This window comes from Pteropus medius, unplaced genomic scaffold (assembly GCF_902729225.1).
Source record: "Pteropus medius unplaced genomic scaffold, Ma_sr-lr_union100, whole genome shotgun sequence".
NCBI classification, from domain to species: Eukaryota; Metazoa; Chordata; class Mammalia; order Chiroptera; family Pteropodidae; genus Pteropus; species Pteropus medius.
The window spans coordinates 4874574-4946662 of record NW_024351073.1 but is presented as its reverse complement, the minus strand read 5'-3'; the positions used below and the strand labels follow the sequence as shown (position 1 = coordinate 4946662).

The 72089-nt window shown below is 35.8% G+C and overlaps 1 protein-coding gene and 1 long non-coding RNA gene across 3 annotated transcripts; one reads left to right on the top strand and one right to left on the bottom strand.

Moving 5' to 3' along the window:
• Window positions 1–17434: 17434 nt before the first annotated feature.
• Window positions 17435–56086, top strand: LOC120586198 (sperm flagellar protein 2-like). The gene is made up of 10 exons (XM_039842678.1): window positions 17435–17621; window positions 26253–26355; window positions 29821–30073; window positions 33109–33279; window positions 35239–35379; window positions 36932–36996; window positions 41286–41472; window positions 49360–49548; window positions 54342–54529; window positions 55797–56086. Exons 1-10 carry the CDS (start codon window positions 17564–17566, stop codon window positions 55981–55983), a joined length of 1542 nt encoding a protein of 513 aa, XP_039698612.1. The 5' UTR covers window positions 17435–17563; the 3' UTR covers window positions 55984–56086.
• On the bottom strand, window positions 50436–53585 carry LOC120586199 (uncharacterized). 2 transcript variants are annotated; one of them, XR_005648633.1, is made up of 2 exons: window positions 53494–53585; window positions 50436–51703 (listed from the first exon to the last, which is right to left on the bottom strand). It is a non-coding gene; the product is annotated as an uncharacterized LOC120586199 (long non-coding RNA). The 2 variants fall into 2 exon arrangements; XR_005648632.1 differs by having other exon boundaries at window positions 53429–53527.
• Window positions 56087–72089: the final 16003 nt, after the last annotated feature.

Sequence of the window (72089 nt, the reverse complement as noted above, 5' to 3'; positions counted from 1 at the left end):
CTGGTTTCTTCCACCGAGTCTCAGTGCATAAGCAGAGATAGCTCCAACATCTGCTGTCCAGGGACCGGCTATGAACGTCTGTATCCTCCTCAACCTGACAGAAAGCCGCTCCAGAGCTGTGATTCTCTCTTTCCCTTGACTCACAGGGATTAGAGAGAACTTTTGCTCATTCTTCTGCACTCTTCTGGGCTGTGTGTGTTGTGGGTGGGATGGGGTTGCGTGGAGAAAGACAGCCCTCTCTACCCGTTTGTGTAATCTGCTATCATTTCCCTCTCTGGCCACTTCAGCATGCTTGGGTTTGAGGAAACAAGGAGGAACAGAAGAGGGCTACTCTGAGAAGTCAGCGATCTCTCTGGGCTTCACAAAGACGTAAGGCATTCTATGACCTCAGATTCCCGAACCTATGCAAAGGTTTTATGACCCACCTCCTTCATACATAGGGACTCAGTTCCACACAAGGGAAAGAGGAACAGAGTACAGGGATTCTCTTACTGGTGTTCCCTCATTCCTTCCTCATATATCCCCAAGCTAGTAAGACCTTCACCTTCTCTGTGGTGGCAAGACCATCTGGTATCTCAGCTGTTCTCTTTCCAATCTACCAATTATGGCCAAGTTATATATATATTAGTCTCTTGCAAATCGAAAGCTTTGGCTTTGAACCACTGAGGCAAAACTTTGACTCCTTAGGTCTCATTGCTTGTGTAGTGAATTCCTCCTCAATGAAATCTCTTCATCAAAGTCCAGAGGGAGTCAACAGGAAGTTTAGTGTAAAACCACTTCACTACTGACTACCATTACCAGGGCTCAAAAACGTGTCCTAGCCCTCCAACTAAGACCTACCTTGCTGCAGAATTCCATACCTCCATCAAAAGGGGTCAAGTGGCTGTCCTGGAAGTCTTACTGCTCTTGGCACACCAACTTGGCTTTCCCTTGTCTACACTCAAGGCCTGTGATGTTTTTGCCTCGGATATCGGCGCCCTCACTTTTCTCAGGCTTTTTTCAAAAGTCATCTTTATGAGGCCTTCCCAGACCACCCTGTGTAAAATTTCAACAACTCGTCCATATTTAATAACTCCTTTCCTTCTAATTTTTTATTTTTCTTCTAAGATTATTGTCTGTCTGTGTCTCCCGTGAATGTAAGCTCCAAGAGGGCAGAGATTTTGTATGCTTTGTTTATTATTGTATTATTGTCTGTCCAATAAAAAACAAATTTGGAGTTTGGTAAGGAGAGACCTTATTCAGCAGGATTATTCCAATAAGGTAAGGGATGCTACGGCATTTGAAGATGGGGCAGAACTATTGCAATAGGGAGAATAACCTAACCATGAGATCTTCAAACATCTCAATGGCCAGATCGATAGGGGTTTCCTCTAATGGGGAAGAGTAAATGAGACTAGAAATAACAAAGGATGGGAAGCGAGATGAGCAGGTGGAGTGACAGGGCAGTTGGTCAGTGAATATTTTCCACGAGGTTAGCTAATTCTTATCAGTAAGGAGGGAAGGAGAGGTTATTCCACATTCTAATGTCCAAGGGTGCACCAAAGTTCTATTCCCTTATTCCTGGAGGAATGAGAGAAACCTGACTAAAATTTGGCCAACTCAGGTTAGTGGGCATTTTATTCAGATTGGTCACTGGGCACCAACAGTTCAGCTGACTACTTACAAGGATGGTCAATGTCTCACCTCGCTGTAGGTAAACAAGGGGTTCATCGTTGAGTCTTAAGTCATAACAAGAAGAGTAGTTCTTTGCTGAGAGCTATTTCCTGGAACACAAAAGCTTGGGGGTGATTTCTTGATTCTCAGTTTTCCAGGAGGAGCCTGTTTTCTAGGCCCAGGTAAAGTTCAACATTGTTGGCTAGTGCCTAAATCAGTGCTTGCCATAAACAGAAGGAAGAAAAAACACTCCCTAGAAAGAAGATTCAGTGTTGCCTTATGTAATACCACAGAGAAGAAATTTGTTTGAAGTCTTGAAAGATTATGCTCCTCTACTTTGCTTCTGGAAGAAGAGCGCCCATTATAATCATTATCTGTACACTTATTGGGTTCCTATATGTCAGAAGTATACATACTAGAAAGTCTATTTCTCCGAAAGTTTACTTCTATCATTTTAGAGTTATAGAATAAGCTTAAAGATGGTGACTTGATCTTGTATTTGGGTGAAACAGACAATAGGCCCTTTGCATTCAGAGAATAATTCCTCCTACCTCAACTATCTAAAGTTTCATTGAAACCAAGAAATTCCCATTGCAAATTTGAAGTTTAGTTATTGTGACATATTTAACTACATGAAATTAAATTGTGTCTGACTTTAAAATACTAAACCATTATTTACTTCTGAATACATGATAGTTAAAAGCTTTTGTTGTTTAAAAAAGTTATCCAACCATATGTGCCAAACTGCGAATTATAAATTTAGCATATGCTAGCAAAGTCTTATTTTTTAATAAGATTAGTAAGTAGTTAGTACATTTAATTAAAATTTAACTTTTATAAAGCACTTAATAAGGGTACTTTCAAAAGCATTTGGGTTACTCAATGAGATAAGAACAGATTAATTAAGTGTGAGAGTAAATAAAAGTTTATCGTTTTCAAATTTAATTAAATTTTTCTTAGAAAAAAAGTCACATGATTTTTCTTAGTTTTAATTCTCTATCTTCTTTTTATCTCGCAATATTTCAAGCACATTTTTAAGTACATTGGGACAGCATTTTGAAAAGATCTAGCACCAGAAAATGGTTACTTGTTTTGGATGCTCTTTGAACATACTGCCATCAAGCGGTGCTGGTAATTTTTTTTTTTTTAATTTTTAATTAAGTTTATTGGGGTAACATCGGTTAATATAATTATTAATTTTCAGGTGTACATTATCATTTGCCATTTATATGTTCTATTGTGTGTTTACCACCCAAGGTCTAGTTTCCTTCAGCTACCATTTATTTGATCCCCTTTACCCACTTCACCCACTCCCTAACTGGTAATTTTTTATATCTAGAGTAAATGCTTGGGTTCAGAGGGTTGTGCCTCTACATGCAAAGAAGAGGACTAGTTTGGGCAAAGCCTTCTTCGGACCTTCAAAAAAAGCTCAATCTCTGAGGCATTTCTCATGAGGGTTTATTTATTTATTTATTTATTTGTATCAATGCTATTCCCCTCTCAGTTTAAAGCTTTGGCAGCTGGTTAGCCTTTGTTTGACCTTTGACAACTCGATGTGGGATTTGTCTATGGACTCATTCTAACCCCAAAGTCCTGGGTCTGTTTTGCCTGCTTAGTAGCTCAGTCTTATCTGCTGCCAATATTGTGTTTGCTTCATGGTCCCGGTCCTTGCTTTTTCATGGTGTCTAACCTGTAGGTTCTACCTACTGTGAGACAAGCACTGTGCTGAGCGCTTATCAAGTAGTAACAAATATTAACTCATTTTAAACTCAACCCCATCTTATAGATGAGAAAATTAAGTAACTCGAAAACCTGAGATTCAAAACCAGGCAACTTGATTCCAGATTCTCTCCTCTGAACCTCGACAGTCTACACTATCGATCTCCACCCAGGACTAAATGATAGGATAACATGTTCCAAAAAGTTAACTTTAAGCCATGTACATAGATGCCATATATATAACAACCGAAACATTTAAGTCACACAAATTCATAGAGCATTAAAATAATAGTGTATTTTAAGATAACAGTAGAAGCACCTTATAGAGTATTAAGAATATAGAATTCAGTTTGCTTTCTCACTAACCTTTAATTATTCTTTTATTTTATTATTTCCAGCCAATCTCATACATAATTTTGAATTAAATAGTTAATTTGTTGCTCACATTGAATGTAAACCATTATGGGGGTTGGGAGAGATTTTTCCAAGTGCTTTATTTCATTCTTTTGGGTTATCTAAGCATTTAAGTGCCCGGTGGTTTTTTTCTCTAGATTTTAGGTTCATTTATTCCCTAGTTTTTCCCCTTAAGTTACAGAAGAAACTATTTAAAGCAGTGGTTCTCAAATTTCTGGTCTTAAGACCTCTTTACCTTTTTAAATATTATAAAGAGCTTTTCTTTATGTGGATTATTATGTATTAATATTTACCACATTTGAAATTAAAATGGAGAATTTTAAAAATATTTATTTATTAATTTATTTTAAAAAATAATAAATGCATGACATATTAACATAAATATCACATCCTTATGAGAAATACATGTTCAAAGCCAAAAATATTTTATGGGAAGAGTGGCATTGCTTTGCATTTTTGCAAATGTCTTTAAACTTTGGCTTAATAGAAGACAACTAGATTCTCATACCTGCTTACATATTTAGTCTGTTGTGATATCACATGGCATAAAGCTTTTGGAAAACTCCACTGTACAGTCATAGGAAAATGAGAATGAAAAAGGCAAGTAATGTCTTAGTATTATTAGGAAAACAGTTTAGACTGTCTGTGGAAGGGTCTCTGACAACACGTAGAGAACTATTGGTTTAGAAAGCAGATAGGAGAGAAAAACAAAGTGGTTCCTTTGGTGTTCTGTTCTGGTCTATCATTCCTCCTTCCTCAATGTAATAGAAAGAGCAAGAAAAAACTAAACAAGACTTTTCAATATTATGAGAAAAAATGCACTGTAACCTTTTTCTCTACCTTTGAAAAAGAAAGGGATTGTTTTAATTTATTCTACTTAGAAGAGAAATGAAAAGAGCCTGCCTTACTTTATTTTCAGACCAGAATCTTCTTGAGTAAGTGAACATGGCATTAATTTATCAAGATGGTTATCAGTTTGCCCTACGACAAGTTGCCCAGCAACTTGCAACTTCTATAACATGCTTAGAAGACAGTCATTCAATTTCCCAAGGAAAAGCATTACAAAGACAGGAAAGATTTTTGGTTTTAGTGCTAGGCATTTAGTCAGGAACTAATTCTGATCACATTAAAAGGAAATAATAGTAGCAAGACAGTCAATTTCATTATAAATTTTACATTACCATTATTACAACTATTACTACTACTACTACTACTAGTAATAATAATAATAATAATAATAATAATAATAATGTTATGCACTGTGTAGATGTAAGTCAATATGTTTCATAGTTTCCAGGTTCCCAAGCAAGCACTAGTGGACCATATGAAAACAAAAGTCTGCAAGTTGAATTTTATGTCAGGCAAACTGTTGCCTCCACCAGGGCTCTCGAAAACGTAAGAGCTGGGTGTGCCTTTTCATCCAAACTCCTCGTTTTATATATTAAGTAAGGGCGAACCACAAATGACACAATACTCGTTCATTTAAAAAAAAAAGAACTAGAAGACGTATCTCCAGATCTTTAGTAGATAAATTATATTTTCATTACCTCCCTACACTTAAATAACTATAATAATAGCTCACAGTTACAGATACCTTACTATTTGCCCTGAACTTTTTAAATTTGATCAGTTCCATTTTAAAAACTAATTAATTTCAATTCTAACACATTATTTTCTTTTTTAAAAAAACTCTGCTGCTCATTTCCAATGTTTTGAGAAAGACCTTCACTCATTGATTTTCAAATTTTTTATTTGCTAATATATTCAAGGCAATAAAGTTTTTAAATAAATATTGTAGTAACATCCTGCAAATTTTGGTATCTGGTACTTTCACTGTTGCTCAATTCCATACATTGCGTAACTTCTGTTGTGATTTTTTCTCCGATGCGTTGATTATATAGAAGTACATGTACGTGCATGTTCACGTGTATGCCTCTTGTTAATTTTCAAGTACCTGTTTGTGAGGGACTTAGTTTTGTTTCCATTTTTGCTTGTTTTTTTATCACTCGAAGTTCATAGTTTATATTAGGGTTCACTCTTGGTATTGTACATTCTATGCATTTTGACAAATGCGTAGTATCATGTATCCACCATTAAAGTATCAAACGAATTTGTTTTCACTGCCCTCTCAAGTGCCCTGTGCTCTGCCTATTCATCCTTCCCTCCCCCAAGCCCCTGGCAACCACTGGTCTTTTCACTGTTTGGTTGTATAAATTCAAATCTAACATACAGTATTGTCTTAAAATTTGTTTTTGTTTTTGTTTGCTTAAAAAACTTTACTCATACCTCAAGCTCTCTGAAAGAATAAAAATATGTAAGTTTTCTCAGTATTTCTCTGGAATGGTGGGTGGAATCCTTTAGCCTGTGAGGGAGCACTTTGAGGCTAGTGGTTTTATGCCAGGAGCTCAGTTCTAGTTCTTTCACTTTGTGGAAGCTTAAATAACCCTCATTCCCAGCTACCATGTCTAATATGACTCCCTCGCCTCACCCTTGGACCACCGACACATTAACTCACTTTTACTCTCTGTCTTAACTGTATTTCTTTAACTTTCCTTTTGTTTTAACATATGGCATATGACAAGAGACTGACCTTTCTTTCTTTGAGCTTATTTATTATCATTTTTAAATGGTTATATTTCTTTTAGTGTTTTATATGTTTATAATGGAAGGAGTTGATTAGCTCAGGCTTCCAGTCTACCAATTGAATATTCTCTCAAGTATACACATAATATACTAATGCTGAAACAGAAGAAACATAGAAAAACTGATATTAAAATATAACATTCTAATAGGAACTATAAAATTTAATTCTGTAAATTTCTTCAATTTTATGAAAATTTGAAAATTTCTGATTGAAATTGTTATCCATCTAATGATTTCTTGAGTATCTCAATGAGATACTTGAGTAACATCAATGAGATACTTGAGTAACATCAATCACGATGTTAAAGTAAAAATATGGTGATGATAACATTCAATGCAGTTTTTACTTGTTGAGAATGAAGACCCTCCACAGCTGTAATATGTAACCTGAGTAGGATATTTGAAAATATCAGGATGAAACTTTTCTCTTTTTCTCATTTATTTTGGAAATTAAAAAAAAAAAATTGCAACAGGCAAAGTAACTGGTTAATTGTTTCTATTATACAATATAAGAATTGCATCCTTGAGGTCATAGGCATAGTATGGCATCTTTTACTCTGCAAAATAAGAAGTACACTATTGATCAATTTTTTCTTTAATTATATATTAACTGAAAGTAAGTAAACATTTGTTGAAGAAGATAAATTAGAAAATAATCTTATGAATTAATACATTTATATATGGATTTTATAATATAATTTTTAATTATATTATAATCTATAATGAGAAATCCTTCATTAAAACCACTTCTATAAGTGAAGAAAATATATAAGATTAACAAAAGATTTGCAAGATTACTGTGAAAGAGATAAATTAAAGAGCAAAGAATTTGGAAAACACTGGATTACGAAAATGTAGTAAGTAGGAAATGGGTAAAAAATTAGAAACTGAGAAGGTAGGAATTCGCTATGAATAACATGAGGAGTGTTTTCCTACTGGATAATGGCTTCATGATACAGAGGAGGCCAGAACCTAATAGACACAGGGTCAGCAAGCACAGCCTCTCTGGCTCATGGTAAAATAAAACCATTTGGTCCATACTGATAAAAGGTCACTAATCAATCCCTGATCCTCTTGAATGCCACTTTGGTAGAAGTCTTATAGACGTCTGTTTTTAACCCTGCCTTCAATGCATACTACAAATAGAACATTTGTTTATAGGAGATGCAGTGAATCAATAAAAATTATTGAATTTTTTTTCCATTTGATAAAACACTGTACTCTAGGGGCTCAAAGAAGTACTTATTTAAATGCTTGAAAAGATTCAAAGCTCTTTCTGAGAAAGAAAAATAAAAAGCTGAAATGAATAGATAAACACAAGAAAGTAAGATTAAATCCGAGTGGAGTGAAAGCCCGTGCAAGAGAAATGTTTATGGGAGAGCGGACATTTGATCTGGACGTTGAAAAATAAACAAGATTTTAATATCATAGCTCATTAGGGGAGTAGAGGAAAGTACTCTAGGTGATGGACATAAAGGCAGAATATGTGAGGAACAATAGTAGTTATAGTGGTAGATATAGATGAATGGTAAATTTAGGACTGGCAGATTTGTGAGGTCTTGGGTGCTACATTAAAAAAATTTTTGATTTTTTTCTGTTGAAAAATAAATGCACAGGCTTAGGCAGATAGGTGACATGATCATATTTCTTTTTAAAAAAGTTAATTCTGGAACTTCTGGTTTTACCTCTGACATGTAAGGAGCTTGGAAATTATCCCTCCCACTCTTACAAGAAAAAATATCTGAACAAACTGCAAGTTAATGACTTTTCTTGGACCCATTTGAGAAGTGAAATCACAGGGAACTATCACCCCTATGCATGGAAAGACAGACAAATCATAGCCAAGCTAAGCTAACCTGGAGCAGAAGCTGTTGGAGCCATAAGCTGGGAGGATACTTATATGGTAACTTTGATGAATTTTGGGAGGCTGAGTGTGAACTAGTTGGGAGTGAAAACGGCTAAGGGCTGCAGTATTAGAGAAGAGGGGGCAGAGGTAAACCCTTTTGTTGGCGTTGGTTTTACCTCCAGGAAACTGATCAGCTTCTCTTGTTCTCTGAGTTCTCATGGTACAAAGCTTTGCCCCACCTACAGGGAAGGATATTTATCTGCATTTACCTGACTCTAGCCCCTTCTAGCCTCCTGTCTCACCTAAGAGAAAATAAAAGCTAAGAAATGCTTGTGTAAGTCATAAGTGCAGGGACACGGGTCTACTAAAGGAATGAGATTAAATGTTAAATTATAGGACAACTTACCGCCACCTCAGCAGAGTTCTGGTATAATAACTGTGGATTATTACTGAAAGAGCTGTAAGGGACAGACTTTCTAAGTAGAACACAAACACGAGAACACTAGAGGGGTTGAAAACCTCTGGCACCTGCAACTATAGCAAACATTAAACATACCTCAACTCTTAGTGATTAAGAGAAAACTTTACATTAAAGGCCTTTTACTTTAATTTCTATTACTAAATATATCATGTCTAGTTTTCAATAGTTTTTAACAAAAACTTACAAGGCATGCAATTAGGCAAGAAAAAAACAGTCTGAAAAGACAAAATAAAGAACAGACAAATATGATACAGATATTGGAATTATTAGACAGGGAATTTAAAATAACTGTGATTAATATGCTAAAGCTGTAATGGAAAAAGTAGACAACATGTAAAAAATAGATAGGCAATGTAAATAGACATGAAAACTCAAGAGTCTATGTTAAATGCCAGAAATCAAAAATACTGTAATAGAAATGGAGAATGCTTTTGATGGGCTTATCAGTAAACTGGACAATGCCAGGGAAAGAACTAGTGAGCTTTAAGGTAGATTTCTAAAAACAGGCCAGAACATTCAAGAATTGTGGAACAATTTCAAAAGGTGAAACATATGTATAATTGGAAGATCAAAAGGGGGAAGAAAGAGAGAACAGAGCAGAAGAAATATTTGAAGAAACAACCATCATGACATTTCCAAAATTGATGACAAACACTAAATCAAAGATCCAGGAAGTTCACAGAACATCAAGCAACACAGATATAAGAAAAACATATATATACACCTAAGCAAATCATATTCAAACTACAGAAAACCAAAGACAAAGAGAAAATCTTGAAAAAAACCAAGGAGAGGGAAACATCTTACCTATAGAGGACCAAGGATAAGATCTACAGTGGACTTATCATACAAGCAAGAAGAGAGTTAAATGAAATATTTAAAATGTTAAAAAAAAAAAAAGAGTTCACTCTGGTAGCACTCTTGAGGGTAGATTGTGGATTAGAGGGTTTGAATAAGAAGTTGAGAAATCATTTAGGGGTTATTGCAGTAATTAAGGAGCGCGGTACAAAGAGTTTGAATGAAGGAAGTGCTGGTAGAAATGTAGAGGTGTTCATTTTACAGGTTTTTCTTTTTGGGGGGATGGAAATCAATAACATTGGGCAATTGCTTGAATGAGTACAATGAATAGAAGGTGAAATCAAAGTATTTTCATTATTGATTGCTTAGGAGGATGGTGCTGCCAGTAACAGAGACAGGAAACTCAAGAAAAGACATTAGATTAGAGGAAGGAAACCTGTCTTCTACCATTATTTGCCATCTTCCATGTATCATAGGGAAATTATTAACCTTGAACTTTAACTACCTTGTTATCTGAAAATTATTTAGTGAATGATTCTAATTATGTTTTGATTTCTACATATCACTGATTTTATTCATTCATTCATTCATTTTAATTGAGAGTCTATTAGGTGTAGATTTATTCTTTCATTTAACAAAATTTATGACCTTAAAATTTATCAGCTCTGTTCTAGGAAGTGGTATAGATATTAAGACCAAGTTTCATTGAAGAGTTTAGAAATTTCCTGTTATTATTTCTTTTAAGAAATCTCAATTCTTTAATATCTGTTTTTCTCTCTTACACTCCAAAGGAAATTATAACTGCTTTAGAAATTGATTCTTTCTGCAAAACCCCTCATGTACTTTCATTCAGCACAGAACATCAACATAACTACAGTGGAAGACACAAAACTGCTTTTGGCAAAACAGGAATCCAAGCAACAGAGGACTTTGGCAGGAGGCTTGTAAAACTGAAATTTTTGAGCTAACTTCCTACAGCAACAGACTACTAAAATAAGTTTTATTCAACATTGCACTAACAAGTCCTTCAGATCTAGGCAATAAAACTAGGCAGACTTTCAAAATTTATAGGCATTCTAACTTGAGGCTTCTTGGAAGATCACTGTTTATTCAGGAGGTAATTTTTACTTAATTGATTTTAATTATATTTATTTATATTTTCTTTTCTTTTCTTTCTTTCTTTCTTTTTTTTTTTTTGCATCATGTCCACAGACTTTTCACTGTTTATGACTCAAGATCTCTCCAGTTTATGATGAGGTTGCTCAAGGGTGTTGTTTTAACCCAAGACATTTTTTCCTCCAAGAAGATTTCACTTTCCATTGTAATTCTGTAGAAGGAAATCCTCATCTATTAACCAACAAATGTTCCTAAACTTAAAAGGATCTGTCGGTGTTCTCTCATCAATGTATCCCTGCCTTAACATAATACCTTACATAGAACAGATGCTCAATAAATATTTGCTGAATGAGTGAATAAAAGAGGATCCTCTGTATTTGCAGTAACCGTTTTTTATTCTGACCATGCACCATGTCAGTTAAAAACATCAGAGATCTCCATATTTATTTATTTATTTATGCAAGATAGACATAAAGTACAAAATCATTTATATTAACTAAATAAATAAAATGAATATTTGAAAATATCTAAAATCCAGAAAAATTTAAAATATCAAATACAAAGGTATAAATGGAAGTTATAAATTTTCTACATCCTCATGTGTATTCCACAGGGTGCATGTACTTCATACTAGGAAATATTGTTTTAAGGAAAGATTGCTCTGATATATAAAGTTCATTACCTTATTTTTTTTAACAGTTCTAGAAATTAGATGATCATGGATCAGTTCACTAGAAGTATGCCAAATCTACTTAAAGTGATTCTTTAATATAGTGATTCTAGGAGATCACAATATGCCACTCCAAAATGGTTAAAATAGCCCTACAATAAAAAAGCATCTTTTCTTTATCAGATTGTCACCTGAGTACTCTGAGTCTTTAGTAAGTTTTTTTGTTTTTTTTTTGTTTTTTCGTTTTTGTTTGTTTTGTTTGTTTGTTTGTTTCATTCTAGCTGGTTGGAACTCCAGTTACTTCTGAAAATGTGGAACATTCAAGATTTCCAATCAGCTCTCACTCCCCCTGTACATGGAAAGCCTTAGATTTGGCCAGATTTAAGAAGATGCCAAGTTAATTTCTAGAGCTCCTTCTTTACATAGCTTCTTCTTCTCCATTATTCTACCCTACAAATTCCAGCTGCTTCTTCGGCCTCCAAATTTCAGTCTGTTTCCTCCACACAGTGAAATCTTTGCCCTCTGTTTGGTGTCCACTTCTTTAAGTCACAGTCAGAAAAATTCCCCAAGGAAGAAATCTGGGGGGAACATCCACTATGTCTACTGCCCACAAAGTTGCTTTACATATTTTTACAGTTTTATAATTGATTATAGTGGATGGGACCTAAAATACCCTTTATTCCATCATGGCCATAACTGAAATCAGAACATGAATAGAAGCGGTTCTCAAGTTTATATGTCCCTTTGTGGTTATCATTGTCCTAAATACAGAAGAATGGAATCCAGCTTGTGGCACAAAAGAACAATAAATTATACAATATAATACATAGGTGCTGAAATGAGTGGTACATGTTAAAAATCCTGTTGGCCTTCAAGGATTTATGCCTCAGCATTTATTGAGTGAGGATTTTGATAGTTCTAGATTTGGGCACATGAAAATTTGTTCTAGGTTCTGGATATGTAAAAATGAAAAAGCAATCCATGTATTCAGCTATTCAAGATTCTACTGGTGCATCTTACCCCACTGGAGTTGAGATGAAATGACTGTCAATTAGGGCTATTAATGATAATTTTAGAAAAGAAATCTGACTTGAATTTAGGAGTAGGTTTTGGTGCAGCTGGTCACATAATAGAGTTAGGAATTAGCATGGTATATTGTTATTCATGATAGAATGTGTGAAACTAGAGTCACTGAGTAGAATAGAATCAGATTATGGAGTGTCTGGAAAGTCTGGCATATATTCTTAACAGGAATTGAGGAACCACTGGAGTTTTATAAGGTAAGAGGAATAGCACAATGAAGAAATATCAATCGACCAGAAGTATTCAGAACTACAGGATGGATCATTGTCTACATGTGAAACATTGCAAGCATAATAAAGAAAGATTCCATCAAAAGTAGAAGTATAGAGGATAATGACTTTTAGTCATTACTCAATTCGACAAAACCTGATTCTCTGGAAAATATCTTTTTTAGAGAAAAACTGCAGTGGAATTAATTGTAAAACTTGGCACACATAGAGATCCAGTTTTCTGGATCTGTGAGACAGGTAAAAATGCAGACTTATCTGCACAAGTTCAATATTGCTATAAAAATAACTTGATTACAGTCAACAAAATTGAGAATTTACCGGTAATGTTAATTTTTTTGCTGGGGAAGGGAAAAGATAGACATGAATTTAAGGCTCTAAGTTTATAATACTAAAGTGTGTTTTGGCTTCTCTGAAAACTTCGGTATGGGAAAATAAGAGATTGGAGCAAGAATTCTGATAAATGAACTTTGATTTCTCTTTCTTAGTTAGAGAACATATGACTCCCATTTTTTCATATAATTCCAAGTTTTTTTCTTTTATTTTGTTTTGATTTTTAACTTGATTTTGTTTCAAGTTCTATTGCTCTCTAAGATTAGAAATTTAAGTCTTTGAGAAAGACATAATCCATATATAAGATAAATCATGTGGGCTTGGATATTCAGACACATATTAGCAAAGATCATATCTGCTTTAGTATAAAAGACTTCAAGAATTTTGAAACTTCCACAGCATTATTGTTATTTGCCATAAATAATAATAGGTGAAGTTGTCTCCTCTTCTGAGGTCCTAAATCAATACTCATTTGAAAAAGTGTTGAGAAACATGTTAGAAGATTGGAAAACTGAGTTGCTGGCTGAGTTGTGAGTAGTTGGTAAAAGTTAGGTGTCTGGGAAAATACTTATTTTGTTCTTTCAGAAGGGAGAGGGGTTGGGAAGATGGAGGGAGTAGTTTTTGTGAAGGTAGTGATTGATGAACTCGACCTTGGAGCACAGGTAGGATTGGCTAAGATAGGAAGTTGCCTTTTTTTGCCTAGGAAGGATATAGAGACGGGAAAGTTGGGACCTAGTAAAATAATGTGAGCAAGTTGAGTAAAAGAAATTTGTGGCTTACAGTTAAGGTTGAATTAAGGCTAGATCGTAAAGGACCTTCAGTGGGGTCTCCATCTACCATGACAGTGGCTTCAAAAATGTTCCCCCAAAAAAGAAATCCCACAAAACACACTTACTCTTCCTACTTTAAATGGTCTCTGATAATTTCTATTCTATTTTATTCTGCATTGTTTTCTTTATAAAGAATTCTGGCATGACCCACTAAAGTAATTATATATTCTGTTAAGAGATCAAGACCCACATTTGTAAACAAACCCTGCTCTAGTGAAGTTCATGTAAGTGTCTGAGCTGAGAAATAGAGAAGGGCTTTAGGATTTTGAACTGGACTGGTTGCATAAATGACTGGAGGGGAAGAATCACCCTAGCTCGGGTGGCTATCATGGACAATAAAGGAAATATTTGCTGAATTAATGAATGTAAAGTGAGCAAGGTCATTGCAAAAAGTGCCGAGGAGAAGGAATGAGAGAATAATCTAAGGTGAGGAGAAGGGAAATGAAAAAAAGCATGTAAGACATGATAGAGGGGAGGACCAAATAAGATTTTTTAAAAATAAAATTTTAAAAAATTTTTAAAAAATAAGATTTTAAAATTTTTTTAAAAATCATGTCTCTGTACATGATTATGTCTATGTAAACATTGAATTAGTCAAAAATAAAATCAAAGGAGCTATTAAAAAAAATGGCTCAAAAACCTTTTAAAGTATTATATGCAAATCTAAGGTACTCAAAACTAAGCCAAAAGGTAATGTATTGGAAAAATTCTATAAACTTAGGAGGAAAGGAAAGAAACATTTATTAAGTGTCTGTTGTGAGCCAAACATTAATATGTGCAGTTTCTCACTTAATCTTCACCACTCTGTCAACCAAATGTTTATGTCCTTATTCTATAGATAAGGAAACTGAAGCTCAGAGATGCTAGGTAGTTTTCCCAAAGTTAAATAGCTAGTCATATCAAAAGCAGACATCCAGATTCAGGTGTGTCTGGTTCCAAAGCTTGAGCTTATTCACAGTTTAAAATTCTGATGATGAAAAAATTTTACAATTATTTTTTAAAAGAATGAGATGTATTCCATTTCAGTACATAGAATGACTTTTCAAACCAACTGTAGTCTCAAAATAATTCTATAATCCACTCTTCACTGTTTACAGAGGAGAATCAATGTTTGTAATTAAATAACAGGTAATATTTTAAAAATAAATTTTTATTAAGTTTAAAATTGCCGTGGTAGTCACAATTGGATGCAAGAGCCGCATACTCTAAAATTTTTAATTAAAAAACAATATTGAGGCTCAGGAACAGATGGAAAACTGTTCATTTCTTTAATCATCTCTTTTCCCACTGATTCCACTTGGGGGAACAAACAAGTCATATATCACATTAACACAAAATACCAAGATGGTGGAAACTTTACCCAGAGCTGGGATTTCATTGGGAAGGCAATAGATTTAATGTTAAACTTGGACTAATAACTAAATTCACACTTCAAAAAAAAAAAAAAAGAAAACCTTAGTAAAAAGGATCTATTTAAGTAATAGCTCAAATTTTTCATTAATATTTTAATGTCAGATCATTTTCAGGTCAGATGCTCTAGGGACTAAAAAAATGTCATTCTCTTTTTATGAAATGAAGGACTTTGTCTTTTATTTTGTAAAATGTCTACATCTTCATTTATCTAAATCCTATATATAAACTTCTTTTCCAAAATACCATGTTGGCAGATTATGTTGTTTGGAGCTGAGTTCCAAAGACGAACACTAAAAATAACCGTTTGAAACAAACAACCACCAAATGTTTCCTATAGATAGGCACAGGAATATTTTGCTTTGATGTGGAAATAACAGCCCGTATCTATAGGTGGCTTGTGACCTGGGGCGTTCTCTTCTGGTACAGCTGTGGTGTTTGATGCACCATCATCTACATCCTTCCCCAAAAGCAATTTTCTCAGCAATCTAGAAACATTGGTTTCTAGTTCCCAGGACTTACTGAAATTAAAGCTTCAAATCTCAAAACATATCACTAGTCATAACTTTAAATATACCACCGGGATGACAAGAAGCAGGCCTTCTAAGGAACTGAAGGCCTTGTCTAGGCACCCTTCAGTTCTTAGAAACTTCTTCAGAGATGATTATTTCCAATGCATAAAGCTTTGTTAGACATATTCCTCAAGCTATAGAGGCTTTTTAGAATCTCATAATCTTCTAAATTTGGGTAGCTCTAAGGTGGGACATATCAAATATTATCAGGTCTCAAACCTGTTGGCAATAAATTTCCCTCAGAATTCCCATCATAGTCATGCCTGTTGTGCTGGGTGTCAGGAAAGTCATGGGAGGGGAGGTTTAAAAGTTAAAGCCAACAGTTAAGTGGTACTAAACTTATATCTAATCAGAACACACAGATCAATTTCAAATTAATCTTAAGAGATCTTTCTAGTAGGACATTACTGTATCTTTCCCACAGTTTAAAAGAATCATAATTTGATATATCCAGGCCTTTGGGGGGGAAATTCCTTATATTTGTGACATACATATATACATTATTATTACACGTATAAGAATACGATACATAGTATGAATATAATTTTTTTCTATTATTTCATCTAACCTTTTAGAAGTTGTTAAAGGAAATTTCTTCTGACACTTCATAAAAGAAGGATAAGGAACACTTTATTCAAGGAACTATTGAACTGGAGTTTTGTAGTCAGGGAGAGAGTTGGAGCTCAATTACGAATACGGCAGGAAAAGTGGGAATTTAAAGCCAAGGAGCAGGGTTGCATCAGGGGCTGTAAAATTACTAAGAGGTAATTACATCAGTGGTAAGAAGGATTCTGCTTAGACTGACCTGACTGGTTTCTTGAAAAAAGGCCAGGGGGATCAGATATCAAGGGTAGGGGCTGAGGAATTTGATCAGATATATAGAGTAATGGATTTTTGCTAAACTGACTCAGCAGGATTCTTGCTAAAACCGGATGCAGGAGGTCCAAGTCAGAGCACATGGTGGGGCCCCAGGGAGGAAAGGGCTCAAAGAAGCCTGACTCAGTTTGGTTATGGTGAGTTTGGTGAGAAGCCTGACTCAGTTTGGTTATGGTGTATTAACAAAGACTGTTAATACAGTCTTTGTCAAAAGACAATTTAAAATAATTACCTTGAAGCAAAAACTGGCCAGAGGAAAAGTTCATTAAATAATAAGTCACCTCTCGAAACAATATAGAGATATGAATTATCCTAATTATTAGTTCTGCCACTACCAACAAAATTATTGACTGCTTGCTGGGTGTCAGGCCCAATACCAAGTCTGGGACTAACCGGTGAATAAGACACATTTTGTCTTTGTCAGGGCAGCCCATACAATACAGCAATTAAAACTAACAATTTGTAAATCAATGACAAAACTGCGGCCCTTAGAGCAAGATCTTCAGTAGGTTTCTTCGAAAGACAAACAAGAAAAGCAAAATTCCCCTTCAATAAAGACTCCCTTTCTGTTCGTCCAAGAACCCCATGCCCCTTTCGCAGACCCACACCTAGTTAACTTCCCGGTCCCCTTGCAGGCTCCGCTCCGCTCGCCCCCAGCTGCTGCCCCCGCCGAGCTTCTTGCGCCTGCGCACATTCCAGTCCTACCCGCCAGCAGGGGGCAGGCCACGATTTTCTATCCTCAGTGCCAGGCTCCAGCGCCTCTCTTCTCCAAGCTTTTCACTTAGCTCTGGCCTGGATACGCTTCCTTAGCAACTGGTTGCCCTTGGCAACAGGAGGACGCTAGCCCGTTGGCTTGGTTTCCCTGCTTGCTGTCCTAGGCTCAGGCCGAACCATGTCGGAGATCCTGTGTCAGTGGCTCAACCAAGAGTTGAAGGTGTCCCAGACCGTGAGTGAGTGACACAGCCCGGGGAGAGCGGGCTGGGGACGAGCGGGACGCTGAGCGCCGAGCGCGGCGCGCTGATGGAAGGTGGCGGGAATGGCGCGAGCTGCGCAGGTAGGGCGCCTGCGAGGCCCTGCAGCGCCCCAGGCCCGTCCAGCAGCCCTCCTCCAGCTCACCCTAGCCACCGCGGGGCTTCTCCCAATGCCACTCCCGATGGGTCCACTCCTGCAGTTTCTAATCTACTGTGTGGTTCTAAGCAATCAGAGGGTTTAAAGAGGCCTCCCTTGCTTTGTGCAGAAAGGAATTTGCTGGATTCTACAGTGTGGCCCTGTCATTGTCCCCTTCACATTCTCAGAAGCATGGCGTGCTGGCAAGCCAATGAAATATGAAACCTTAAAGCCAGCTCCCGCACTACTGATAAGTGCTCCTGGACAAGTTACAATACCTTCTCTGAATGTGTTTCCTCCAGTATAAAATAGACCCAGTCATACTTTCCATACTCAACTGGGTGTGTGTGAAATGAGTTAATACAGAATGCGTTAAAATTTACAAATTTTAGCAGTTCTAGCTCAAATTTTACAGACATTAACTGTTTCTGACTACTGTTTATTCTTGCCCAAAGCTGACTTTATTCACTAACCTGATTTTATACCAACCATGAAGTTGCCACCCAAAGTCTCTAAATCTCAACCACAGAGGCTATTTTATATACTGGCATATAAATTTTATATGCTGGCAATTTTATATGCTGGCATATTACCTGCGATAGCCAAGTAATTCCAGCAGAGAACTATACTGCATCTCAACTTCTGTTGTTTCTTCAACAGTTTATTCTTAAGCTGGTGATGGTTTTTGCTCAAGTAAGAGGTTTTCAGCCCAAATCATTTCAGCCTGTTTTCCCAGAAACACGCTTGAATAATACCACCTTGCTACCATAGTGCCAACTCAACTTTAGGTCATTTGTAGCATTTACTTGTCAATAGTGTTTATAAAATGGCAGTGTTTACAATTAGCCTTAAGATCTTAAACACCGAAGCACTTCCTGTTGCATTTCTTGAGGCATAAGAAAAACCACCACCCACACACTCCCTGGAAATTGCAATCATTTCTTTCCCAGAATTCTGTGATCATTTCATTGTGTCTCTATTTCTCTACTAAAACATGATACCGATCTCAGGACAATGTTTAGCATTTTTCTTTTCTTATTCCTTTCTCACTATAGGAGCCCAATGCAATATCATGCCCTAAAGTTATCATCTTCCAAAGAAAAGCAATTACAGATTGCTGAGTTTAATTTGGTTCATTACTTGATTAGTAAAAATCACCCTTCGCTCAAGTCCCCAAGAGTCTATTGCATATTGAAACACTTTTGAGAAAAGTAAATAAATTAGTAAACATAGTATGCCATTATAATTGTACTCAGTTTTGAGAATTTTGTTTTGAGAGGAGGAGAAAGAATTACTTTAGTCTGTGAAGATTAAAGGACTGGAGACTTTTTAAGTAAGAATTTTAATAACATAAAGTTATAAATAAAAAATTCTCAGCGTCTGCTTCCCTGAAGTGTAAATCTGGAATCTGTTAGCAGAAACAGTATTCTGCATCCCATTCACTAATAATAACAGATTCATTTCTTGATTCCAACTGCTTAAAAGAGTCTAAAGAGACAGTCCTCGGTATAACCAGGTTCCATATTGCAAAAGGCTTTCAGGCTATAGGAAATACACTCAGCTATGTTAATGAGATAGGATCTATGTACCCGAAGAAGCACACTGCCAGTTATTGGCTCCCAGCATTAGCTAAGCATTTAGTTCTGTGGTGTACAGTGGGAGGCTTTGAATATTTTATAGAAACTATTATGGAAGGGACCATAAGTGGGTGTGCATTCTCTGGGGAAAGTAATTTGGCAATTTCTGGATAAGGATTCTGTTAAAGGCAAGGACTTGGAGGTCAGACTACCTGGGTTGAAATCACTTATCCATCACTAGCTTGTGAGCTTGGGCAAGTTACTTACTTAAATTTCATCATACTCGAATAGGAGTAATAATTAATACTTCATCCAGTTGTGTCAAGATTAAATGAGATAATAACTGTAAGGCATTTAGAATAGTCCTTGGGGCATAATAAGTGCTAACCCTCACTTTTCAGAAATTATCATATAAAAATAAAAACAATATGTAAGGACATTTGAACTAGGATGATCATTTATAAATGGATTGTAGGAGCAAAAAGAAAAAAATGAGAAACAATCTGAATATCCTTCAGTAGTGGAATACTTGGATAAATGGAGCTGTATTCATGCTATGTATTGTTATGCAGTTCATAGAAAGGATGAGTTTGTTGTTATAACTTTTAACCTAAAGGATATTCATGTATTTTTGTCAAGTAAAAAACAAAAGTTATAGCTTATTGTGATTAGTATAATTCTATTTTTATACTGACTAAGAAATACACACAGATGCATACACATATATGAATATGGATATTTGTTTATATGAACATAGAGAAATGTGTGGTGATATAGATAATGGACTGTTGACATATACATGAATCTTCATATTGTGATTTTGTGTAAGCATAGAGAAAAGTATGGAAGCATATAAACCAGTGTACTGGTGTTGGTTACTCTGGGGAAAGAAGATTGTTGGCTTTTTTTTATGCATCTGTGTTATTTGGCTTGTTGCTGGTATTGCCTTCATAATTTGAAAGGAAAATTCAATATAGCATTATAAATTTAAAAAAAAAGAAGATCTAACTCCATGTGACAATATAGAAGAGAAAGAGGTTTAATATTTTAGTTGAAATATAGTAAGAATCTTATAATAACATATTGTGGGGGTTACAGATGAGTTATTTTCTCAAATGAAGTTTATAAATAAAAGAATAATAATAAAATTTACTTCTTGTTGAGCACTTACACCAGACCCTGTATGCTAAGCCCTTTACATAGGTTTTCTTATTTAATCCTAACAAACAAACAAACAAAGAAAACTAAACAAACCTAAGAGGCATTGTCCCAGATGTACAGATGAGTAGAAGAGGCTGAGAGAACTTAGTAACTTGTTCAGGTTCACACGGCTAGAATTTGAAGCTAAGTCTTTGACTTGTGCTCTTAGACACTATATTATATATTAGAGTTTATACTTAGGAAATTCGTTTTTTTTTAAACTCAACTCTTCCAAATGTATTCACGTGAGTTTCTCTTATAACGGTTATTGTTCAATTTGAAGTCACATATAGTACAGAAATTCAATCGCTGAGGCACGTTGTAACTTCACAAGACAACATAACCTAGATGCTTAAGTGCCAAAGGTGGTTTCATTAGTGTTTGTTCAGAAGTGACTTGGTCTATATGTTGCTTGCTCGAACAAAGAAAACAGATTTAGAATGCGAGTGAGTGCATTTTCTGCCTTGATGAGGCTGAATAATGGTTCAGTCTTTGGAGAGGCAGTTGAAGCCAATTGATTTCTGGCTCATTCTGCAAGTCAGAAATGAATTTGAGTAAAGCATATTACATTAAGTTTTGTATTGCCTGGATTACCCTAAATATCAATAGTAAAGTAAATGAATTCCAATGATCCTCAACAGAGAATAGTTTCCTTCCACTTAGTGGAGGGAGGTTTCTATAGTCTCAACGTATGAAGATTCAAATCTATGTTACTAAATCTAAGGATCTTTAGTGAATTAAATTTAACCAGACCATTACCCCTGGAAAATAGCGCTTAGATGTGTAAAGTATTTAAATAGATAAGTTGTGAGTTTTAAGAGATCTTCTATGCGCCTTGTTAATTTTTTTTGTTAAGTGGATTTTCATAAACGACTAATTTTGTTCTTTTATATTAAATTTTAATAGTTTTTGTCTTAAAGCGATATTTTCTATTATTTATCCCAAATGTTAAGAGCATTCTTTATTTGGGTTCCCTTGTGCACTAACTATACTTTGTTGATTAAGTCTTATTTAGACCTTTTCAAAAATGTCAAATTTTAAGAATAGAGATATTAAAATATTCTATTAAATACTTATTTATACACATTTTATAATGTATTGTGATGACCTTTTATTGGCTTGTGACTTTATCATATCGTAGAGTCATATAGGGGTCTTTAGATCTGAAAAAGAATCAGACATCACTTAATTCTTCTTTGACATATAAAGTCATTAAATCAAATATGTTTAGAGACTTGTTTAGGGCTATACAGCTAGGTAGGGGCAAGTTAGCAGTAGATTCTAGGTCTGCTGACTTTTCATTCATTTCACTTTTAACCTGTTGTCATTAAACTACCCATTTTCTCATACTTCATTTCTCTGAGTCATTAAGAAATGTATTGCTTCTTATGTAATATAACAGATTTTAATATTTCCTGTCTAGCTCAGCAGTGTTTTCCTTGATTAAAACTTGGCTTCCATTGACTAGAAATTGAGACAGCAAATCTAATAAATAGCACAAGGCGGTTATGTAAATCAGTGTCAAAATATTAAGATATGAAGTCCCAAGAAAAGAATGCCATCCAAATTTTAAACTATTAAAGAAGTTTATAATAATATAAAAATTTTTGTTTCATATAGTAAATCTCAAGAATTATGATAAAGTCTACAAAGAAGAAGATTGATCATCTTATTCTTCTACTGGAGGAAAATAAATTGTCAGTGTCCTCCAACCAAAGGCCGCAGGATGCACTTGCTGTTGAACAAAGTTGAGTTTATGGACCTGCTGCCAATAATAGAGAACACATACCATGGGGAACAGTGGGGCATCTCAGTAAGAGGTATTCCTTGAGGAGGGTTCAAGGAAGCAGTGTTTTTCTTTGAGATGGATCCTGTCAAAAAGCATAGGCATCTCTATGATTGATAAATCTTATCCAGGATGTAGAGAGAATAAAGCAAGGCAAAGCCACGATTCGTAAAAAAGCAGCGACCACTCATTATCGGCTAGAATAGAGGGATTGTTTGGCCATTTTTGTGTTTTGGACAATAAAGTATTTGTCTGAGTACAAACATGATTACAAAAGGATTTCGTTTTTGTCTTGATCTATCAGGATCACAGAGTGCTTGTTTGCTGGTGGTGTGCTGTGAAATTGATTACGTTCAGTGGGAGAATGCCAGGGCTTATCTGTGAGTGCCAGGCCAGCTCTAAATATCTCTTTCTTTATTCAGTGGCAAAACTTGACCAGAAATGCTATGATGCTATGTTTAGTCTTTCTTTCTCTCACTGAGATGTTTGCTGTAGAAATCAACTGTGTTTGTGTTTGATTACATGTGTTTCTGATGGGAGTGTTATAGCTTATCTGTCCTAAGGGTGGGCCTGTATCTAAATTTAAGTGTCAAATACTTGCTCTCTGAGTATTGGGTTACTTTATAAATAAGAATGTTCATACTGTAGTCATTGAAGATATTATTGAGCTTATGAATTGTCCCATTAATATGGCCTGTTGTCTTGAATTAGGATGCAGTACTAATAACAATAAAAATTGTCACTGAACACTTGCTATATGTCAGGAATGATGCTAAGCACTTTACATGCAATATCTCATTTAGTTCTCAAACCAGCTCTCATGAGGTAGAACCCATCTCTTTCTCTCTTTTAAGATAAACAACTGAAGCTATTGTAGCTGCCCAAAGTCCAATGGCTTCTAGATGAGGAAGGAGTCAAACCCAGAGACTCTTTCTCCAGAGCCCATGCTCCCCTCATTACCATTTTGGAATATAGCTTTCTCAGCTGGCTCAGGGCCATTTTGGTGGAGAAGCACATGGACCATTTCACCCCCTGTCCCTCCCTAACATAGACCTTTCACAAAGGCCCCCATCAAAGATTTCAGCAAAAGAAACCTTAGTGATGAGGATCCCATATGCAGCTTGGAAGATCAGAGGCATGTTTGGGTTGTTGCTGAGCAACCTTTCCCCGAATGTAATCATTTTAGAGCTCAGCATGAAGATCCTCACTGGACTCCCGTGGTTTATTTATTTCTCGTATTTTTCATTGTTCCTTGTCCTAGAGCCAACCCACTTCTTCTTTCCCATAGTCTATTCCAATTGTTAGTGCAAATTGACTTATAGAGGTGGCTGTCATCAAATTAGTCATGGTATTCAGAAACATTTAGTGGTAAGAAAAATATGATAAACCAAAGAGGAAAATAATAAGCTTTCCTTTGCTTTTCCTTTTTTCTTTACTGTGTCTCTCCCACCCCTCTGCCTTTCTTTCTCTGCTTCTTATCTGTTTTCTCATACTTTTTAACCGATATATTCCTATATAGGTTATATATTTATTGTATATATTATATATGTTTATATATATAGTTGTATATACTTTTATATTACATTTTTGTATTATATATTATTATGTATTCTTTTTTCTTCTCTTTTATACATGTTTTTGCTTTGTTGCTTTAATCGTTTGCTGCAGTTTTTCACTCATTATTCTCTTTTCTGTCCATGTAGTATACAGTAAATCTGAAGTGTTCTATGCACACAAAATTGCAGATAGATGTTTTTGTACTTGGTTTTTTGTAGTAAACTACTTGATAATGAAATAATGAGTGTTTACTGTTCTTTGACCTTTATATCCATAAATGCCTCTATTTTATCCATATCAGAATTGCCCTATTAATACGGCATGCCAATTAAAAGAAAGTGGATTATGGTTTTATTTTTCTAGTGCTCTCTTTGTGGCAAACAGTTTGCTGCGGACTGATTGCCTGTTACATTGAGAGCGATGGAATAGGATGCAGTTATTCCACAGTTATTCAAGGGCTGGACTTCAGGCATACGGTCAACACGAATAACAGGCACAGTGCAAATCCAGAGGAAGGGAGATGGGGAGTGAGACTCCCTGAGTGCAGCATAGCTCCTGGACACAGAGCTGTAGTCTTTAGACTATTGATAGAATCCATAGTCTGACAATGGCTATTTTTCCAATGGCTCTTCAGAAAACTAAGAGAAGGATAGGGATGGGGTAGAGAAGAGAAGAAGAGGTGCAAGGCATATCTAGAGCAGCCAAAATGACAGTGAGGATAGTGGTGGAAGCTGAGACCAGGGAACAGCATTGGTAGCCAGCAGTGGCAAGTCTTTGAGGAAAGAAGAAAGCAGCAGTGACAATTACAGTATGATGCCAAAAGACAGACAGTAGATTGTAATGCCAGACAGTTCAGGAGCCTACCTTGAGTAAATGAAATCAGTGGGAATAGTTGACATTTTTTAACTGCTGTCTTATTATATTGATTCAACCTAAGAAATGGGGTATTATTAAGAGTATAAAATATTTTGGGAACAAATATTAGGAAAGCTTTGGGCAAAATTGTGGGCTGATGCATGATATGCAACAGTCTTATTTCTATAATAATGATGTATAGTCTTCAGAGTAAGGTCTCCGTGCCGTGGTCTTTATGGAGCAACTCACTTTACCACCCTGCAATCACACACCAAGCATCACTTCTACAAATCCAACATTTCTTCGTATTCAGTTAGCTACCTTATTATTAGTTAAATAGGTAAAAGAAGACTGTCTGGTATGAATAAGTTTGCGATACTGCAATGATGTATATAGTATTTTGACTGCTGTTATCTAAAGGACTCTGAGAGAAACACGCAGAGGATTTGGGGAGGAGTTTGAAATCATTTGAAAAGATGATGGCTTTATCCTATTATAGTATAATATATTATTTTATGTATCCATTTTGTATATCATCCTTGAATACCAGGCAACCCTGTATTCTTCACTTTCTAAGAAAAATACAAGTGACTCCAAACTAAGGCCATTTTTTTAAGTAAGCAAATTGTATTTAACACTTTTAAGTTTTTAAATTTTATTATTATTTTTTAATGCAATTATCATTAGGTGCCTCCTATGTGGCAGGCATGGTATCAAGTGATTCTCATAAACTACCTCTAATCTCTAAAATAGCTCTCCAAGATAGATATTCATATGTTTTTTAGGTTCTAGAGAAAAGAAATTCAGGAATTACACAGCTCGAAAGGGGCAGAGCCGCGATGTCAGCGTATGTGGTAGATGTCTCTGGCTCCAAAGCCTGTTTTCCTCTGGGCTGTTTGCATTGTTGCGCCAAACAACCACAGGACCAGAGTAACGCCCCCGCCCCCCCTGCTCCCCGCCCCGCCCCCCACCCCGAACCAGCGAGGAAAATCTTGACTGTTCAGTCAGCTTTATTTAGGGAGGTTCAGATGAGCTTTGTGAAATTTCCATTGTAAAAAAGATTAAAATGAAGTCTTCATTAATGTTTAAATAAGTTAGCTTGCACCTCACTTGGCCAGAATACCATCACCCATGGGTTGTACTGCTAACTAAGTTATTAGAGTATAATTTTATAAAATGTATTGAAGATTTGTTTTTACATCTAAGGTTATAGATTTTATTGATTGTGTTTTAATTTGATCAGAAGTTGTCTTTTCTTTCAAAATTTCAGGTCATCAAGTATGGATATGTATTTATTCAAGAATCTCTATAAGACATCAACTGTTAAACGTTAATCTTTTCATTTGGTTATAAAAAGATACTTCTAGAAGTATTTTCTTGGCATTTTGAGTTCGGGTTAAATTATTGAGTTTTACTCTATGAGTACATAATGAAAATACAGAAGCTCTAGGTGCAGCGTGATTTTTGCTTTTTAATCTCTCTGTTTTAAAACAATTCAGGTCCCAAGTCATTTGCGAAGGCATTTGCCAATGGCTATCTAATTGGAGAAATTCTACACAAGTTTGAACTTCAGGATGATTTTTCAGAATTTTCAGAAAGCAGGTTAGTGAGATTAATTCTTACTTTAAAAAAGGTCAATTCCATTGGCATTTGGATGGGTTTAGCCACCAAAATTAACATTTAAGAATCATCAATCTCAAGATCCCCTTTAAACCTAAACCAGCCAGGAATACCTTTGGTATAGAAATTGTTGCTTCCCCATGTATACATGCTTCATTGTCTCAGGAGTACAAAGGAGAGAAAGTTCCATGCTTGCAGCAAGACCTCATCTACAGAAGGGACCTACTTTAATATCTTCTGTGTTTCTTTAATCTTAGGCCACATTACTTCTTATTGCGTTAATTGGTTCTGCTTTCTTTTAAGAGAAGAAATGAAACAGCATACAGTGTCCCAGCCAATTAGTATTTTTGTCTGTGTTTTAAAAGTATAAAATAGAACTTAACTAATAGTAAAAAAGTTCATAATTTTTTTTTTTGTTTTTAGCAGCTATATTGAGATAAAATTCACATACCTTAATCTGCCATTTTAAAGCATATGATTCAGTATACTCTTCTTTGATTCCCCTAGCAGATTTAGTTCTCTTTTCTGTTTGTTCCAATAATACTTTAGACAACATTTTTCTTATCACATTAAGTTATAATTATTTATTTATATGTCAGTTCTTTTCAGAGTGCCTGACACGCAAAGGTGCCCCAACAATGGTTCGTGAATGAATCGATTGCAGAGTTGCTGAAAGTTACAGAGTGTGTTAATTCTTTGTGCTCCTAGCTTTGTCCCTGGCCCACAGCAGACACACAATGATATTTCTCTATTGAATAAATGAATGATGTTAAAAAGTATACCTGTTTAGCCATAGAAAACTTAAAGGACCATACTGACCATATTATAGACATGCAGTATTTCAAATGTACTAAATTGGCTCTTATTAGGAGGGCCATAGAGGGCCTTTATGTGAAATAGAAAAAGGGACTCTATCTGAATGGATACAACTGTGAAAACACAGGTTTTAGTGAAATGAGAGGCCTTTGTGCAAAGACCAAGGATGGAGGAAGCAGCGTCATGTTACCTTTGTACAGGTGTGTCCCTGTTTATCGTAACGTGTAACAGTCTTGCTTTTCACCCACTGCAAAGGACTAACTTCCTATCCCAGTGAGAGTCATCACAATCCTTAATATGGGGAGAGGGACCTAATGTCCTGACAACCAAATTCTATCTTTAGTCCTTGGAACAGCCCCCTTTTTCCCCAGGGCACACAGTCTTTTAAAGAAAGCAAAGATCAGTAAATCCATGGATATGACCTTTGTAATAGTGTATTTGGTGGGAAAAAGGATTGTTCTTTGTTAAAGCCTATCTTTTTAGACAGCTGTCTAGGCCAGAGCTCATGATTTGGGGATTTCATCAATATTTTTAGTTTCTTTAGTCTACAATGTAAACAGCAAACTAAGTATATGTTGCTAATAACTTGAAGTTATTTGCTTTGGAAATTACTTAATCCCATCTAACTCTGAAAGTTCTCTGTTCTAGAACATCTTTAGTCCATCTCAATGGGTGAAAAATGGGCAGAGTAGTTAAAAGACTGAAAAGTAAAGAAACTTGGATATCCCTGAGAGAGCAGCTTCTACTTACCTTGTCAGATGTGTTCCCTCACCAGGTGACAAGAGGGAGAAGAGACAGGTAATCCCTTGGCAGATTAGAACTGCAAGCAGAGAGGGAGAAGACTTCTCAGAATACATTCTTTATTCCTTAGAGTCATCATTTACATCATATGCTTTGTCTCCAGAGCAAAGATGTCCCAGTGGTTTCTCTGTGTTCAAAAACAACTGTCGATTATCATGTTATACTGATCGAGCATGTGCTATAAGAAGAGCGGACTTGCATTCATTTACATAGCCGTTATACTCCTGAAATTTTGATTGATTGGAAATTTGGAATAGATATTAAAAACTTCCAGAGAGAAGTACTGTTATATACTGGGTACTTCCGCCTGTCCGTAAAAGCCATTTTAAAGCCAGTGTGTAACTGAATCATAATATTAGTGGGCTTATTCTGCATTATGGGGGCCATGTAATCTCCCTCCTGATTTCTGCTATTCCTAACCTCTGCAGCCCAAGGTAATGACTCAGGCCAAAGCTCTGACAAGTGGGTCTCAGGCCATATCTTTCTAAATATGTATAGTAGACTAGCCACTCAGGACTCCTAAGATAGGAAAATCAAAAGGGGGTTATGGTGCTGTCCAAGGAGTGTAACCACAAGGCATCGATCTGACGATCCTCTTTCACAGTCATATTCTTTAAAACATGATCTGCTTTGTTCTAATCATTTTAGGCAAATTGTTGTTATCTCAAACTGTAAAGGCATTTGTGGGTGAACAAATTGCAAAACTGGACTTGGCAAGACCTGAACAAATATTTACTCTTATTGTCGATTATTCTCTTGTAGCATTCATTCTGTCGCATAGGCTCATTAAGCCCTAGATCACTTGAGGCCTCTATTACAACACTTCTCTCAGTTTATCACTATTTGTTTACTCATCTGTTTTTCCTACTATGAACTCCTCAAGGGCAAGGACTAACCCCTTATATGTTACTTGCCCTAGATCACTTGAGGCCTCTATTACAACACTTCTCTCAGTTTATCACTATTTGTTTACTCATCTGTTTTTCCTACTATGAACTCCTCAAGGGCAGGGACTAACCCCTTATATGTTATTTGCATAATAAATTTAATAAATAAATCCTTCATCTTATTTTAGCCAAGAGGCTGAGAAGCGATTAATAAATAAATCCTTGCTATAATAGATATTCAATAAATGTTTGTTGTTGAGAAAGTAAATTAATAAATGAATTAAATAATGAATTTCTTCTAAAATATGAGACTAATTTGAAAATAGGTGATTAAAAAATAAATATAGCATGATTAGAAAGTTTTTACTGATTCTTAAGGTAGTAATATAAACTGTAAAGTGAAGATCACAAAATTAATTTGATTGACTAGCAGATATTATTTAATTAAATATTTTCAACAGTGCCCAAGGACATTATTTAGGGTTGTCAGTGCAGTGTTTCAGGCTATTTTCACATTAAGTTATTTATTTATGTCTCATAATAATATCTAGTAATAATATTTAAAGAAATGAATATTTAAATTGTAGTTTTGCCTTCTGAATAAAATATTATCCAAAACCATAGTTAAGTTCTTCCATTTAGAAGGAGAAATCTAGTTACCTGGTTTTATACTGACTTCTTGTAGAAATTCTAGCATCTATTTTAGCAGAAAAGTGTTTAAAATTGATGTTTTAGTTTAGCCATTCAAGAGAAATAACTGCATGGAGTTCAGGACAATAGAAAAGATCAATGCATTTACAAGATTGAGTGGTTTTAGAGAGGAATGATATATTTAAAAGAACGTGGGAAAATTCAGAATATTGGATTATTATAACACCTCTGGTGCTTGTTTGTTTTTAATTCAATGCCAGTGTCTAAATATGTAAAATACTTTAATGCCTAGGGTTTCAGGTGCCAAACTCAATAATTTTTCTCGCTTGGAGCCAACACTTCACCTTCTGGGTGTGCAGTTTGATCAGAACGTGGCCAAAAACATTATCATGGAAAAGCCTGGAGCAGCAACAAAACTTTTATATCAATTGTATACTGCTCTTCAGAAAAAGAAGAAAAGTGGACTGACTGGAGTGGAAATGCAAACCATGCAGCCCATGGCTAATGTGAGACTTCAAAACATGAAGAGTGAAGCTTTTCGAGATGTAAGTACATAGAGAAACATAAGTGTATCAATGCAAAACTTGGTAAAGAGAAATGACAGAGATGTTGTGTTCTCAAAGAAGCCCCATTGAGTATAGGTATCCATTATGTATGTTATTGGCCATACTTGGGTTTTATTTTATATTAATATTTTCAACATGTTTATCCATGTTTGATGTCTCCCTCCAGTCCTATCCACATTTACAATAGCTTATCAAATTCTGTTTCTCACTAATTCCCAGTGCTTTTATGTCTGTTCCTCTCTCACTGTCGCTACCCTGATCACGTCTGCTCAGATCTCCTAAAGAACTGTTGCAGCAACCTGCTAACGCGTCTCCCGATCTGTAGGCTTTCTGCTAGAAGTTAATCAACTGCTAGCTGAATCCTTCCTAAATTCTGCTTTCAAGACCTTTCATTAAATGATCTCAAACTCTCTTGCTCACTTTATTCCTCATAGTTCTCAGCATAAAGTTTTTCTTTCTTCTACATTGGTTGGCAGCCTGTCCCTGAACAGGACTTGGGCATTCCTGCTCTTCCCTCTCTCTAACCCAAGCTCACCTTTCTCATCTCTCCTCTTCTCCCAAACTTTTCTCCATTTACTTCTGTGCAACCTTCCCAACACACACGGACTCCTCACATGGGCCTCCTAGGGCACAGGTAACTCTCACTCTCTGGTGGTAATAACCTCCTGCTGCTAATATTGTTGCTAACTTTCATTATTTATTTGTCTTATGGCCTCACAAAATTTTTAGTTTCTCAGATTCAAGGGATATATGCCTAGTACAATGCTTTGAACATTGCAAGTACTCATTAAATGTGTTTTAACTGATACCACTTTTTAGTTAATAATTCCCTCCAGTTCCTGTGCTATTTCATCGTGGTGAGGGAAATGCATTCACTTTTCCAGATCTCTAGGATAATGGGGAGTGCTGTGCTGGTGCAATGTATTAAATAGAAATGTACTTGATTAAATTTTAAAATTTAATTTATGAAGCAACAATAACACAATAGATGCGAGGGCCATCTCTACATTTAGATTTATCTATTCTTAATGGACATCCTTATGAGCTTGGAAGCAGAATGAACTCAGGACTCATGGAGAGCTAGAAATTAGATTAGGTTTAAAGCTGAATAACTTAGTATTGCATCCTGCCTCCCTCACTTGCAAGCTGATTAACTTTGGGCCAGTCCCTGGCACAATCTCGATCTCAGTTATTCCAAATGAAAAACAATGATGATTATCTCTATCTGCCTCAGAGTTAGGCTTTTTTTGTAGCTTCAAGAAGACAATGTGTAAGACAATTCTTTATAAAGTATAAAATAATCAACAGTAACAGGTACTACAAGAGCTGTGTAGATGAGACCAAACAAGAGACCATTGGGTTTAATGCTGAGCATGGATGACCTACCAGAATCAATCATTCATTCATTGAACAAATATTTGTTTGGCTCTTATTTTATGTCAGGCTCTTACTTTGAACCTAAACCTCTGAGGGAGGGAAATGTTTCAGTAGAGTAGTGTGGATTGCAGTGAGTTGAGAAGTAAATTGGACATGAGGAAGAGAGGGGTGCACGGAATATTCTTTCAAGAAATTTGGAAGTAAAGGAGAAGAGAAAATAAGAGCAGTAGCTGCGAGAGAGGAGCTCAAGGGAAGCGTGAGATTGTTTGGTTTATAGATATAGATATTGGGACAACTTGCTGTTTGAGGGAAAAGAATCAATGCCGGGAGGTGACTGGTGTGAGGACGAAGTGGAAGGAGATCCTCTGGGGAAGAAAAGAGGAGGAATGAGTCAACAGTTCCAATGAAGGAGGAGATATCTTAAAGAAAGTAGAAATGAATTTTTCTTTGATACCGATGGAAGAAGAGACAGGTGTTTGTCACACAGTGATATTAATAATAACTAAAGTTCAGTGAACATACACAGTGAGGTGCCAAGCCCTGTTCCAGGTGCTTTGTGTGTATTACTTCACTTGATCTTTAAAACAGTCCTACAAGATAGATATTTTTCTATTCCCATTTTGCCAGTGATGAAACTGAGGTCCAGAGAAGTTAGGTAACTAACCTTGCCCAACTTCACGAAGCTAGTAGCTAAAACTCTAACCCAGGCAGCATGACTCTAGAAACTGCACACTTAACAGTGCATATGATATCTCAATGGGTATTTCCTGGGTTGAGGGAAAAGTAAGAATTAAGTTAAAGATATATGTGTACACACACACACACCACACACACACACACACACACACACACACACATGAAAGAGATGTCTGCTGACCTTACATTTTCGCTGCCTCTATGAAGTTGGAGGCCAGGCCATTTTTAACAGAGAAAAGAGCAGGAAGGTGTGTCAAAGTCAGGTCAAAGTTCTTTAAATGTTATTCTGAGTAAGTGCCAGTATCTTACTGAGTATCTACGGAGTCAGCATTAGAAGAGAAGGACCAAAAATGATTTGAACAATAGTGTTTCTTTTTGTTTTTAGTAAGTCTTCAGCTCCTAAGGCAATTTCTGTTGGGTACAAAAGTTTTAGTTAAGTACTTTAGTCACGTTGCTGTGCCCCACTTCACAATCTCCTTTGAAGTTTCGCTTGCTTGTTCACTCTCGTTTCCAGTAGCCTGGAAGTTTTAAGGTTTCCTCACTTGTTACTGGGAATTGGCTGAAGTAATGGAAAGAATCTGGCTTCTTATATCATCTCTTATGTGTTGAAATTAGTTTTACAAACTTATTTTTATGAAAATGTATTTCCAAGAACTCAAATACCATTCATTGAAAATTAAATTCAGGGCAAAAAAAAAAATTTTACTATAAAAGTATATATGAGACTATTTTGCTAGAAGGAATTCAGATCATGTGTGTTTTTATTCTCCTGATATCACTTAAAGATATGAGTGCCTAGTACAGAGCCTGAAATTATTTTAACCATCAACAATAGTAATTCATAGAAATTTTATTTTGAAGACAAAGTATGTGTGTTTATAATGACAATATGCTCTTTATTCTCTAGTAACAAAATCTTTTGAAATGCTTTCTTCATTTAGAGACTTAGAAACCTGATACCACGTCAAACTGATTTCAATCTGATGCGGGTTACACACAGGTTTCAAGAAAAATATAAACACATGAAAGAAGATCTTGTCCGCATGCATTTTGAGAAACTTGAAAATATTCAAAAACTCAAGGAAGAACAAAGATGTTTTAATATCGAAAAGGTTTTATAGAACAATTTTAACAGAAACTCATTAGTGCATAGTATACTGTTTCTGATTGATGCCTATAGTTCACATTGCATAAGCATTAATGTAGCACAAGTTGCATGTGCCTGATGCATGACCGATGCTTTGCTCTGATCTCACCTCTCTCTCCCTTACTTTTTCCTCTCTCCATCACCACTCTTGCTGACTGTCACCTCCACCTGTGGCTGAGAACAAGAACTGCCATTCTCTGGAATGGCAGGACAACTTGATCTCTTTCTAAGTTGTCTGGTAGAAATTAATGCTTCAGATGTTTTAGGGATGGGGGTTGCCGCTGGCTACTCCAGAGAAGGCTATGACCTTTGTCCCCATGAGGGACACAGAGTGGACATTATCCCCTCTCTTCTCCCTCTTTTGCAACCCCTTCCTCTTCCAGCCATTTCTGTCTTCCTGGCAATGTGGGGTTGGGTGGGGAGAGATGCTCTGCTTGCTTCCCTTTCCGACACCCTTAAATGTCTCTTAACATCTTCCCGGCCCTTCTTGCTTTGACTAACTCCCTGCTGCTCTCACATTTCTCTGAAAGTCTTTAATGATCTCTTGTGCCCTTAAGGACATCAGACGACAGTGGTGTGTGTGGAATCAGTAAAGACTTTTAAGAGAATTTCAGGTAGCTGTCTGTATGGAATATGTAAACTACAGGCAAAAGAATTATAGTTCTACTCAGTGTACTGTACATCACTTTTTAAATTCATGTATTTAGGATGATAAGAAAGTAACATATCCTGAATATAGTCAGCTCCTTGTAAGGAGTGGGGGATAAAGATGAGAGACCAACTCTGGAAAATCTTAGGGTCCCGTTACTTGCCAGAGGGTGGCTAAAGGATGGGGCTTCCCTGGGCAGTGCGTGGTAAGGAGACGAGGCACTCTGACAGTAGTGTTTACGTTGAGACGGCGTGCCAGCACTCCATATGCAGCCAGCCTGCCTGGCTTCGATGGGCCAAGTCTAAAGCAGAAAGTCTCCAAAGAAAGTTGGGAAAAACAAAATATGACATCAGTAAATATTCTGGAATAAATTATTTTGTTAAAATGATAAGAAGCAAATAGGACAAAAAGAGTGCCTATGTTTTCTTGGTTTTCTTAAGAAAAAAAAGATAAACATATTGCAGTTAAAGAAAAATTTACATTTTAGAAAATGAACTGAAGAAAAATTTTAAATTATACTTTCTGACTTTTTAATGGTGAATTGAAATTTCTTATCTTTGGATATAGGAATTAATGATCTTGTTAGTTCTAATATAATGTTTTAGTAGTAAAATCATAATTAATTTAAAATGTTACCTCTTAAATAATTTTTAAAAATGTTTTATCTGATTTTCACTGTATTTTTCAATTGTGCCCTTCTGCTTATATTCTTCTTAAAATAATTACTGTCTAGATAGAGAAGAGATGATTGAATAATGATGTCACATAATTTAGTGTTAGTTCAATATTTTATATAGCCTCTGAACTCATTGTTTAAGTGTGGCCAAGCTTTGCGGAAGCTTGTTATTTCTGTGAGCTTCCCAGGAGTCCTCCCAGAGACTGCCTCCTAGATGCAACTTGCCCTTCAGACCATCTTCAGAGGCAGATTTTTCCCTTTCCATAATCGGGCAGGTCAGGGAGGTGGGACCGGGAAAGACTTAGTCTTCTTTGTATTTGGGACACGTTCCTTATCACCACCTGGAATGAAAATGCACACATTAGACTGGCATAATTTGAGGACTCCAAATTTGTGTTTTAATATCACACTTTTCGAAATAAGTCACATTGACACCTGCTTCATAACATTAATCGGTTGTGACGCCTAGGCCATTGGTTAATTGCCGAGTTCTGAAAATTTCAGTGGAAAAATTGTATATATATGTACTTGTGCGTGTGTACCGTGTCTTATTATTCTGACGAACTGAATTACTAAACTAATGTATGTGGGATATTCAGCAACGCTTGAGCAGAAGACGGCAAAATGAAATAATGGCCAAAATCCAAGCAGCTATCATACAGATTCCTAAACCTACATCAAATCGTACTCTGAAAGCACTCGAGGCCCAAAAAATGATGAAAAAGAAAAAAGAGGCAGAGGTAAGTGACAATACTTTAATATTTTGTTGTGTTTATCTTAATAAAAGAATGATCTTTCCCTAAAACATACAGAGAGACTTCCTAAAAATTCTTACTTTGTTTTCAAATTATGTCTGGCATTGCCCCTTCTCGTTCATAACTTCTCCACTGTATGCATAATCAGTCCATATTATACCGTTATTTGTTCAGAAACAGAATGTAGCTTTAGGCCAGGGATAACAAACTCCTATTAAATGACAGTACCTGTCTGGACTCCTGTGTTGAGGATTCTATGGTCACTAATCTAGGCCAGAAAGGGGACTGTCATAATGGGTCATGACTCCTATGGGTACAACAGGGACCAGCTGAAGTACACATACCATACATGTGCCATTCCTATGATGTGTTTTCACTCAATTTCTCCCCACCGTGCTCTTTTTGCATGTCCCACCGTTTTTTATAAATCCTAGAAATGTTAAGTGATTTGCTTGCTATCAATATATTTAAATTTAAGATACCTACACAGGCGATATTTTACTTGACCATAGTAACTGTCAATCATTCTAAAGGATACAATCTGATTCTATTTCACAGGGGAGCAATACTGCATTTTGATACTAATTCCTTCAGTCTGCACTACATACTGCTACAATGGTGTTAATGATATTTTCACTCATGACCTTAAGAAAAAGATTATTAGCTACCACTTATTGAGCATCTACTATATGACAGGCTGTGGAGTGGGCACTTCACATTATCTTTAATTTGTAAATAACTCTCTAGGTAGGGTATTATTTTGCCCATTTTGTGGATAAGAAAACAGACTCAGAAAGCTGATGTTTTACTCAAGTTCACAATGCTGGTAAAGTAGAGATTGATAGGTTTCTCTGATGTCTAAATCCATTTCATTTTATATGAATCCATATTTCCTTTTTTTAAAATAAAGAAAATCCTGTACTTGTATTATAAAAAATACTAACCATAGAGGCTTTTTTTCTGACCTCATTTTAGTAAAGTATATAATTCTTATATTTCCCAGGGTCGATTAAATTTGATTAATAAAAATTTGCAGTGGATAGAAGATGAGCTAAAATTAATTTTCAGAGAGCAAATTCATAGTGTAAATAAAATTGTATGAGAAATGTTTAAAACACCTGAGACAATGATTTTTAAATATTTACATCCAAAAAATACTCTCTCATTTAAAGGAATCACAATTAAAAATGCCAACTATACTCCAATAAAAGAATTTTTAATGGAAAAAAAATCATGTCCTGACTTTTGCTAATCTTCATTCTTATTAAATGTCCTTTGATATACTTTCAGAACTAAAATTATGAACTGAATGATTCAGATTAAGCAATTTTCACATTCTTCCAGGTATATTTGGCCTAGAGCAGAAGTAACAAATAAGAATTTAAAAAATATTTTAGAATACAGCTTTTTATATCTCACTTCCTAATTAGCTTTAATTAGTAGTACATGTCACCGTATAAATGTGAAAGAACATGGTAAATGAAGATCTTTCAATGGTTTTTAGAGGCAGAAAACTGATAATGAATTTTCTTTAAAGGATGTGGCCAATGAGATTAAGAAGTTTGAAGCATTAATAAAAAAGGATCTCCAGGCAAAAGAAAGGTGGGATGTTAACCATTTTAATAACCACAAAACTGTATTCTTTTCTACCTGTAACTTTTGAATATTTAGAAATAGTTTACCTGAAATAACTGTCCAAAGATCTTTTTTCTTTGTAGTCTTCATATAAAAAGGAAGATTAATGGCCTAAAATTCAGATTAATTGTTCATTAGCAACTTTTGTAAAGATGAAGAGGAAAAGTGTCTTCACGAAAAGTGTCTTCATTAACTTCATGAAATATGAAGTTAAAATTATTTTCTATGCTGTGCTTACTCTTCTACGTTCACATGCATTTTTTAAACCTTCTCTAAAATTTTCAAGTTTACATTTGTCACAGTAAAGCCTTTATTAGATTCTAGTTGGTTTCTCTTGTGTTGCATCTGTTGCATCATCAGAATTTCAATGAAGAGTTGTTGAGTGAATTTGTTGACCAGATGTCACTAAATATGTCAGTTCAGTGAGTTCATTGTAAAAAGATAAAGATGTCTCCCCTTTTTGTTTCCTATTAGGAGGCATCGACTCACAGGAAATAGTTGATCAGGGGATATATATGTAGGAGCAACTTGTGTTTTGTTGTTTTGCATTTTTACATGGAAACTACCAACCTCTACTCATTTATGATTCATAGAATATGAAATAAATCTTTGTCAAAAAATAAAAACACACAAATTATATACTTCAGTTCCATATTAATATTTCTAAGAGAAGGGAGTAGAGCCAAATGAGGAAGAATAAAGAAAAAGCTAGAAAAAGAAATGATGAGGAAGTCAGATGAGGAGGAAAATGAAGAATACACACAGTACTTTTCCTCCCACCCTCAGCAGAAACTCCTGATGCCCTATTCGGATTCTCACTCCCATTTTTCAGTGCTCCCCAGACTCCTAAAGAAAACATAATCCAAGTCTACTCACCCCGTTAGTCACTACCCGAACCTTACCACATCCATCCTGACCTTGACCTATGAAACCACTGGATTTCTTCCGACTCTTTCACTCATTTCACCAGCCACATGCTCTGAAGTGGTAAACAGATGACATCCACCAAAATGACCATCTTAAAATATTGAATATGTTGTTACTTGTTAATGAACGGTGTTCTCTGTAGTTCCATGGCCCCTTTCTTGGGTCTCCACACAATTTAGCAACAAGAAGTAACACCAAGCACAGAAACATCTTCCAATCCCTCAACCAGCATCCATTTTGATTGATTAGTGTTTTAAAGATCATCCCTGTGCAATACAGATGCACACATTCACCCTGCTCCCTATTGCCTTTGTTAACTCAACCTGAACCTAGGTCTTTCTATAAGTTAGCTTTAGAAACCACAGGAGTGGGTGAGATTAGATGGATGTTTACTTCTTTCCCGTGTAATAGAAATCAGAATGTGATTAGTCCAAGGTGTGTGTTGCAGTACCAAGGTCATCAAGGACTGAGGCTCCTCCTTTCCTTTTTCTTCACTGCCCCATTGTGTGGTTTTCATCCTCAATGTCACCTTCACAATACAGCATGGCTGCTGGAGCTCTGGCCATTAGGAAGGAGGATAGGCAGAAATCATTATCTTCAATCTAAAATAGTTCCTTTCAAGAGCCTTCTCACGAGTCCCATATAACATTTCTGCTTACATCTTATTGGCCAGAATTCAGTCACATGGCCATGCAGAACAGAATGGAAGTCTGGGAAACGTAGTTTTTAGCAAGGTGCAGTGTTTTTTCTGAATAAAATTTGGGCTCTGTTTGAAGGAAAAAGGGAAGGAAATAGCATTGCCTATCACAAGTCCTTTCTCTTTAGAGGCTTCTTCTTGATTCTGTGAGAGACTTCCCATTGTGGGACCATGTAGTATTGACCCCCTCACTTCTCAGAGCAGCAGATTAGAGCCTGGGGTGGCAAGAGTCCCTGGACCCGTCATCTATGGCTGTGATCAGCTTCATCTGAGACTGCAAATCCCTTTCAGTGTGCTGTACAAAAAGCATTTTCTCTGATGGCTCTAAGATGAAAAATGATGGGAAGCACTCGTCTAGAGCAAACTTTCAAAGAAAACAAAGCCGTGGCACAATACGGCCCTTCTTAAGCCTTTTAGTAATCACTACTTTTTTGGTTCATTCTGAATTCTTAGAATCAAGCATGTTTTGGGCTTGTAGAGAAACTTCATACTATTTCATGCCAGAAAGCATTAAAATCCTCTTACAGGTGTCTCTAAGGAACAATTTCTTTTTTCTTTTGTGGAAGAATAAAAGCGATGTCTCCATGTGAGCAACACAAGACCTCCCATGTCTATTCCCCACTATATGCAATTTCTTTATTTTTTAAGACAAAGAATAAATGCTATCTGCTGGTTTTTTCTTTAGCTGAGGTTGTTGGTTGGTGCAGTTTGACATTTTGATTCACCAATTTCCTTTAGGCTCTTCCTAGCACTTGCTTTTTTTATATTTATAAATATGGCCAAGAGTCCTATTACTAATAATTCATACACATACAATTATTAACTCTATGGAGGCCTGGCAAGCAAGCCGATATAAAGAAAACATAATTATTGCCCTCAAGAAATCCATATCTAGTGAAATGAATATTCATTCAAAAAAGTGTCATGTAGCTTCATTCAGACCTTATTGTAATAAGATAGTGGATGGATGAATGGGTGGATGGGTAGATGGATGGACAGACTGATAAATAAAAGGGGAGCAGCATGTTAGGTATATTATTATCAGCATAAATACATAATAACCTATGCTCAAACCAGGACAAAATCTTTTTAAACACACATATGTAAAAATATAATAAGAATTTTGATGATCTAAAAAAGTTATGCCACATAACTTTCATACTTAATTGTACTAAATCTGAATAAATAAATAGGGTTAAACTTTGACTTTGATATTATTGAGGCTTTGATAGCTACACAAGTTCTGCTCAGTGACTGTCAGTGACAGAGTACAACTAAAGGTTGAGCCCCTGCTGGAAGAATAACCAGAATTTTAGTGTATGATTTTAAAATGTATGTTCTACTGTATAGTGCTTTTTAGCTTATAATTTGAAACTTAACAGACATCAATTAGGCATACAAGGCACAGGTAGAAAGAGGAGTAAAATAAGATATTTTTCTTATGAGTTCACAGTTCAGCTGGGAGCAGCAAACCTACAAATAATGCAGTATAATATAATAGAATGCAATTATTACATCATTAAACATAAGTTAACTATACTTTAATAAGAATACTTCTTTCTATACGAGAATTGATGACTGTTTAGTCCCTATATACCATACTAATGTGTTCTTGTCTTTAAGATTGTTATGTTTTAAAACAAATATAGTAATAACTTATAACATTAAATTCATAGTACTAAAAACAATAATGATTCATAATACTAAAATTTATTATTTCTTGGCAAGTCACATTATGATATATCTTATACCATTGTACTGTATTCTGTCTATTTTTAAAGAGGTATGCTGATGAGAATTGATTATTTGATCCTTATAGACATAAAAATGTATCTTTTACATTTAATGATAACTTTTGAATGAATCTATAAATTCTCTTCTAAGCTACCATCTGTCTCACTAAATTGAGTGTGTTTGCTCTGTGTTGGTGAGACCACCAGGCTCTTCCTGATCATTTAATTTTGGACATGATGTAGGACAAAGCCCCGAGGTAGGTCTTCTCACCTTGGGTCCCCAGGACTTGGGCGAGAGGCTAGGTCAGACCTGTGCTTGCAAGTGTGGCATAAGATTCCAGTAAGAGCTGGGTCACTGCCCTAAGCAGTCACAGGGTCACTGGGAGTTCATAGAGCAGCTTACATTTGCAGAGGTGAAAGAATGGTAGTGAATGGAATCACCATGGAAATACTCTTAGTGTCCTTACGTTAGTATAGCTGACCACCAACCCTTTAGAGGTATGCCTTCCCTGATGCTTGGGTTATCGATGTTGTGCTACTGGTGACTCAAAACATGGGAGACAAGAGGCCTAGAAGCAGCAAGAAGAAGAGGGAGAGAAATTCAGGACCTCTGGGTAGAATGAAGATCATGAGAAGTGAAAGAACAAGGAAGTGATAAGCCTAGAAAGAAGCCTATGCCAGGGACCTCACAGAGGCAGAGTCCAGAAATAGGCTGAGGCAGATGGACTCTGTTGATAAGCTATGGGTATAACACTGAAGTTCTAATATTCACTTTCCTAGTATTAATAAATTAACAGAGCACTCAAGAGAGCCTTTTCCTGAGTTCCTCCTCCACGGTCACAAGTAGTGGCCGGTGATCACATTATTTTTCAATCTAAAATAATAACTATTGTCCTTAGTGCATCCAAGACTTCTTTAGATACAGCAGGCCAGACAACTACTGATCTGTTAAATACTTACTCTGATGATGACTACATTAAAAAAATCCAAAAACGCCTCGAAGAAGATGCTTTTGCACGAGAACAGAGGGAGAAAAGACGGCGGAGACTGTTGATGGACCAGTTAATAGCCCACGAAGCACAAGAGGTAAGATATTTAGATGTCGATTAAATAATAGTGCTGGAAGTTTTACAAAGTATAGTCTTCTATACACATAAATGTGTTTCTTATGTATGCATTATCTGCCACTCTGACTCTAATGTCAGCAACATATCCTCACATCATAAAAGCCAGTATCTTCCAGAAAAACATAAAGCAAAAACAAAAAAGCCTACATAAAACATTTACTGAAGATTCTAAAACCTGGTGATGGTTATACAACATTGTGAATGTACTTAATACCACTGAATTATACACTTAAAAATGACTGAAATGGTGAATTTTATATTGTGTGTATTTTACCATAATAAAAAATTCTGACACAAATGGAATCTAAAATTTATTGTCAACTATGTGTATCTGTTGCTACCTTTGGAGGTAAAGGGGAATTTTCCCCCCAGTTTTACTGAGCCATAATGGACAAATAAAAATTGTATATATTTAAGGTGTACAACGTGATTTTTTGATATATGTGTAATTATAAAATGATTACTATAATCAAACTAATTAACATACCCATCACCTCACATAGTCACCAATATTTTGTATTTGATGAGGATACTTAAGATCTACTTTTATAATTTCAACTTTTTTATATTCCACATGTAAGTGAGATCATGTAATATTTGTCTTTCTATATCTGGCTTTTTGCACCTAGCATAATATCCTCTGGGTTCATCCATGTTGTCACAAATGGCAGGATTTCCTTCTTTTTAAGACTAAATAATAGTCAACTGTGTATATATACTACATTTTCTTTACCTATTCATCCATTGATGGGCATTTAGCTTGTTTCCATATCTTGGCTATTGTAAATAGTGCTCTTTGAGATATTGATTTAATTTCTCTTGGGTATATACCCAGAAGTGGAATTGCTGGGTCATATGGTAGTTCTATTTTAAATTTTCTGAGGATCCACTACATTGTTTTCTGTATTGGCTGTACCAATTTACATTCTCACCAATAGTTTACGTGCATTCCCTTTTCTCCACAACCTTGCCAGTACTTGTTATCTCTCTTTTTTTTTCCTCCTGAGAATAGCCATTCTAACAGGTGTGAGGTGATATCTTATTACGGTTTTTGTTTTCATTTCCCTGATGATTGGTGATGTTCAGTGCCTTTTCATATACCTGTTGGCCATTTGTCTTCTTTTGAGAAATGTCTACTAATTTTTCAATCGAGTTACTTTTTATTTTTTATTTTTATGTTTTGCTTTTGAGTTGTTTGAGTTCCTTATATATTTTAGATATTAACTGAAATGTGTGGTTTGCAAATATTTTCTCCCATTTCATAGGTTGCCTCTTACTCTGCTGCCGTCTCTTTTGCAGGCAGAAGCTTCTTAGTTAGAGGCCATTCCACTTGTCTATTTTTGCTTTTGTTGCCTGTTCTTTTGGGGTCATATCCAAACAATTATTGCCTAGACCAATGTTAAGAATTTTTTCTCCTCTATTATCTTCTCGTAGTTTTATAGTTTCAGGTCCTAGGAATAAGTCTTTAATCCATTTTGAGTTATTTTTGTATATGGTGTGAGATAAGGATACATCTTCATTCTTCTGCATGTGGATATTCATTTTTCCCAGCACTTCTTATTAAAGAGACTGTCCTTTTCCCATTGTGTAGCCTTGATACTCTTGTTGAAAATCAGTTGACTGTACATGTGTTGATTTATTTCTGGGCTCTTTATTCTATTCCATTGGTCTATACGTCTGTGTTTATGCTAATACCACACTGTTTTGAATACATCTGTGTTTATGCTAATAACACATTGTTTTGAATACCACATTGTTTTGAATACTGTAGCTTTGTAGTTTTGAAGCCAAGAAGTGTGATACCTATAGTTGTTTTTCTGGCTCAAGATTTCTTTGGCTATGTTGAATCTTTGTGATTTCATATGAATTTTTGGATTGTATTTCTATTTCTGTGAAAAATGCCGTTGAAATTTTGATAGGTATTGCATTGAATCTATAGATCACCTTAAGTATTATGAACATTTTAACATTATTAATTTCCAACCCATGAATATAGGTTATCTTTCCATTTATTTGTGTCTTGAATTTATTTCATCAATGTGTTATAGTTTTTGATGTGCAGATATTTTGCCTCCTTAGTTTACTTTAGTCCTAAATTTTTTATTATTTCTGTTGCTATTATAATTGGCATTGTTTTCTTAATTTCTTTATTAGTTCATTGTTAGTGCGTTAAAACATAACTGATTTTTATGTGTTGATTTTGTATCCTGCAAGTTACTTCAGTTTGTTTTTCAGTTTAACAGGTTTTTGTTGTCGTTGTTGTTGTTCAGGTCTTTAGAGTTTTCTATATATGAGATCATGTCATCTGCAAACAGAGATAATTTCACTTCTTCCTTTATAATTTGGATACCTTTTCTTTCTTTTTCTTGCCACTTGCTCTGTCTAGGACTTCCAGTACTATGCTGAATAGAAGTGGTGAGAGTGGGCATCCTTACCTTATTTCTGATCTCAGAGGAATGGTGAAAAGCTGAAAGCTCTTAATCATACCATTGCATATAATGTTAGCTGCAGGGTTGTCATATGTGGCTTTTATTATGTTGAGTTACTGTCCTTTTATACCTAACTTGTTGAGAGTTTTATCATGAAAGGATACTGAATTTTTTCAAAATTTTATTACGCATCTACTGAGATTATCATAAAGGGAGCTACTGAATGAAAACAAGATGAGAAAGTCATTAGTCCTCTCAGTTTGTTCATTGGTCTACTCCAGTGGTTCTCAAAGTATGGTTCTTGGACTCACAGCATCAGCATCACCTGGAAACTTTTAGGAGTGTGAATACTTGGGCTCCACCTCAGACCTAATGAATCAGAAATTCAAATCACAGCTCAAGAGTGGAGCCTAGTCATCTGTGTTAACAAACCCTTTAGGCAATTCGATGCAGCTACAGTTTGAGAATCACTGGTCAGCTCTTACACTGAACGCACATTGATTGAACCCCTTCTGTGCTCTGGGTACTTGTCCTAGTCCTGGGATACAACAGTGAATGAGAATAATGAGAAACCTACTTTCACAGATCTTGCTCTTTGGGGGAGGATCTATAAACCAGCAAGCACATTAGAGTGTGAAGGCACAATGAGGTGATGGGAGGGAGAGGCGACACCTGGAGGGGAGTCCAGCCCTGGCTTCTGGAGGATGATAACACAGAAGCATGAGGAAGGGTCAGGAGTTAGCTAATTGAAGGTGGAGGTGATTGTGGTGGGGTGGGATGAGGTTAATTTCTAGCAGAGGCCGAATTGGTGGAAGGTAAAATGTGTTTCCAGAGAGGATAGCATATGGAAAGGCTCAGAGCTTTTACCAAATTAATATGTCATCTGGCAGGAGTCACCAGAAGCCAGATCAATGAGCCTTGTGAGCTATGTAAAGAGAAATGAGATTTTATCCTTAGGACAAGGGTGAACAGGAGTGACTAGGTCAGATATGCCTTTAGAAAGTTCACTCTGGCTTTAATTTTGAGAATAGATTACAGGAGGGCAAAACAAGTTATAGTTGTTGCTGCAATCCAGGTAAGACATTATCCTGGTTTAAATTTAGGATAGTGGTAATGGGAATGGAGAGACGTGGCCCCAGGAGCTATTCTAGAAATAAAATCAATAGGACTTAATGCTTTATTAGACATGGAGGAGTGCAAAAGTAGGATAAGAGGTCAGATGTCTAGCTTGGGCAGCTGGGCAGATGGAGGTGTCATTTGCTGTGATATGGAAGATGATAAGAGGAACAGACTTGGGGAGGAAGGTGATTTGAGTTGTGAATGTAAATAGGACATATCTGTATGTCTAAAATATGAAGGAGCATTTGAAGATACTTCTTTTATTCACCTAACTACATCTGATCTGCTCAGTGGTTCTGTTAACTGAAGGGAAATACGGATTGTGTATGAATATGAAGAAGTGAAACTGTGTATCCATGGATTCATTCCCTTCTTAGCAGAAAATTCAAAGAATAACTCTGCTATCATTTTGTGCTAAAAGACTATTTCTCTTTTCAGATTCATATATCCTTATTTAGTCATCTTGATAGTCCTTCTTTCAATTAGCAGAATTACAAATTTTGAAAATTAAATGTTTAAAAAATGGATTTTAAAATACCCACCTATTTCAAGTTCCGTTAACTACCAATGGAATTTCAAACACACTTCAATTTATGTTGCAAAACACTTGGGTGCTGACCACTAGGTTTTTTTCTTTCTATTTTTCTGCTTGTAACCTAGGACTGATATTTACATGGAAAGTGGAGTGAGTAAATTCTTTCTGGTTTCTCTTCCTTTCCACCAGGATGCCATTAACATCACTTTTTCAAGGCTCTAGCCAGAGAGATCATCAGAGATCCAGCAGCCTCGGAGACATTAAGGAGAGTCAGTGCTCTGGATATTTCTGTCAAGGGAACTTCGTCTCTGTGCTTTCTTCTTTGTGTTTGGGAAAGCTGCTATTCCTAGACCCAGCTTAGGACACACAGAGAGGGGCTTCAGTTTCCACTTTCACCTTTCCACTAAGTGTGGTATTCCCAGCCTCCCTGTGCAACTGACACAAAAACCACTGCTTCACAGTGGTGGAATGGGAAATTCTCATGTGTCACCTGGTCTGTTTTCCCATCCATCCTTCTCTCCTCCAGAGAGAAAATGGTATTTGGCAGGGCTGGGATTTCCTCTGCTTCCCTCAAGTACCCACTGCTTTTTGGGAGCATGACATGAATCTCATGTCAGTCATGGATGATTTTGTTCTGGCTCCATGTGCACTGCATTTATTAGAAATATCTCAAATGTCTTCTCTAGCTTTCAAATTGTTGCATCCTGCCTGCCGCTCCCCCGGTCCCCCCGCTGCCCCGGAGTTAATATACCCTTGTTTTAGATAGGCTTGTGAAGAGAGAGCCAGAGACTGTGCTCAAATTGATATCTTGCCTAGTGATTTGTAAAGAAATATAATAATGTAGATGAAACAATGAAATTTAAAGTTAGAAAGATCACTTAGACTTTTTTGGGAGTAGGTTTTGGATATGGGTTGAGGGGAAGGCATGGTAAAGAGAGGCTGGTGTTGTCCAAGGCAGTGTCAATAGGTATAGAATAGAGTAGGGAGTGATTTAAAAACATACATAGAAGATAAAATAGACCACTTCTTTAAGAATTAGATGTTAGGAGTGATAAGAGAGGAATGAACTTCAGATGGCCCTAACATTTTAGGTCATAGAGTCATAGGTTTATAGGGTCCGACTGAGATGGGGAAATACTGGTGGAAGACCAGGTCTGAAGGAGACTTGTTGAATTTAAGATACTTCATAGGCATTTAAGTGGAGATATTCTGACTGTGAACTCAGTTTGGCTCCCAACTGGTTCTATGGCCTTCTAGCCAGCATCTTGGCTAGTTCTTGGGATTCACTTCAACTCATCTATCTCTAGCTTCCTAGAATCTTTCTGTATTATTTTCTTGGGATTGGGATTTGGACACAGAACCCTTCTCCACTTCTTAACTAAAAGGCCCTTGACTACTTACTTAGCTTCTAGGTCTTTCTTGCAGAGCCACATTCCTCCACAAATGCTTCTTGGGCATCTTTGGAGAAGTAAGCAATGGTATGGACCAGAGTAAGAGAGTCTGGCAATCAAATTGGGAGTGTTTTGGACTGTATGTCTAGCTAAAGCTTTTCCAACTATGGTTAAATATAATTAAAAGAGAAATGCGACTTCCATTATTTTTGATTTTATTCATTGCAGATATAGAATATTTCACTTATGTTATAGGTTTAACAGACATCTGTAGGCTGCCCTGAACACTTAACTATAACATATCTGTGAGAAAATATTCCACATTTCAATGAAATTTTGAGGAAAAGTGTGTTTCTAAAACATAAACTACTTGTACAATGGAACAAAAAATAAATCTTTTCCACTTAACTTTTGGGTGCAGGTCTTAATACACTTTATTATTTTTCATACTGAAGCTTCATAAACATAGTATTGACTCAGCCATTCAACAGTAATTTTCTTTTTTCCTTTTTAATCATAAAGTGTTATCATCCAAGCAATAATCAAAACATATCTGACAAGTCCGATTATGACCAGATCTCATCTTGACAACTAAATTGACTTTCCCTATAAACATAGTCAGATAGAATTCACTTGGAATAATAAATCAAGGTTATGTCACAAACAACTCCAGAATGTGGTAGGCATTTGAGGCTATGCTCAGCTATGCTATCATTTTGCTGGTCTTAGCTGGCCTCGTTCAGATGCCTTTGGTCAGCATCTCTGGTGAGTTGGCTGGGGCTAGCTGACTTATGAGAGCTTAATCAGGTCCAACTGGAAAGAATGGTGCCTCTTACTATATGGCAGACATTTTCAAGCAGACCAGAAAATGTGATGGCAGTAGCAGCAGTCATAAGAGAATTAAGAAAGTAAGCCCAACATTTTTTTTTGGCTAATGTCTCATTGGTCATTTTAAGTCAATGGTCACCCCAAACCCTATATTTAAGGAGTAGAGAAATAGATTCTACTTTTTCATGGGACTGTCTACAGGATAATATTGCAAAGCTGTGGATGGAGAAAACTGAAGAACTTGGTGGCCATTTTTACATTCTGCATCACCCCCACTATTGGGTCTCAAAAGGAAACAAATGATTAAATATTAAAGCTTCTAGAATGTTATAACTAAATGAGACTTATGTTTCAAAGTTGTTCATAATTTTATTTAATGGTATATGTTACAGGAAAAATATCATATTTACTTTCAGTTGAACTTTTATTTAATCTACATTTTTATATAATTCCCAGGTTCAAGTTTTGGCATTTACTACAGAGTGTTGTTTTTATTTGTATATTGATTTCAAAAAAATATATATAGTATTTCTCCTGTAATCTCACAGTGGGAGAGATGATGTGAAACAGTGTCATTAAGAATGCCAGATTTTCTTCCTCAATAACTGGATGATTGAGTGTTAAGTGGTAACTCCTGTGCTTGGGTATTATTCTTCCTAGTCCTCCTCCTTGAGAACTTTAATTACCTTCTCCTTCCACATGATGTCTCTGTTTAGACAGAGTGAAAGAGCTTGAAGGGGCTTTCGAGATCATCTTCCACCTAAACCCCTCTTTTTATCTGTCAAGAAATAGACCCTGAAAATTCCTGTTACTTGCCCAAGGTCACACAACCAATTAATGGTACAAGTGGCTGCAATGGCCAGGGCCTTCGATTCCCAGTTTTAATAATACTTTTCCCACTATTCACTTACTGGTTCCCCTTTAATTCTCTTAAAGAGAGCCAAGAGATTGCATCTAGTTTCTCTTTCAGATTACAACCATTAACGCTTTCTAAAATAAGCAGTAGGCCATTTCCCCTTAGCCTCTTCTCCAGTCTTCCCATTCTGTCAGAGTTTAGCTTTTCTTCACACTGGTACTGAGATGTCCCCGGTGGGAACAAATCAGATCTGCCATTTTCAGCCAGACAGTATCTGCATTTGTTTCAACAACTACTAAATAGTTGTTAAGAGTACATATAGCACAATTCCAAATTTCTGAAAACATACTTGTAAAAATACCCCTTGTTTATAAAACCTTGAACACAACCCCCTAACATATTTTTTCGGTCAAATATTAAAGGAATTAATTATTCCTTTAAAATAATTGGGAGTCGCAGCACCAGAATGCTTCTTCTAAATACGAAAAGTTTACAACCTTTGTTGGACAATTTTATTTTTGTGACTTGATTTTTGCCACGTTCAAATTTAAATCAAATGGCAGAAATTGATGAAGATGAATACTGTGTTTCACACGTTATTTACGTGCAGCCCCCTTAGCCCTCTGAGAACCTTAGCCCTCTGGACATGGCCTTGTCAAATAACTGACTCTTCCAATGGTGATTTCAGGAGGCTTTCCGGGAGGAGCAGCTCATCAACCGGCTGATGCGGCAATCCCAGCAGGAGCGCAGGATCGCCGTGCAGCTCATGCACGTCCGGCATGAAAAGGAAGTTTTATGGCAAAACAGAATTTTCAGAGAAAAACAATATGAAGAAAGACGACTCAAAGATTTCCAGGATGCTCTTGATCGAGAAGCGGTAAACAATATCTCCCTTAAAACAATCTTTCTAAGGTGACTTTTGATCCTTCTACCAAGTCAAGGTAAACAAATCTGTCTTTAGTTGCCAATCACTGAATAAAAATTAATGTTTTATATGGTCTCTCTCTGCTATCTCCCCATTTTTGTTTTTGTGTAACTACACTGACAGCACACACAGCATCCTGTACACTCTCCCTTTAGCTGATTTTACAAATATTCAGCTCTCACCTCCAGTCCTTGTGTCTGCATGAATATTGATCTCAGTGTCTTCTTCAAGAACTGAATTATCTGGATAATTGTTTCATTCCTCTTTTTTTGATAAGAGTAAAGTTGAATGGATTGAGTGCCATTTGCTTACATTAAATATGTTGTATTAAGCTAATCTTTCGAAGTGCTTATTTGACAAATACATTTGCTTCGCAAGCCCAGTTAATTAAGCGCAGAGTAGTACAGCATTTATAACAGGGCTGGCCTCATTGTGGTGAGAAGCGTTCCCTGTTCTTTCTTTAACTGGGCTCGAATTGACTTCTGAGAGTTGAGACACTCAGGCCTGCTAGAGCCTCAGAGACCAGAACTGAGAGGTTCTGAAGCACCTGGAAACAGCTACATCCTTACTTCTCACGTGATTACCTTTCTCTAAAACTGAGGTATCTGGCTCCCTGGCACCCCTCCCTCTGAGATGGCTGATTTCACGGTTTGAATTTATCACCTCCTCAGCAGTGGCTGGTGCGTAAATAGGAACCAAATAAATAAATATTGAATTGAGTTTGTCAGAACAACACCATCACCTTTTCTTTCCAGTATCATTCACTAAATAAGCAAAATATATTTTATTCTCCATAGCATTATCATACTACTGCTTCGTTTTTGTGAAGAAGAGAGAAATTTTCGAAATCGTTGTTTTAATTGTTATCGTTCTTAAAGTTTTGTTATTGTTTGTGGTGGGAGAAGAAGGAGAATTCTAGAAGGACTTTTAAATTTATTAAAAATTTTAGAGTCTGTTAATGATGCTCACAGGCTATTAGTAGCATCTCATGTTATTAATACTAATAGTATCGACCGGTGATTACATGGTCACTTCCTGTTGACAACACTCTCGTGGTTTTCCTCCTGTTTTCTTTGGCCGTCTCCCCTCAGCCTTCTTTGTAGTCATATTCTCCTGTTAATACCAATGCATTTGTTGTTTGTGTTCCTTAAAGCTCAGTCCTGGGCCTCCTTCTTCTCTCTCGATGTTATTTCCTCAGACAACCTCTTCAAAACCACAGAGTTATAATGACTGCACTAGACTTCTGACTCATGCTTTTATGTCTCCGTCCTCTGAGCCGTAGATTCATATGTCCAACTGTTTTCCCGACTTCTCCCTTCATAAATCTCAGAGACACCTCAAATTCCACGTTAAATAAAGCCAAACTATTGCCCCTTATCACCTGTCTTTTTCAAGTTTCCATGTCTCAACAAATGGCATCACTATGTATTCAGCTGTACAAGTCCGAAATCCCAGGGCCCACTTGAAGCCTGTTCCACTCACACTTCTCCATGTCTAAAGCATCACTAAGTCCTGTTGATTTCATGTAGCAAATAGCTCTTCAATGTGTCCGTTTTGCTCCATGTGTCCCCCACGCCCCAGTCTCCGCTGCTCCTGCTGCAGTGGTCTCCTTCATCTATCTTCCGTGCCTGTGAATTGGCAGTCGCAGTTGAGCTGTGCAAGAACATAACAGTCTATGTTTTTTAAATCAGCCTAAGCGGAACTCCAGCAACTCACCTCACCCACAGAAATGCACAGTGGCCCAGGTCACAGGGCCAAAGTCGTCGGGGAAACACCCCAGCGATCACAAGCCCAGTCCGCTGCCATTGAGACCTCAGCTATCCCAGCCCACATATTGCCGTCAGTGGCACACGCCTTTGAAGAGGCTGTTCCAGCACTCATGGGTCCTTCAGATGTCACCCTCTGAGGCTTTACTACCTCCCAGGAGCTACCAGGGAGTGGGCTACACATTTTTCTCTACCTCCTCCTCAGACCTCCCGCTTTGAGTCACCTAGATTAATTTGCCTTTGAATTTAGCCTTTTAATTGAGATGGAGCCTCTAACAGTTTTCAGCTTTTCCATCCTGCAGAGATGCCCTAACGCAGGAGTTCAAAAGACTTCTGATTACCTGTTAGAAATGAAGAAAAGGGAAAATTAGAGAGTACTTACACAATTTGCCCGCGCTACTCACATTTTCTCTAAACCATTCTCCACTCGGTAGCCAGAGGAATCTTGTTGACTCTTGGATTTGACGACTACTTTCATGCTAAAAAATCATCCATGGCTTCCTTTCCACCAGATTCCTCCGTCTGACTTGGTTCCCTCCATCCCCAGGACTCTAGCCACATTGATCTGCTCTCAGATCCTCGAACAACTTATTTCTTCTACCTTTCCCTTTCCCCCTCTTCCCACGTGCCTTTCTCCCGTTCAAAGTCATCTTTCAGAGCTCCAGGCACACGCCACTTCTTGTCTAGATCAGGCCCTCTGTTTCATACCCCACACTCCACAGCCTTTCCTGGTGATGCTTATCATAGTGTGCAATTACACATTTAAATGCGTGGCTCCCTGACTGCCTCCCCCACTGGACGAGAGCTCTATGAGAACTGGGACCATGTTGGCATCCGTTCACTACCATATCCCCAGGGCCTAGGCCAATGTCTGGAACGCTGAGAAAAAGAAAGAACTTGTGTTTTTCATCATCAGAAGTTTTTGTATTGTTTTGTTTTTAGATGAAATCTGCTAATCTCTTCAATTTGGAATCTATTAAGACAGTTCCTGATTTCAAATTCCTGTGCCACCTACTATTGTCACTAACAATAATCAAACAAATTAATATTTAACATGTTTTGAGCATTTACTTTGAGTCAAGCATTGAGGTGTGTTCATTACATGCATATATAACTCCTGCAATGGCCACTTCAGGTAGACACTATCCTTATCTATATTTACGCATAAAGAAAATGAAGCTTAGAAAACTCAAGCTCACACCACTTGTCAGTGGTATGACCTGGAGCCCAACAGGCTCCATCAGACTCCAGAGTCCGAGCTCATAACCGCTGAGATTTACTGCCTCCCGCAGACTTCCTTCTTCCTTTCCTTTTTTCTTTTTTTTAGGACTGCAACCCACTTTGCAGTGGAACAGGAAATTATGGTGGGTTTAGTGCAGAGTTGGGGGGTGAGTAGAGATAGAAGACTAGATAGCTACAAAAATGGAAGGAAGGCATGAGAAGAGGGAGGAAAGCTGCTCTGTTCCTTCTAGGGACATTTCACAGTTCCCTTTAAGGTTTTGGTTTCATCACATCCTAAATATTTCCACACGCTTCGCAGGTACTCTGTAGTAAACCAACCTCGTGACCCATTTTACTGTCACTCTCCATAAATTCTCATTGAACGACTCCTATTTTCTCAGATTCCTCTTTCCTCTGAACTCTTAACAGTTCGTGAAGCATGCCACAAAGCTTTGTACTTAAATTGTATGCTTTCTCCATAAAACAATTGTACAAAACAATAACAAATTCTGGTATATTTTCTGAACCTGCCCAATGAAGAGGATTGACCTTAGAGGTCACTTAGCCCACCTGCTTTCCCAGCAGCAATAAAACAAACAAAATAAAACAACACTAACAAAACAAATGAGCCATACCTTCAGTTCAATGGACAATATTAGTCCATTGTTGCAAATTTAGTCATTTGTGAATAGTATCATGTTAAATGTTTGCTCAGAGATGGTCTGGTTAGTTTTCCAGTTTATGCCAAATCTTGTTAATATCCCCACTTGGCACTAAGGAAATGGAGGCGCAGGGAGGCTCTGATTTGCCCAGGTACTCACAACTAGTACTTGAGTTCTACTCACATCCTGGGGCTCGAATTCCACCGCAGCTCCATCGAGGCCCAAGTTTACCTCCATTTTACACTCACTGGGTTTAATTATAGGAGGCAAGTCTTGTTTCTGGAGCATATTAGCACAGGATGGAATTTCTCAAGGAGCTGGTAAAGCCATGTGAAAAGCCATATGTGGTCATGCTGAATTTGACCTTTGTACTTTGTGTGAAGAAAGACTTTTCTACACAAAATAATAGTGCAAACCAAGGAGAGGGTGATGACAAACTGCTTAAGTATTTCATTACTTTCTGCAGAAATAGATGTCTCTATGAATAAATTTTATCAATTTATTGAGGCTGTATAATAGCAGAAGATTTTGTTGTCTCAGCACTTTTAACATTTGTTAGCAAATGTGTGATTTGCTCCGGCCAGTATAATGAGGGGATTACCAAAAATAAATCACTATTTTGGAACTCTCCCACTAAAAGACAAAAGGCATTGGCCAGAGCAAATGTGTTAGGTTAAGGCTCCTAGAATGTGTATGAAGAGGCCATCTGTGCGTGGGGGTCCAGCACAGACTTGCCTGTTTCTCTGTGATCCCTGACTCTGACTATCTGAAACCGTGAAATTAGGACTTCTTTTAAAACACTTAAGATTCAGTTTATCATTAATCCACAATGGGCTTTCCCTGGTTAGGCCACTCTTCTCTGTACTATGTTTTGCCGATAAGATAAGCTTATAGGGGAATATTTCCAATATTGTCTTTGCTGTCATACACAGTACTTAATGTATTAAGGAGAAAGTGCTCTTTTATTTATCTTTTCCCAGTGTAAACAGAGGTTTCATTCTATTTAGAGATATTTTGGTTATTGAAATGAAGACATTATTTTCATTTGAATCATGGCACAATTACGGTGACTTAAAAAATGTCTTTGCTATCTTAGGCTTTGGCAAAACAAGCCAAGATTGATTTTGAAGAGCAAGCCATCAGAGAGAAGGCAATTCATGAGCAGATTGCTGTGGAAAGAGCTCAAGCCCGTTACAAAAAGCATTATTTAATATGTGCAGAAATTTTGGATCAAATACTTGATTTGTCCACTAAAGTGGCAGACTATCGAATGTTGACAAATAAGTAAGTATTGTTTTTTTATAATTAATGTAATAGAGATACCACATAGAATGAGGAAGGATAAGATTATAAAGTGGACACAAGGTTAATAATTGAAGGGAGACAAAAATGTTTCACGAAAGGAAAACTAAGGAGGATCCAGAGTACCTCAATCACTGACCTAACTCACCCACCGAGTAGCCTTATTTAATGTGTATTTATGTGTCTTTTAACATTTAAATTCTATATCTAAATTCTCTATAATTTACTAAGACAGCTAAGATCATTTATCTGAAACACTTCCTAGAAGACTGGAATTATTTAAAGATTATCTTACTAATTAATGCTATTTATTTTTATTGTACCTTGTTTCTAAAAAGAATCAAAGTATTAGTAAGAAAATATTCAGTGAAACAAAAATTTTAAGAATATACCAAAATAAAAACAAAGGAAAATTCAAATTAAAGTAGAAAGTTAACAAGGGAATTTGTCTATTCTAAGTACCTCACGTAAGTGGAATCGTACAGTATTCTTCTGTGTCTGGCTTATTTCATCTAGTGTAATGTCTTCAAAGTTCATCTATGTTTAGCCTGTGTCAGAATGAAATACTACTTTTTAAGTTGTAATTTCAAGCTCTAGTCTATTTTTAGAGAAATGCATCTGAACCACATCAGTCTCTTTTATTCCTTTGCACATTTTGTTCCTTTTGGAACAGTTTTACTATTACTCTGTCTGGTTACCTCCTAGTCATTCATCATACTTAAATAGAAATAATTACTGAAAAATAATTTTAAAGTTTACCAAATGTACTATAACAATAAGACTACCATCCATTGGATTTTCTGTTGCAAATTATTTGCAGACATGTAAACCATTTTGTCATCTTAAAGGAGTCTTGGAAAGTGTTCAGTCTGTTCATTTTGCGTAGAAGAACACTAATACTAGAGCATTTAAATAACTTCCTAATGTTGCTCAGCTATTTAACATCACAGCGGGGAATCCAAAAACCCAAGCATTATGATAGTGCTAATTATTTTTAGATGCATTGCTCTGTCAGTGCATAGTCGATAACGAAGTTGGAAGTGGCTTTAAGTAGCATTCATTCATTTAAACCTGCTAAGTTCTAGACATTTTATTAGTCATCAGAAATATAAAAGCAAGTAGAATTCCTAGTCTCAAACAGCAGACTTGCAGAATGAGTAAGAATAGAAAGACTAAGGTTTAAGACTCAGGTATATTTGACTAACCATTGATTTACCTCTACCTTTTTTTATTATTATTTTTCCTGTAGTCTGATTCCACATAAGCTGATGCATAATTGGAAGGAACTCTTTCTAAATGGAAAGCCCATTTATGAGCAAGCCTCTATTAAGCATCTATCAGCTAAGCCCTCTGCAGAACAACGTGTAGAACTGGAAAAAAGGGACTTGCTAGATAACGGTGATTATGAGGAATATAAGGTACAAACTAATATGTAATAATCAGAGAGAATTCAACATAATAAATGGTGTTTTTTAATGCTAATTTTGTGATATTATTTTATTTTATTTCTATTAATGAAATGGGCATTTTGTGTTTGCATTTCCCTTGGTTTAATTTGTATTTATAGTACTCTTTTTTAAATGCCTAACTATTCATAGTCTATTACTATAACTATTCATAGTCTATCTGTTACTTCCAGTAATATTAGAAGAGTTACCTGAAAAAAAAATCAAATGTAATACTTTGGGCAGATAGATTTCAAAATTTAAAAAATATTTTAAATTTATTCATTAGCAGTTTTCTTTGTATGAGTTGTCTTGTCCTTGTTAAAGGTATTTTTTAAAATTTTTTTGTTAATAGTATATCATTTTTGGAGGCAAATGGAAGAGGAAGAGGCCTGAGCTTTATGAGTTGTATAGATTCCAACAAAATTTTATTCAGAGATTAAAAAAAAAAGGTATCGGGTAACAATTTTGCTTCTTAGAAGAGCTGCTGAAAAGCTTTTGGGGTTAGACAGACCCCAGAATATCTTATCTGGCTTAAGTGGTCTTTCACAGGGTGTAGAGGGACAACACAACCTGGTTTAGAGGTCTCATTATCGGCACTGCCAGCTGCTAGCAGTGCAAGATCTTAGGCAGCCAGTCTCGTAAGTGCTGAGAGACTCAGTTTCCCATTCATCAGCCTTATTTTGTTGTTGTGAAACTTAAGGAAATATGTATTACACGGTAAGCCAAGTGCACTCACTGCACTCACTGCATGTTGGATGCAAATAATACATGTCGTTTCTTTCCTCACCGTCCTGCTCTCTCCACCCCACTTTGTCTCACCTTTAGGAGAAAAGAGGTAAAATTAATAGCTGTTGGATAGAAGTTCTGGGGAGATCAACAGCAATGGAATAAAGAACGAGGCTTTTTTATTATTAGAAATATTGAATGAGATTTAGAAGGGTAGTGAGTGCAACATGGAAAAAAAAAAGAGAAGGAAAGCTGATTTGGCCCAATCGTTTGCTGATATTTAGCAAACACTCAATAAATGTTTGTTGAAAGGATGCGTGAATAAAATAACGAATGATAATGAACAGAGCAAAGTGTAAAATAGCACGAATATGTAACCATTGAAAGAAGATAAGCTTATGAAAAAAGATAGGGAAAGCAAATGAGATTGTGAGAAACTAAATGTACACTGTGTTTTAACTGGATGAATCTGTATTTGTATTACTAAAAAAAAATATTATTTATTAAGGATTGACTAGAATCTTACAGGATTATGTGTATATTTATTTTGTTTGGTTGTAGATTTTAGTAGATCTAGTGTGTCAACCTAAAGTCTAATGCTTCATAATAAAATTCTCCACAGTATCCAGCGAGGTAAAGCTATTTCTTTCCATTGTAAGTAAAAGTCGTTTTATTTGACAGATTTTGCTGATTCATGGAATATTGATTTCTAAGTTATTTCTCAAACATCTCTATCTACTCTATTCTTGTTGCTCATAAATAGGAGACCTGGTAGTCTGCAGCCTAGCAAAGATTTGTCTTTTTAACTTTTTTTCTTGTTTGGGAAATTGTTACCACCGGAACATGCTTGTCTTACCCACATCCTGAAGCAGCTGGTACATTTCTTTTGCAGGAAATTGTAAACTTTCGTTAGGAGTATGTGAACGTCTGGCAGTGCAGTTTATTTTGTTTATATAGCCTTTCCTGTTTTTCTAGAAGTGAAAATTACCTGAGGATTTCTGATTTACACTCTGCTCCTTTTGACTACATGATAGAAAATATACCACACACAGATGTTAGGAGATATGTACTGTAAACTATCCAATTTTTCATTCCCTTATTGCTAGAGTTTTTTTTTTTTAATCTCTTCAGGATCTTGTTAAGTGTTCCTGCAATGCAAGTAAAAAATAAATGTTTGAACTTGTAAAATATATTATCTGGCTTAAGTGGTCTTTCACAGGATGTGGAGGGACAACACAACATGGTTTAGCTAAAGGAAACAGTTGTCCATTTTTCTCATTGCTAAATTTGCCCAACATTTTTAATCCTTCAACTAAATGCATAACTTGCTAATTAATCTTCAGAAGTTTTACATCCTTAGCATACTTTATTGATGCCCATAAATACCATTTTTAAAGAACCGATACCTCCTGGATTTGAGCCTATACTTTTAAAGCTCTATTAAACTATCATTCTTAACATTTTTAATTTTTACACCTAGAAATTGGTATAAAACAAATTTTTACTGATGTATATATCAGATGTAGCTGATGAATATTTGACTCTTATTTCTTAACATTATTTTCTAAATCATCACATGCTATGTATAGAATGGCTGCATGTGAGGTGCTTCAGTTCAGGAGTGGTATAGCCAGAAATATCATTCATTACTCCTAGGCAGGAGGCAGGAACAGCAACATGGAACAGGTAGGATCCCACTGGGATTCCCAGGCAACAGCCATAGGATAACAATGAGTTATGTAATAGACAGGCATTGGCTTCGAGCCAGAACAGTCTGCAGCTCAGCATGGAGGTGAAGGAAAGTTAACTTCTGCCTTTCCCTGGTTGCTGTGTACTACGTTTATACTTCTTGGCAACAGATATGTGGCCCAGACTGAGCACTGTAGCTCAGAAGCATGTAGAGGCATACCTTCTCTCTGGAGGTACAGCTAAACCGCCAACATCAGTGAGAGGTGTACATCCCATGCCTGCAGCTCCTCTGAAATCTAAAGGCTGGACTGTCTGGTAGAAAGGTGTGGCCAGGTAGTTAACCATACCGTGACCTGACTGGAGGTCACGTGACTTAGAAAGGCTACCAAGCTCACTTAGCAGAGCCAGTTCATCTTTTCAAGTTGTTCTGAGACCTTTAAACTGGGCTCCAATACAGATCCCAACCCATGATAGCTCCTGGATGAGAAGTCAGAATTTAGTTACACATCAGCTAACTGCCTTCTCCTCTTTTCCTCCTTGTTAAGGGAAGGACAGGACAGTATTCATTCTTCTCACTGGAACCTTGCTATCAAACAGGGCCCATACAATGGTCAAGAAGCCCACCAGAGCTGCCAGGTTACGTGAGATAAACTTTCTATCAGTTAAGATACCCAACCACCCTTTCAATTACCATGTATTGAGCCTATACTATTGATTGATTTATTAATGTAATCAATTCATATTGAGTGCCAGCTATGTGCCAGCACTGTTCTAGGTATTGGGGATATAAAGCTGATTAAGATGGAGATCCTTCCTGCACGGTGCCCACAGTTTAGTGAGGGTGAGAGAGAAACCATTGCAGAGCATGATGTTAAATGTGGACAAGCACAGGAGGTCATGGGGACCCACTGGAAGAGGTGAATTTCCAGCTGAGTTTAGTATGCATAGGCATTAGTTGGTTTAAATGTATTAACTCAAAACTAAGTTATGTATTATTAACCCTATGAACTATGAGCTTATTTTTATACTCTCCCTAACTTTGTATTTTTTTTTCCACGACTTCATTTAATTTCAAACATGTAGACCAAACGAAGCTCAGGAAGTATATTTTGAGTATCTAAGAGTCACCTACCTCATCAAAATATTTTAGTAACTGCTGAACATATCAATCTTGGGCATATTTTAAAAATGTTAAAGGGAAATATGTGGTTGTCCAACAAATTAGAATATTATAAATAGGAGATTGGGTTGTTCCTGGTTAAGACATCATTTTCTGCCCAAATTATCTCATCTCTCATTTACTAAATTTTCCTTAGGATACAATTTAACTGTTAATGGGTCTATTTTCCAAAAGGCCTGAAGTTTCGCTGCATTTTGAATAAGTATACCTGATATTATTTGATGAGTTTTTAGTGATTTATGAAACAAAATTTAAAACAGTAATTGTACAAGAAATTATTTTCTAAGATACTATAAAATAAGCAACCCATAACTCAGATCTAAAAGAAATCACACAATAAGATATAAAGATGTAAAAAAACTGTATCTTTATTATCAATTATGAGAAATTGCACCTGGAATTATATTATTATTTTAAAAATATACTTTGATAAATAAATACCCACTTAGTAACTTTCTAGGTCGAGTCGCTGTTAGTATAAAGTTAAGGATTTACTCTCCTATTTGCAGATATCTAAGGGATGATTCCAAAATGGTGCTTAGATACAAAAATACCCTTTATTTTTTGTTTTTAAGAGAGTGGATTGAGAACAGATTGTGAAATTAATTTATGGGTCACAATCATCACTTAATTTTTAAAAATAGAAACACAACAAAATAAATATGATGCAATGCAGTACAATAGAAAATAAAGCACATCACCAGTAGTAAGGATAAGTATTTCATAAAGCCTTTTTTCTGTTTTATATACAACCGCACACAAATACTGGGTAACAATATAAAATATATTTTTTATGGAAAGTCCTGGCCAAAAATATTTGAAAGCCACCATCTTAGAAGATGCAGAACAAGTGGTAATTGTGCTCCAAGAGAGGCTGGGCAGGTCAAAAAGTGCTCACAGAGGTTCACACCAATAAAAAATGGAAAACGTTGATGAAGTGGAAGCCTTGAATAGCTAAAGAAAAGTCCATCATGAAGAACATAAATAGAACGTCCCCTGGAATTTGAGAATTGGTAATAGCTACTACGACCCCTGAAGCTGCAACTACAAACCTTAGTTGTATTTCAGGTATGGCAGACTTTCTTCTCTTTCTCACTTCGTGCCGTGGTGTGCCAAGAAAAGCCAGTCACAGTGGATGCAGAATTAGGCAGCTTGCATGTCTTGGTAGGGCAGTGTTGTGGTGTACTCTAAAAGGGGCATAGCCTCATTTTGTGGAGTCACTACATGTGGTGTTTCTTGAAGTCAGTTTATCAGAAGCTTCTACTCTAAGTTCTTAGGCCATTGTACCAAGGTAATCTGTCTGTCATTGGGTTTTATTACATATAGGTTAAAAGATTGTATTTCAAGGAACTCCAAGGAAACTATGCTGTCAAAAACAGCATAAGCGTAGTATCTCCCTCGGAAGTTATGTTGGTAAATCTTAGCCATCTGTGAGGACACTGGATTGTGTGTACTTTCAGACAAGCATCACCGCTCTACAAAAGCCACATTCAAATGTCACTACTAAATATCATTGGCATAACACATTGTGGGTTGTTAGTTGAATATTGTGTTAGTGACACTCGTATTTTATGGACTGATGATTCTCTTCCAAGGCCCAGATTGATCAAAGTGAACCATGTCTCCCCTCTCTTTAAAAGGGTAGGTGAAGAAGTCCTTTTCTCAAAGTGGGTCTTTACATAGGGGAAGAAATGAGAATGAGGTATATTTGCTTTGGTCCAAAGGTAATCACTTTTAGAGAAGTAAACAAAATATGTAGAGAAAATCAAGCAGCTTCACCAGCATCATCGTCCAACCACTTGGGCAATGTTACGATCAAGGAGAGTATCTAGTGAACTGAACACACAGAAGATCTTGGGTGTGCCCTTTAAGTGTACACTTCAGTCCACATTCAAGCACATGGTTCCCAAGAAAGTGCTACCTGTAAATGCTCATGATGCTTTTAGCCATGGTTAATAACTAGTGGACCAAGGATACTGACTTAGGAAACAAAAAAGACATAACAGACTGGAAGTAACCAGAATCAGAAGTCTAGGTAACCTTGAGGTACCCACAACACCATGCAGAGAACCATTGGATCCAGGCTGGTAAGCAGTGTTAGGTCCATGTAATCTGAAAACAGGAAAAAAAAAAAAGAGTGGGGGTGGGGATAATCATCCCAGGAATTTAGAATTCAATTTTTTGAAAGGTCCATGTAGGCAATTAATAAAAATATTACTAGAAAATAGGTTGTGACTTTTAACCCAAGGCAGAGGCTGTTTATTACTCTGTTGTAGTTTCCTAATCTCGTATGTGTAGGTAGATGAGGAGTTGGTAGATCTTGAGTCTTGTACTTACAGTTTCTCAAAAATACATACTGATGATATTTATATAGTCACAATAAAAATAAAAGATCTTAATAATTACTTATATATGCATGTAAGTTGACATTAATTAGTGCTAGTACCAAGGAGCACATCTATACACATAAAAAATGTGTCTTACTAAAGCAATAGTTTATACCAGGTGATTCTTACCTGGCATTGCCCACTCTGGCCATGAGACTTCTGAAACTGATAGTCACATGTCTGTTTATAACAATACCTGAAAGAGTAACAGCTAGATGTTTTATTATTTAATTTTTCTTTAGTATGATTTTATTGTTTAATTATATATATCAAGCTGTATAAAATAGGGATCTGGTAAAAATTTTTGGTTCTTCTTCACTAATGAACTAGAAAATCTCTTTAGTTACACTAGTTGTAGTTAAAATAGTAATCTTCATTATGGTCTGAATTTCTCTCTTTTTCCAGTTCTGACCTCCTCTTCACTTATCATGTTCTTGTTTCAACGTGAGGTGTTTACCTTGACTTACAGTTTATCCTTGGTCTTAACCTGTGTTTTTAAGGTGGTTCTGAAAAATGTGTCCTTCCAAATCTTTGACCAGCTTATCTCCACAGGTCAGGCCTCAATCCTTTTCCTAGCTTAAGCATTCAGTTCTCTTCATGGTCAACATTCTAACCCATTGTGTTTGGTCACATTCTACAACTAATTCAGTGATGGAAGAGGCTTTATTCTGCCTGCATCGTGAGGACGCATGCTTTTCTGATTGGGGCGCAAGCCGAATGTGGTCCTTCCAGAGATGTGGACACTCTCACCCTCCTTTGTGGTACTATCAGGTGATTCTCACAGCAGCCTGAGAACTTCTTAGTTAAGCTTTTAAAGTTGGCAGTCACATCTGCTACTGATATAGACATTTCATTCAAACTTTACAACAAGCCCAAGAAATAGATACTGTCATGCAAAGATGAGGGAATTGACCTGAGTACAATGCAAATAAGCAGTAGAGCTATCATGGGAACACAAGTTATCTGATTTAAGTCACAGACTGTCTTCTTTAGAATGGGTTAAATCATGGCAGGGCTCAAAATCATTAGAACATTGGAAAGTTGCCATTTAAACTCGGCCTTGGCCTTATAGCCTTTTTATATTTTAAGATAACATAAGTTCTCTGGTTTCTGTTGTTTTACTTGGTTAGTTTCTGATTGGTCACATTACATAAATTAATTATCACTTGTCTAATTAGAAGTATAAACAATTCCGATAAATGAAAGCAGAGGCAAGTAAGCAATTATAATGCAATCAATAATCATTTAAATCTTTTCAGTATTTAGCTAATTTTGAACAATGTATATAATTATTATGCACAGAAGTTTTTGAAAAACCAAAGACATTAAACTAAAGCAAAATAAATTTTACAAATAAAGGGTAGAAGTGACAGTCTAATATAATTATTTTATAGAGAACTAAATTTCACCAATTTAAAAAAACCTATTATGAATGCTTTGTGAGTTTTTTTTTTAATTTATTTTGAGCTTCAAAAGTATTTCCTTATCTCTTGTGTTGTCACATCAGACATTCTGGCACCAAACCAGACAAGCCATCTATAGCACTTATTGAATTTGACAATTTATGTTCTGAGCAAACATTTTTTTGGTCAAATATTGGATGAATATGAAAGAAAATGCAAGAATATAGGCATGTATTTATTTATAAATGGCATAGCATATGTAAATATATACACATTTATTTACACACATATATTTATACATGACAGCATATATATTTATGCTGTCATATAGAATATATGTATATACACATATATATCTTGACATATAGTCAAGATAAAGACATATACCTTCCTCCTTAGGAAAAAAATCTGACTTGAAGCTATACAGGCAATTTAGACTAACAGAAGTTGACCAGTGTTTCTTAAAGAAATATAATGTACTCTGCTTTTTTCATTCCCTTTTTGGTTTTCAAGAGAACGTATGTTGCTAGGAGAGCTCATTTTTTTCCCTCTATGGCTATTCCTCCTGCTATCTAAATTATTTGGAATAAGGAGACTAAGTTAAGATTTTGGGGCAAGCGATATAATAGAGGAAGTGCTAATAGAACTGATCATCTTTGATAAGATTTGGAGAAGACTTACATGATTTTAACAAAATCTGATAAGCTGATATGTCCTGGAATTCATAATTTTCTACACCACTGAAACAATACATCAGAGATTTTTGAAGTTTGAATAGTTTGATAAATAGGTTATATGTACTAATTCAAAATAATCTTAAATTATATAAAAAATAACATGTATTTCTACTCTTTGTGGTATATTGTGGATGGAATATCTATATTATGAAATTGTCACCTAATTATGTTACTAAATTTGTTTTGTATTTATCGAAGATAATTTTTCAAGATCTTCATGTGACTTCAGAAAAATACCATCTTACCTAATTTTTCAATCAATTTGTATATAAGCTAAATCCTAAATCTTATCTGTTTTATATATCTTAATTACTTTTATCATTAGAACATTGATATTATAACAACTATGGACACTTTAGAAAATACAATAAAGCAGTGTACTAATTTATTCTCCCACCAATATTGAATGAGAAGTATGACATCTTTCTATGTTAGGCAAATTTTTTTTATTTATGATGTGTCATTGTTTTATTTGGATATCTTTATTACTATTAATTTGAATATTCAAAAACCCATTGACTATTTTATTCTATTTAAGACTCTTAACTCTTTGTCAAGCATATATGTTGTAATCACTCTCCCTTTATTTTTAAATTGTGTGTGTGTATGCTTGTGTGCATGTTTGAGAATGTGCAAAATATTTTATTTTCATGTAATCACATTTATCAGCCTTTTCCTTTGTGGCTTTCATGCTTAAAAAAGTCGTCCTAGACCACATAAATATTCATGCAAATGTCGGTGTCTTCATGATTTCTTTGCTACATCTTTCATTAGTCTAATCCATTTTCATGAAAAATATACGGATATCTAACTTTATTTTTCTCAAATGTATGCCTAGTTATTCCAATACCAGTTATAAAATTATCTATTCTTTCTCTGATAATGTGAAATATAAATCTTATTAGGGCTAAGTTCTTACATATACTAGATCTGTTTCTAGAATTTATATTTTTGTGCACCGAATATTCTGTTTCAGCAACTCATTCTTTTCATTGCTGTCTTCTTGAATGCTTTAATATCTGGTAAGAAAACATTCCTTTATTACTTTCCTTCTTAGGTTTTTTTAAACGAATATTTTTATTCATTGTATTTCTTTTTCTGCTTTAGTTTCAGAATCATTTGTCATATCATCCTGCAGGAAAAAAATGAGACTAGAACTTTTGTTGTCATATTAAATCAGGTTAATTTGGAGAAGAATTAAATGATTTATAATTTGAACTTTTTTAACTTGCCTTTTATTCAAGTCATTTTTATTATGCTCAATATAATTTTGAGGCTTTCTATATAGAAACTATATATTTTCATCAATTCCAATGATTTGTATCAAAGCTCTTAATTGCAAGCAAAAAATTTGACTCTTGCTAAGTAAGCAGGAAAAAAAATTATTAGGTTATGTTGGGTAATTCAGTGAATCAGTAAGTGGGTTCTAGAACCAGGCTAACAGTTAAACTTTCAGGGAAGATGATAAGTACCATCGCAGCAAGGTCTGAGGAGGAAACTGTCCCCACCACGACCACCACCACCACTACAGAGCACTAGCAGTTCAGGTTGCAGCAGCGACCTCTGCACCAGGAACTCAACTCTGTAGCAGCCTCCATTACTTCTAGGCATGTTGCTACTGCTTTCTTTTTCCTCATTTGCATTGGCTAGAACCTTCAAAATAGTGTGACTACTAATGCTAATGATGAGCATCTTTGTCATATTCCTACCTTTAATGGAAAAATATATTTTTCATTTTTGCCCGCTATTACATATCGCTCCAGAAAGTAATAGAGAAGTCATCTTCAATTCATAGCATATTGAGAGATTTGTTTTGTTTTAATTTTACTTGTATTTTTTTCTCATCACAAATAAATTTTGAATTTTATCGGATGCTTCGTGGTCAAAATGGTCATATACTTTTTATTATTATTATTATTATTTTAGCCTACTAATGTGATATAATAATAGGTATTCTAGTATGTATCGTTTCCTATATTCATGAAATACCTCATTCATTCATGGTGAGACAATTTCAATATAGTATAGGCTATGAGCACATGTCCTGGAATCTGCCTACCTGGGCTCCAATCCAGGCTCTGTCATTGTTTTTTTGTTGTGACCACAGACAAGAAATTTAGCTTCCATAATACTCAGTTGTTTCTTCTACAAAATTGGAAAGATAATGCTACTTGTGTAAGAGTTCTATGAGAATCATGTAAGATAATTCATGAAAACGACAGTATATGGCACATAGTGTGTATAGTAAATGTCAATTCGTATCTTCATTTTCACTTAATATAATACCGATTTTGCTAATATTGTATGCATGACTCTTGCGAAATATTTCCAATTGAGATTGACTTGTAGTTCTCTTTTCGGATGCTATTTTTGTCAATTATCTTTGATACATTTTTGGTGTCAGGGTTATGTTAGTTTTGCCAGGTCAATTGGAAAGCTTTCTGTTTTCCTCCATACTTCAGAAGACTAAAAACATTTCAATTTATGTTTAATTAAGGAATGAAAATTTTTTTGTAAATCATCAGGGACTTCAAGTTTCCTAGGGATATGGTTCTTTGACAACTTCTATTTCTTTCATGGCTTTCATTTTTTCAAATAGGCCATTTAATTTTAACCATTTTTACTTTTCTAAAATATCATTTTTATATAAATTAAAATTTATTATAGTAGAGTTATACATAATATTTTTTAGTGTCCTTAAAATCTGTTATTACTTTCTTTCCTATTATGTTATAAAATTAATACTGTCTATTCTTCCCCTTTGTTCAAAAGTAGTAGTAATTTCATTATCATGATTAGAATGTTCAAGTTATAGAAATATATCAGTAAAAGGTATCTCAGTAGTTTTCTCTCTAATTTATCAGCTTCCATTTTTATGGGTTTCTTTTTCTTTGTTTCTTTTATTTATTTTTTATTTTTCCTATTTTAATGATTTGTTTATTAATTTCCCTTCTTTTTTATTTTCAGTCAGGGCATTTTTATGCTAAAGTACTATGTATTTTCCTCTCAGTACAGTTTGATCCCATTCTACGTTTTTAATAAATTTATTGTTTTAATGTTCTTTTTGGACATTTATACTTTTACTTTCCTCTTGAAGATTTATTCATAAAGAATAGTTTTTAGGGGGAGTGGGAAAAAAAAAGAATGATTTTAATTTTTAAGTATTTATATTTTTGATATCTTTCAAAAATCAATTTCTAGTTTCATTATACAAAAATCAATTTTTATTATGCAAAAATCAATTTCTAGTTTTATTTCCCTTTCCCTCTAATTGTTTAATCATTTCAGCAAGGAACCTAAAAACTCTGGGAGTCAAACGTAGTAGACTGAGAGGATACCATATTGAACATGAAAGTTTTATCTTTCTTACTTTAAAATACGCTTAATACCTGCATAAGGTAGCAGATAAACTATTATTGTCTCTTTTCTGCTTACTCATGATACGGTCAATTTAAGTATCTTAATGCTCAATCTCAGCTATGATTTCTCAGTTAATTCAATATACTTACTTTCATAAACTGTTAAGAATTTTAGAATTGTTTTTTTTTTTTTACTTTTATGTGTGGATCTTATTTTTCTGCTCTCTAATATGCAAGCATTATTCATGTTCTTATTCACTTATTTAAAATATTGATTAGCTTTTGTTTGCTATAATTTGGATTTACTTTCAATATTCAAATTTCTTACATGCCTAAATTCTACCTTTAAGAATATTACTGTTTTGTTTGTTTTATTGTGATTTTTGCAGAACATGGTTGGAGAGTGGGCTTTACCAGAAGAAATGGTTGATAACGTACCACCCTCCAACAATTGCATATTGGGCCATGTGATTCACAGACTAATTGAAAAATCTCTTCCCCCTAAAACTGAATCAACAGTACCTGAATCACTTTCATTTGCTATTAAAGGATGCTTATTGGGGAAAACATTTAGTGGAAAAACTACTGCTCTAAAGTTTCTACAAAAAGGTAGAATTTCTTTTTTATTTGTAGTTACCTGACTCTATTTATATTGACTGTAGTGTAAATGGCCATATCTGTAGAAAACATACATGAGGATCTGGTAATATATTAGGAAACTGTCATCAAAAGTATTGTAATAGAATGATCCCATGATTTATTGTCCAGGGCAGGCACTTAGGAGTATAGAGTCATAAGCTGTGACTGTCCCAGGCAAACTTGGATTTATTGGAATGTTATCTAATGATGATAGATAGTATGAATAGAATAACCAGTTTTAAACTTTCCTCATAGATTTTACTTACTTTACCAATAGATGAAGCAGGAATTTAATAACTTGTTACAAAGAAGAGAAATCCATTTAAATTGTAAATATTTTTATTCTTCACATTTGTTGAATTCTCAGCCTCTCTTTAATGAGCCTTTGGCTTTTACAGTTAAAAGCAAAATCACAGATTTCCATCTGTTCAATTGTTTTTGTTCAATAATACAATACCATTTCTCTTTTCACTGGAAAACTCAAAATTTGCTCTGAGGCCCATCCATCTTGTAATATTCTAAGACAGAGGAAGGGTAGGTCATTATTGTCATGTGAAAAAGATCTCCTTGGAAAGCAACTTGACAAAATCACAATGAGATGCCACATCACATCCACTAGAATGGGTATAATAAAAAAATGGAAAATAACAAGTGTTGGTAAAGATGTAGAGAAATTGGAATATATTGCTGATGGGAATGTAAAATGGTATAGCTATTATAGAAAGCAGTGGTGAATCTTCAATAAGTTAAGGAATTACCATATGAGCCCAGCAATTCCACTACTGGGTATATACCCAAGCACCTTGAAAACAAGTATTCAAGAAAAAAAAAAAAAACCTTGTATAGGAATATTTATAGCAGCACTATTAATAATAGCCAATAGGTAGAACTAATTCAAATGTTCATCACCTGATGAATGGATAACAAAATATGGTATATCCATACAATGGAATATTATTCATCCATAAAAAGGGGTGAAATACTGATACATGCCATAACATGGATAAACTTTGAAAACATGGTACAAAATGGAAGAAATCAGATACAAAAGACCACATATTATATGATTCCATTGATTGGAAATATCAAGACTAGGCAAATCCCTAGAGATAGAAAGCAAATTAGTTGTTGCCGGTGGCGGGAAGGAGTGAGGGATAGGATGATAGGAACTGACTGTCAATGGGTGCAGGGCTTCCTTCTGAGATGATGAAAATTTTCTGGAAAAAGATAGTGGTGATGGTTGGACAATATTGAGGATAACCTAAATACCACCGAAATGTGTCTTTTAGAATGGTTAAAATGGTTAGTTTTATGTTATATATATTTTAATACAATAATACAAAAAAAAGCAGCTTAATCCCTAAAAACAGTGTTAGGGAGCCCTAAAAACAGTGTTAGAAGGTGAAGCCAGCACAGAAGGACAATAGTGGCAATTTCCTAAATGAAAAGCTATTGGTAATACTGCTGTTTGTACTTTAGACTTTCCTATTCAGATACTTTCTATCGATACTCTTGTCCAAGAAGCTATTCAAGCATTTCATAACAATGAAAAAGTCAGCGAGGCCCTACCAATTCAGAATGAAGCTGAAGAAAGGACTTTCCCAGTTCTGCAGGAGTATAATAAAGAAAGCCAGGCAAGTGTGATTTTAGTTTTCTTTCTTGTGCCTATTATATCAGAGATTTGAAACTGGATGGAATCTAAGAGATCTTCTAAACCAGAAGTTGGCAAACTCTCCTAAAAAGATCCCAAGAATAATTATTTTAGGTTTTGTGGGCCAAGTGGGAAAAATCAAGTATATTGTGGGGGCATTTATATAACAAGAGAGAAAATTCCCCCCTGCCGACTGGTTTCCCCGGGTGAGCTGTCCAGGGTGATAGGCCAGCTTTGTGCCTAGTTACCTTCAGCTGGAGACATTCTCCTGAAGAAAGAGCCACTTGCTGGTGAAGGGGTGGAGGGGCTGAATTGCAAAGGGTTGGAGGGGAGTAGGGCATGAGTGCTGTGGAGGAGTTCACCAAGTCACTGGTTCCCAGAGTGAAATTCTATTACTGAGAGCCTGGCAGTGGCCAACAGCAGAGTCCCCATCACGTAGTTGGAGCCCAAGGCCAGCCGTGGGCAGTGGCCAAAGCAAGCATTGAAGGCGAGCACGGACAGGAGATGGAGTAGGATGCCCATCTTAGTCCCCAGGCTCACAGTGCTGTCCCATGGAATTTTACATGCCCAGGGACCATATAAAAAATAATTTGGCCCCACCAAATTTGGTCCAAGGACGATAGTTTTCAGACCTCTGTTCTAAACTTGTAGATCTCAACTTGGGGCTGTGGTGGGTGGGAAGGAAGTCTCCATATTATTTACCATCATCATATTCCCATGATTTACCTGCATCACATTCCCATCAGTATTGCATCTGGCTATATTATTGCATGAAGATTCTAGGGCAGGAAACAGAAGGATGGTACTCCACTTAAGGAACACGATGTGGTGATTTTAACTGGGAGAGAGTAGAGGCCCTAAGCATGAATTGGTTTGCTTGGGGTCAGAAGGCTCGTTAATGTCTAGGCCGTGATTGGGATCCCAGATTCTAAATCTAGTACTCTTGTACTGTCTCTGCAATTGAATAAATTAGCAGAGAATCTAATCCAGATCATTTGCATGAGCTGCCAAGAAAGTATTATTTAACCATGAATTCTGAAAATAACTGCGTTTTTTTCATTGTGGACTGCCTCAACTTCCATGTTGTGGTACTCTTCATATTCTAATCAGTAGGGTCAGATAACGCACATGTCTTTTCCTTATTTCCCTTATGGCTATGGATGATACTCTGGGATTGTTCTTTCTAAGATGGTTTTCTGTAAACTCTACCTCTTTCTCAGATTCCACTGTATTTTCAAAATGGCTGTTGGTGCACTTGACATAGTAATTAAAGGCCAATTGAAAAACAGATTACACTACAGGTTTACACTATGTGTTTCCACAAGTATAATTATCATCAAATTTTGTTTGTTTCTGGAACTGTTCTGTCTCTCTAAATATTATTAATGTTTTAGATAAAATAGTACATTTTTTCCTCAAATCCTGCTTATAAAAATAAAATTAAGAATGCTATTAAAATATGACAAATTAAAAACTGTCCCTGTGTGTGTTTTCTCCCCAAAGGATCTGCAAAGTAAATTTTCAACTGACTCAGTTTTAAATGAAGCATTACCAGAATCAGAAGATAAAGCTATATTTAGTAAGTAAGATATCAAAACAACTCATCCATCATCCACCTTAGACAGACAAACAGTTAAGAACACATACATGCAAGCACAAACATGCTTTTAGAGAAAGAAAGGAGAGACAGGGAGTTTTGCATAGTTGTCTACATGGACATTTGACAGGCAGGACAAGGTATACACAGAAGTCCCTAACGTTTGTCTACAACTGGAGATAAAAGACAAAATGGCAAAAGTAGTTGATTAGTTTTGTTGTGGTTATGAAAACCACCAGGATAAATCATCTTTCCTCTTCCTTGCTTTGCAGGGAAACAATATTTTATTGTTTCTTCTCACCTATGCAGGTCTGCACAAGTTAGTACTATTGGAGCTCTCTCTGCATGTTACATACAGCTTTATTCACAGTGTTAAGGGAGGCTGCAGGTTCTGGTCTCTGCAATTCACCTGAACCATGCTTCCTTAGATAAAACTCAGTTTATTCTCAACTTTGGGCAAGGAAAATAAAATTAAATTTCCCAAACTTAATGAAGAATTATCTCCTTGGAGATTTGGGCTTCAGTCCCTCAGATACTTTGTAGAACCATTTATGGAAAACAATTTTAAGTCTCAAATATATTTTCTATTTGTGCTAGTGAAGGCTTTGCCATGTTCGATAGTTTTCTCGTATTCTAGAATAAAGTTTAAATCCTTCTCTGCCCCTATCATTTATACCATCATTGCTGGACAATGTATAGATTTATTATGAGCATGCAATGCCTAGA

Bases quoted from the DNA above. Each gene is read 5' to 3' on its own strand.
- LOC120586198 (XM_039842678.1), top strand. From the start codon at position 17,564: ATGTCGGAGATCCTGTGTCAGTGGCTCAACCAAGAGTTGAAGGTGTCC. The intron at 35,380-36,931 runs GTAAGTGACAAT...TTTTCTTTAAAG, and splicing joins AAAAGAAAAAAGAGGCAGAG to GATGTGGCCAATGAGATTAA. The intron at 49,549-54,341 runs GTAAACAATATC...TTGCTATCTTAG, and splicing joins ATGCTCTTGATCGAGAAGCG to GCTTTGGCAAAACAAGCCAA.